The following is a 54,953-nucleotide window of genomic DNA, read 5'->3' as shown; positions in this document are numbered from 1 at the left end:
TAACAACACTTTTATATGTACTAAAAACAAATAATTAGGAAAATTTGTTACAACTTTGTTAAGCATGTTGACAACTCTTTCAAATATATTAACAATACTTTATATGTATTGAAAAAAATAATCAAGGAAACTGATTATGGGGCAAACCAATAGTAAACTTAGGCAAACCACGTGCTGTCAACTGGTTAGGGCTATTAACAACTCTTTCGAATAGATTGACAACAATTTTTATATATATAATAAAAAGTAATAAGTGAAGTTATTGCAAAGCAAACTAATTGGGAAACTAACACAAATGACATGTTGCCTCCCTGTTGAGCGCGTTGGCTGAATGTTTATATATATAAATAGATTACACTACTTACTTTCTACATTATCTTTCCTTGTGTCAATTTATTAATAGCAAGCGAGTCTTTTACCAACATTTAGAAATACCAAATCAGTACCCCTGTAATGACATGGGTTTTTGCTTTTTACTAGTACTGATATAGAATTCTGTATATTTAAAAGTATTTTCTTACCCTTTTTTTTCCATTTAGGAATGCAAAAATTAAAACAATTAGAAATAGAAATTAGAAATCGAATATCTTGCTCTATGTTAAATTCAATCCCAAAGGTAGCGTAACTAAACCATAAAATAAAAGAGTTGCAGTTAAAAGTAGTTCAGTCAATAATGCTTAAAATAAGTTACAAATAAATTCACAATTATCTTTGAATCTTTGGCTTCAAGGAGTATTTAACTATAACTTTAAGCACAAAGAAATTGAATGAAAACAAATATATAATCATGTATTTCTGTCCTTAAAGGATATATTAAAGTTGGAAAGGAGAAGGAGAGTGTTTAAAAGCTGTGATTTGGAGAAGAGGCAAAATAATTCCCTTTTAAGTCAACAATGTAACTAAAAAGAAAACTAGTCCTATATAATTTCTTAATGGCAATTTCCACAGTGGGTAATGTGTGTTATTTCTTAATCAGTTAATTATATATTCGATTGAGTGAACCTTAATTGACTTGCCCTCTAACTAATACGTACTAACTATAAATGCCTAGCTAACTTTCTCAAGATTCTGTGATTAATTTGTTATGGATTGATTAATGCAACATGATCACTTTAACTTTATTGTCCTCTTTTCCTTAATGGGCTAATTATAGGTTTAACTAAGGTCCTAATCAGAGATAGATTGTTTGTGCTATTATAAGCAATCTAATTTTGTCATATCTTTTTTTTTAAAGGACAATTTTATTTAAAAGAAAAAGATACATTAAAAAGACCGATCCATTACAGAAAAAACCGACTTGAGCAAAGCAGACCCCACGGGAAAAGAAAAACAACAACTAAAAACAGAATACGAACACAAGCTAGCCCATCTTCAACGCCTATTGAAACAATGAACAAAACAGAGACATGCACCATGCTAAGCATAGCAAAAACAACTCGAAATATTTCTCTCTTATTAAATTTAATAGAGACCTATGCAATTTATTTTTTTTATAGGAAAAACTTTAGGTGAGTTGGGTTACTAGAATCACCGGACCAAAACATGCTTTCAAACTCAGAGAGTACTTACAAATCGCCCACCAACAAACTTATGGGTTATGACTCGACTCCTTACTAACTAGATTAACTCTTATTGGCATCTATGCAATTTATTTATAGAATAAAGTATCTCACCTCCTCTAGCACTTTACTCAAAGGATGATCCCATACACCCAAAAGCCACTAAAGAACAACGAGACAATGCTAATTGACATAATGATGGGCCTAGCACTGTGGAAAGGGTCGTACATGGTTGAAGGAAGCCCAAACCAAACTAAAACAACCCGACATAGTTACTGGGCCCAAACACAACTCATGCCCAGCCCAATAATTCTTTAGATTTTGATAATAAAAATTATAGTTGATCGTTTATTTTTCAACCCCACTGGGCTAGCCCATTCAGGCTTCTTTTTTTTTTCCCCAAAACATAAGCCTAGTCCTTCGCTTAAAAGGACTTAAACGGGTCAGCATGATGTGCTTGATTCGTTTTGATAGCTCTAGCTCTAATGATAAGTAAGTAGTTATCATTTTTTATCTTAAAACTTATTATTACAAGATTTTTGTTATCATTAGGATTTGTTAGGAATTATGTTCCTTTTGTGGGACTTTATAGCAATTCTATTAAAAAACAAAAGAAAATTTAGGCACTATCAAAGTACCAACTCATCCCAACTCTATCCAATTAAAATACTCTAGTCCAAATAATTTTTATCCACACCCATGAGTTATGCAAGGTAGTATACTTGATCAGATTTAAAATTTCATTAGACAGCATTATTTAATCATTAATATTAAGGCATTAATATTCCAATTAATAGTAATTTGTTATAAATAAGAAAAAAATAGAAAAGAATAATAGAGAAGAAGAGAGGATCAACAAAAGAGAGTATTTCTCATTCCATTCAAGGGGTATTCAGTACATTATATATAACCTCTATTTATAGATACAGCTTTACATCTTTAATAGAATTTATAAATTACATAATAATAGGAGATAATTGTGGGATATAGAAATAACGAGAGATATTAGAGATTAAAGGAGATAATAGGAGATATATGAACATCTACAGAGATATTATTATATTTATAACATTCCCCCTTGGATCTCTAGTATATATGAATGTGCCTCATTAAAAAACTTCAATTAAAAAAAAACCCTATGGCAAAAATCTAAGGAAAGAAAAAGAGTACATCATTCATTGATACACTGTACAATGCTGCCTCATTAAAAATCTTGCTAGGAAAACCCAGTGGGACAAAACTATAGACAATAAAAAAAGAGTACAGCGTGTATCAAATCCCCCTCTTGGCAACATCATTTGACATCTTCGAAACTGCAAAATCTAATATAACAAGCAAACTTTTCAAATATTATAGTAAGATAAAAACGTTAAATATTAATTTCATAATCTTCTAAAAATCACAAAACAAATAGTTTTTTTATGGTTTACCCATATGTTGATCATATTGTGATCTCTCAACATGAGGATCAAACGAAAATACTTTATCTGCATAGCCAATAAAATTAGTCTTGAGTACTTTCAGATAAAATAATGTCACATCCATAATACCCTTCAAGGAACGAAGAATGTTCTTAACTTCACTCTATCGTTTTTATGTTGGTGACAAACTATATTATGCTGATTAGCAAATGATATACTCCTCCGGTCTTGAATATAGAGCCCATTTTGTAATATAAATTATACTACAAAATGGGTCCTATATTCAGAATCATATGGAGTATCAGATTTTATGTAACTAGATAGATGCATATGTGCTCCAGTAACACTAAAATATGGTACTTCCAGATCAAGTAGTTATTCATCACTTTCTAAATGTCTAAATGGATCTTTAGTCCATATTTAAAGATCTTACAGCTATCGGAGCACGTAATAGATATGGCTTAATTATTCACATAATGAATATGACTTATCCATATTTATACTTCTCAAAGTTTTCATTTCAAACTCTTTCTTTGAGTAATTCGCAACTTTCGAAAACTCTTTCAAAGTTTCAATGCTATCATCATAAATAGTACTAATAACAAATTCATTTTCAAATCTTTTCACAAATGGACAGGTTGAAATATGTTTATATCATTTTTTCAATCGATACTAACCACATACGCCTCATATAAAGACTTAATTGAGTAATGTTCTTGAGAACATAATTGTATGCTTCTAGGAACTTGAATCTTTTAAAGATTTTCATATATTATGATTTGGATTTATTCATGTATTTTTAAATTTATACAAGGATTTAAATCATTCTGGAATTCACATATAATTTCACTATATAATGAGTCATAAGTTATAGTTATATATTTTCAAGACGCACAAGAAAAATCTTCATTTATTACCAAACTGCCAAATTGATAAGACATATAATTTAATCCACATAAGACTTTATTTCACCTTTTATTGTACAAATGCCTATTTACAAGATACTAACCTTACACTTCAAGTACTTGGGCTAGAGATACACAAATCCCTGTTATATTGCGCCTTTGCTTTTCTGTTGGCTAGCTATTTTTCTTTTCCATAGTATCTTATGCCAGATTTATATATAAGATTCTCATTTGATCAGGTGATATCATCACTAAAATTATTGTTGACAATTTTATTCCTTTATCAGTCTTTTTTTTTTATAACATAACATATTAAGATCTCTTTATTACTTTTAGACACTTAGACTTTTTTCAAAGGTCAAATAGTTACGTCTTAACCTCTTTTGCAATTCATGTCTTCTTAGTATGACATCTTGATCATTTGCTCCTTTTTTGTTTCTTTTGGAATCGATCATTATCACACCTCTCTTTATAATCCATTATATGTCAATTGAAACCAATATAAGTCGTTTCATAACGTTTCCAAATGAAAAATTTTGAATTTCAGGATTTCACTATTCATCCTGTCTGTATACTATTCATCCGAAAATGGGCCAACTTTGAAAATTCATAACTAAATCTAGAAAAATCGAAACGAAGTGGTTTCAATTTTTACACGAAGCTTGCTAATAGTTCTATGGAGGAAAAATAATAATTAGGTCCAATTCAATTCAGAATAATGCCAGGAAATTCGTCAAAGTATACTGTTCATTTGGTAAATTTTTTTAATTTTCAGTATTTTTGCCCAACTTTGGAAGGGCATAACTCTTATCACACAACTCTAAATTTAACAAGTTACCACTTTTTTTAAAGATAAAAACGAGATCTATTAGCCTGTCAAATTTCAAGTCCAAACTCCAATAATTACTCATTATTTTATGTGCCACAAGTTTGGTACTTTTTTTAGGGAATTTCTATCCCGTAATTACTATTTTCTTGATTTATTTTCCCTTTTTCCTTCAACCACATTCCTTCCACAATGCCTCAAGCATAATTCCAACATTGGAACATGGAATAACAATATAATTTACATCAAAATGTCATCCATAACTTATTACAAAATCCATGTAAAGTTCATTATACATTACAAAAGTTTCTAACACAACATAATATCCATAAAGCCATTTTATGCTAAAGCCAATTCCTTCCCTTGATCCATGCTTATTCCACTTCCTAATTAGGGCATAAAATAACATAGGAGGAATGAGATTTCAAAGAAATCTCAGTAGCATATGAATTATAATTGTCATGTAAATCAATGCAAGTTTAATTGTGAAATGTCATGCAATCCAAACCATTCCCAACTCATAGGAATTCATACCACATATCATGCAAGACGTGGAACATCATATTACCCACGTTGACATACCACAAAGCATTTGGCCAAAGCATAACCAATGTCAATCAAACAATCAATGTCACCACAAAGTTTCTCCAATCCAAGCAACAGTAATCACAACAAACAAGTAAAATAAACAATCAAATTATAATTCAAAGCTACCTTTGCAAAGCTTGTCCAATTAATTCCTCCAAGGAGAAATGCTTCTCCTTAATTCCTCCTCTCAATACCTATTAAACCAAGTATAAACGTAGGCCATATTAATCACAAGACAACTTAGTTCCAACACTTTAACATTACTTAACAATTTCCCCCCTTTTGTCTTTGATTTTTAACAAATTGATTCCTCCTTTCGAATCAACCATCTCATAACTCAATCCTACACAATTTTTCATGAGGAATCCAATGGTTCAATCATATTTTTAAAATTCAAACTCCTTCCCATGAACTCCTCTTGGCCAAATAGGGGGCTATATGCTTCCAAAAATTCTATTTTTGATTCCAATGATTTTAAACACTTTCCAACATTATATCCCTACACAAAAACATATTTTAAAACCATTGGAATCATCAAATCAAGCAAAATCAAATTACTTCTACATGAACATTGCTGAACGAATTTCCTTCCCTTAAACCCTAACTTTCTTTTCATCCAAAAATCAATCCATACATCACTTAATTTTCCTTATTCCACTTAATTATTAAGGTTTCTATCCTTTTCTAAGCATCACACATCTCAACCAAATTTCTTAGAATTTTTCAGCATTTTTTCAGCATTTTCCCAAGCAAAAATCCTTGCTTAATCAATGTAAAACTTAGAGATATTGATGCATGAACATACCTTAGTGTTTCCTTGAAGTAAGTTGGATGATCTCTTGCCTAAAACACTTCAAAATTTCATGCAAGGGGTATTTATAGAAAAAATCCATCTGCCCTCTCCCTCCTGATTTGCACGCCCAAATGACAGATAAGGAGATGTGTTGGCAGCCATCAAGTGTCTCAAATCTTCAGATCTTACCATGTGGCATTTCTCTAGATTTTTCCACACAAATATCTCTTAATTTTGCATTTTATTTAATAAAAATAGTGGAATCTGGAAAGTGCATGAAATAGAGCCTTTAATGGGTCCATTGTGGGCCCCACAAATGGTTTGGACTGGTCCAAAAATATGACCCACAAACCAAATCACTGTCCCAAATCGATTTGAAATTTTATCAGTTACTATTCACTAGTAACATTTCATAATTTTCTCAGACCTCCAAAAATTCATTTCTCTCCATGATAATTCATCTTTTAATATGGGAGCATGATCTAAGAATTTTCAGAATTTTTAACCACCTCTAGGTATTTATTTTAAATTTTCTCCGATCAGGCCTTTATCGGTAAATCTGAGGGAAAATAAATTCCCTAAAATTAATTCCTGAGCCTTCAAGGCTTAAAACAAATTTTATAAATTCAAACACACATTTATATGAATTTTCCATCAATATTCCAAATTTATTGAGACCTCTAACTCATTAAAATAATTATTTTTCTTTATTTCCCTAATAATTTCTTGAAAAACCTCCATTTACAGGAATTCCATAATAATTCATTTTCACCGAAATTTCACCTTTCGAGCCTCAATCGAGTTTTCAAAATCTCTACTCTATACTTTTTCCATTTTTTAGGGATTTTCTGGAACTTTTCTCAAATTTTTCCGTTTTGTCCTTCCTAAACCGATAATTATGAAAATGCCAGCTTGAACCTTTTTGGGGTTTCATATCAAAAGTTGTTTCATCTCCCCGTCTAATTCCTACATTGACTCTCATCCCAATTTTTGATCTTTTATTGCCAAATGAAAATTTTTGAGATGTGACAATCATACTCTTATACTTTTAGCATGTCTTAAAAAATAGGAGTATTTTTAGTTGGAATATAAGAATTAAGAATTCTCAATTGGGTTAGTAATTATATCTTGAAAATATTAGTTATATTTTATGAACGCAATACTTTATGAACTTCTAGTTCATACTACTATATTTGAGGATCCACATTTAATAGTGAAAATACATTCTATGTGTTCTCTTTTCTAACTACATATTTTCTTCCCCTCATATTAGGAATATGCAATGTAAGTCTCTCAAATCAATAATTTCTTTTAGAAACATTATTTTGTTTCATTTAGAAACAAACAAAAATAAGAAGGTTCTTATCCAATATTAATCACAACTTACTTTTAATATCCATCTATGTGTATTATTGCAATGAAATAATAGATATGGTACATTCTAAGATAAAAATGTCTGGCTCCTAACTAAAAGCCAGTTATAATAGGAGAATTCACAATACATTGTTGACTTGATGTATTTATGTGCAAAAATATATGAAATCAATCATCCCGACACTAAAACAGAAATTTTGTTCTCATAAACATTGGTCGTGCTACTTATAGAGGCTTTTACCAAGCACATAATCATAAATAATGTAAGGAACAACCACTAGCAACTTCAACGAGAATCATATTGATTTTATAATCAATAACTTATATACTCAATGTAATCATTTGAATATATTTGCAAATTCTAGGTTCAAGTTGATCATAAATACTTGTGACTATTTCATAGATACATCTTTCACTCATAAGGTATTATTGTGGTCCACATGGTGTCTAAATGAGCCCATATATAAACTTGATACATTATAAATTTGCGCGGATCTAATTTTGAGTACAGCTAGTGATATTCTCTTATTTAGTTTTTTTGAAAACAAACAGCACATAAAAATTCTTGAATCATACATGATTTATAAAAAAATCTTCTGGTTTTTTAATAAATGTCGATACACATTTTTCATGATATTTTACATCATTATAATCCGAGATTATCTGATTGATCATGCTACACTATAAATGCATAAACTTCTGATTTATTATAAAATTATTCTCAATTATTGGTAAACTTCTTGTTACTATACCATATTATTCATTTTTCACCTTAAGGCTCTGTTTGGTTGGAGGGTTGTTGAGAGGAGGGGAGGAGAGGGGAAGGGAGGGGAGGAGATAAGTGTGTTTGGTTGGGAAAAATAGAAGGGAGGGGAAGGAAGAAATTTGTCTTTTAGTGCTCCCCTCCCCTCCCCATGCTCCCTTCCAAATTTGGGGTTTTTTGCAGGGGAGAGAAATATTGTGTTTAATATTGATCAAACTACTCATACTAACTTTTTAATATTCTAAGATGTCCATCTTATTAAAAATCTTTTTTTTTTCACTTCTTTCTCTTTTTAACTACTAATAATATTTGATAATGATAATATAATATTATAATTATATAATATATACATGTCATATATATTAATATATACATATCATAACATATATTTATAAAATCAATGAGATAGAATGTTAAACTTTTTATCACATTTTTTTTAGTTTTATCATTTTTTTATCACATGTAAGTAAGGTAATTGGTTTTTTTTTAATTGATAAATTAAGAATTAATAATTTTGATATAAATATTGTGATAAAAAAATAAATCAGTCTAAATACAGAAATAAGGGCATATTTGTCAATTTATAATTACCTCCCATCCTCTCCTCTTATGAACCAAACAAGAAATCTTCCCTCTCTTCTCCTCCCCTCCAACCAAACAAAACCATAACCTCTCTCCTCCTCCTCTCCCCTTTCTTTAATTAACCTCCCCTCTCCTCCCTTCCGTTGAACCAAACAAAGCCTAATATTCCACAAGGAATATGTTATCAATCATAGATTTTTATCTTTAGGATAATAAATCATCATATAGCTCCTCTATAGCCTTATTTTCATCTTTCACTTCACCTAATAGTAGAAACTTGTGCACTTATGGAGGGTCAAACGCTACTGACTCTTCTGGAATCTTTTTCAAAAAAAAAAATGAGATATAAAGAATGATATGAATATTAATGATAACAAATTTTATCCAACGTGATTCACACTTGTATTCCAACAATCTTCCCCTCAAGTGTGAGTCATATAAATTTTTTTTTATTTCTATATTTCAAATAGAGTGAATAACATATAGTAAGCTAATAACATATCTTTGATTTGGAAATTCAAGTGATTCTTGATTTGAATATAATCATGGATTTCAATTTAATTGAGCTATCATCTTAAAACCCTTTGATAAAAAAAATATTATATTCCTTTTCTGCCTATAAAGAATGGAGGAATTACAGTTGCTCAAGAACTATATCGATTTTGTTGCTAGTTCTTCATGAACTATATCAACCTTTTATTATTAATTCCTCTGGAAATATATGAATATTTTTTATTATATATGGTTCTTCAAAAAATACTATATATGATTCTTCAAGAACTAATATATATTGTTATTTCACGATATGATATACTTCACTTCTTATTATGCTTTTTCAAAATATGAATTACTTTTTTCACAACATATATATTTTTTCAATATTTTATTATTCAAAAACATTACTTTTTTTGTATATATTATGTAATTCTTCAAAACTTATTCATAAATTTATAAATTCAACATAAATTTGAAGAGATCTACGAGAACTAAAATCAAACTACATAGTTACAAAAATTTGAATCATAAGTCTTCAGGGCTATTTATAAATCATTAGTTTCCAAGATTTTATATAGTAAATATATTTTTCAAAAATCATTTGTGTCACTCAATATTTGAACCATAAGCCTTCATCAAGGCTTTAAAAACATCATAAGTTATTCTTTTCATATCATTTAATAACATGAGTGTAATAGATACTGGCTATTCAGTAATAGGAAATTATAATATTAATAGATATCAAATTGGATGTCAAGAATATATGAGAATAAAATTTAAGATTTAAATTAATAAAATATAAATATAACATGATATAAGAAGAAAAGGTAAATTCTTGTATCAACACATCTTTCATTATATAGTCAATAGTTTCTCATAATAAAATATATTTGAGCCATGAGTCTTGTGGACTACATTATTTATAGCTTCCAAATAAAATTGTAATTATCATAATATTCTTTTATAAACAAATCATATAATGATCTTTCAGAGAATCAAAACTATATGGCCTTTGGGCCATTTGAAAAATAAATAAATAAAGATACATGGCTTTTAGACATTTAATTTCAAAATAGAAAATGAAAGATATATGGCTTCTAGTTATAAGATAAAAAATTAAAGTTATATGGCTTCCAGCCATTTAATCTCAAAATGAATAAAAAATCAAAGATATTTGAGTTTTGGCTATAAGTTAGAAAGTTAAAGTTATATGGTTTCTAGTCATTTGATAAAATAAAAAAAATCATATATATATATATATGATTTATAACCATAAGATAGAAGATCAATGCTATATGGCTTCTAGCAATTTAATAAGATAAAAAAAAAGTCAAATATATATATGTAGCTTCTGGTCATAAAATAGAAAATCAATGTTATATGACTTCTAGCCATTTAATAAGATAAAAAAAAAATCAAATATATATATGACTTCTAGCCCTTTTATAGGATAAAGGAAAATCAAATTTATATGACTTCTGGTCATAAGATGAAAAACCATATCTAAATGACTTCTGGTTATTTAATAAGATAAAATATCAAATATCTATGGTTTCAAGCTATTTATTAAAATAAAAATCAAATATATATTGTTTCTGATCATCGGATAAAAAGTCAAAGTTGTATGGCTTCTAGTCATACTATAGAAAATCAAAACCATATGACTTTTGGCCATTTAACTTTAGACAATAACCCTCTAGGGAGATTGCAAGTATCAATTAAAACTTTAGGTTTCATCAAAATAATGATGTCAGGTTACAGAGGAATAAAGAGAAAAAAATTCTTCTCATCACAATTCGTTCAAAAGATATAATATCTATATCAAAATTAAATTATAGCACTAAAATGCAAAGCGAAATATTCAATCTTAGCCATGAAACCCGATATTTAAAACAACGGTAGATAATCTTTTTAATTCCATATAATAGTTTAAATTATCCTAGATAAATTAAATAGGGATATGGATACTCTGAAACATCATATATATGTTGCTTGAGGTATTTTTATTTGAATAGATCAAAGAATACTCTGGAAAAGCATAGAAATGATGCTTTAAAATTATACTGGGGTTTAAAGTTATATTATATGTACCTTGATTAAAGTTTTATACTGATAATGTGTTATAAATAAAGAAAAAATAGAGAAAAATAATAGATCAACAAGAGAGAGTATTTCTCATTCCCATCAAGACTCAATAGATTATACATCACTTTTATTTATAGACACAGCTTTACATTTTTTATAGAATATATAAATTACATAATAATAGGAGATAATTATGGAATATAGAGATAATAAGAGATATTGGAGATAATAGGAGATATATTGATATCAACAAAAATATGATCATATTTATAGCATAATTAGTATTACGCCTTTAATTTTCAACCATTCTCTCTCCCATGATAAGTGACCACTTCAATGACCTTAAAAATGTTTTTTTAAAAAAATAGCTTTTTAATCTCTCAACTTATAACTCATTTATAACTTAATTTATTAATTATGACCTCAACCCCTCAATTTTTTATATAATTTTCCCTTATCTTTTTTTAAAAATATTATTATCCTTCTCATTAATAACTCATCGTACGCGACAAAAATTTACTTCCAACTCAGCTCCACGTGGCAAGTAATCTTGATTCTCCATCTCTTTCGCATGCTCTGTCCTTTTTATATGGACAATTTTATCTTTATTTTTTTAAGTTTTTTTTTTTAACTCTGTAGGATATTTAATAAAATACAGTTATAAATGATATTTTATATATAAAATTATAATTTCATAATTATCAAAATTATATATATAATCCTGAGATATGTTCGATCGATTAATATCCAACCATTCAATGAACACATCAACAAGACATATTCCATTGATGAACAAGATATATAAACTTGAAGCTGCTACTATTCAATCTTCTTGTTCTTCTTCCTTTTTGTGCTGAAAATTCATATATGTCTGTGTGCGCGCGCGCGTGTGTGTTATGGGAGAAAAGTACATGAAGCTATTCAATCAATAAACAAGTTAACAAGATATAACCGCAAAACCCACAAAAGAAACGCCTAATGTAAACCATTTGGAGAAAAGTACATGAAGCTATTCAATCAATAAACAACTTAAAGAGATATAACCACAAAACCCACAAAAGAAACGCCTAATGTAAACCATAGCCTTTAACTATTCAAAATCATGATCTAAAAACCATAATAAATATAACCTAATCCAGAGACATAAACACTACACAATCCGTCCACAAGGAGCACAACATCCAATTAAATTCATTTACTTTTGAAGACACATGTATATGGCCCAGAAAGCACTGGTTTATTTCTATATTAGATCCAAATCAATTACAAAGACGAAGGCCCGTCTATTTATATCTGCAACTGAAGCTTGGCACATAAGAAATGTATCCAGCATTCAAGTCCGCCTAAAATGGGCCTCGGCCTCATAGGCCCAATAACCTAGTAGTAACTAAAATACAAAGATTCATGTTCTCATCACTCCCCCTCAAGTTGGAGGGCGGAAAATATCTATAGCACCCAACTTGGGCAACATTTTGTGCAATATCTCTACTCCTACAGATTTAGTAAGAAGGTCAGCTTCCTGCTTGGTAGAACGGACATGTTGCAGACTAATCATCCCTTGTTGTAGCTTCTCCCGGACGAAATGACAATCAATTTCGATGTGCTTCGTTCGCTCATGAAATACTGGGTTCCCTGCAATGTAAATAGCTGCTTTACTATCGCAATGTACATCAACAGGTTCTAGATTTTTGATCCCCAAGTCTTTAAACAAGCCGACCACCCAAACTATTTATGATACAGCAGATCCTAAAGCTCTATACTCTGCCTCAGCTGATGATCTGGAAACCGTGGGCTGTTTCTTTGTCTTCCACATGACCACTGACTCTCCAAGCTTCAAGAGGTAACCTGTCACAGACCTCCTTGTGGTAGGACAACTCCCCCAATCAGCATCACAGTAACACCGTAGTTTCAGATCTCCTTCGGCGCTCAGCAATATCCCAAATCCGGGAGTTCCTTTCAGATATCTGACAACCCCAAGCGCTGCAGCCATATGAGCTTTTGTGGGAGTGTGCATGTATTGACTTAATGTCTGCACCGAAAAAGAGATGTCAGGCCTAGTTGTAGTCAAATATATTAGTCGACCTACCAATCTTCAATATCGTTCTGGGTCCTTTAAAAGATCTTCTTTCCTGTCTCTCCCACTTTCATAAGCCCTTAATCTCAGACTTTGTGGCATTGGTACTGAAAGTGGTTTACAACCACTCATGCCTGCATCAGCCAAGAGGTCTAACAAATATTTTCTTTGGGTTAGCACTATACCTTTCTTAGATCTGGCTAATTCAATTCCCAAGAAATATTTCATAGTCCCTAAATCTTTAATTTTGAAATGACTATGTAAAAAACTTTTCAATTCTTTCATTCCATGCTCAGAATTTCCAGTAATAAGAAGATCATCAACATAAACCAAAATCAAAACAAGTCCATCAACATGCCTTTTTGTGAACATAGAGTAATCGTGTTTACTTTGCCAATATCCAGCACTAATTAAAGCAGAAGTTAGCTTACTGTTCCACTGTCTAGAAGCTTGTTTAAGCCCATACAGTGATTTTTTCAATCTACAGACCATTCCTTCCCCTTTGCTCTTAAAACCTTGGGGCAGGTCCATATAAACTTCCTCCTTTAAATCTCCCTGCAAAAAGGCATTATTAACATCCATCTGATAAATATTCCAATTGTTCACTGCAGCAAGTTTAAGAACAAGTCTCACTGTGATCATTTTAACTACTGGTGAAAAAGTTTCATGATAGTCTATTCCTTCCTTTTGGGTGTATCCTTTAGCCACTAACCTAGCTTTATATTTTTCAATCTTCCCATCAGGATTATATTTAATTTTGAAAATCCATTTGCATCCTATTGTCTTCTTCCCCTTTGGAAGAGGCACTATATCCCAAGTTTTGTTGTTTTGAAGGGCATCCACTTCTTGTTTCATGGCCTTAACCCAATTGATGTCAGTAACAGCCTCATGATAAGAATTCGGTTCAGAAACAGAATCAATAGAGCAAAGATAATGCATGTGTTCAGGAGAAATACTACCATAGTTGATATAATTCTCTATGGGGTATTTGCAGTTCGCTTTCTTACCATGAGAACCCATCAAATCAGATGTAATCAGACTGCATACATAGTCTTTAGCCCATATTGGAGCCCTCCTTTCTCTACTGGGCCGTATAGATTGCTGTTGTACTGGAGGTGAAAATTCTGCATTACCTGTATAAGGATTATTGGCTAAAGGTTGTTGATCACTGCCATCATGATCAAAATTTCCTGTTTGCTCAACAAAGTCACCATTAGCTAAATTGTCAGAATCAGAATCAAAATCAAAATAAAATATATCCTTTAGATTATAGCTCACTCCCCCTTGATCCTTACCCATGCTGTCTTTATAAGGGAACTTGTTTTCCATGAAGGTCACATGTCTACTAGTAAATATTTTCTTTTCTTTAATATCATAAAGGATATATCCCTTTTGATTACTGGGATATCCCAAAAAGATACATGGTATGGATCTGGGCTTCAATTTATCACAGGTATTAAGATCTGTAGCAAAAGCTAAAGAACCAAAAATTCTTAAGGAAGCATAATCGGGCAATTCACCAAAAACAATCTCATATGGGGTTTTGTATCCTAGAATCCTAGATGGTATTCTGTTAACCAAATATGCTGCCATCTTAACACATTCCCCCCAAAACTTAGTGGGTACATTTGACTGTATCATTAAACTCCTTGATATTTGCATCAAGGTCCTATGTTTTCTTTCCACAATTCCATTCTGTTCAGGAGTATAGGGACAACTAGTTTCATGTATTATACCTTTCTCCCTAAAATAATTCTTTAAGTCATGATTAGTGAATTCAGTACCATTATCACTTCTCACCCTCTTTACACTAGCAGAAAACTGATTTGAAACATATGCCAGAAAACCCTTTATGTGTGTTACGGTTTCATTTTTATGCTTCATGAGAAATACCCAAGTGGCTCTTGAGAGATCATCAACAATAGTAAGAAAATAATGATAACCATGGTGTGTGGGTGTTCGGTAGGGTCCCCATACATCCATGTGCAGCAACTCAAAACATGATTTTGATTTAATACAGCTAGGAGAAAAAGGAAGCTTAGTTTGTTTGGATTGTGCACAAATTTCACAGTCACTTCTCATTGTAATATTCTTGTCATGTACAAAGCTCAATTGTTTCAAAACAGATAATGGGGCATGTCCTAGCCTCCTATGCAACAACCAAACATCAATGGTATTACATGACTTATTCCTATCATTAGCTATATTGATCTCTTCATGTTTCAGATTGCAATTCAAGATGTACAGTCCACTAATGAGTCTACCAGTCGCCTTCATCTTGCCACCCTGAAGGCCCTGCACAAAACAATGATTAGGGAAGAATGCTACCATGCAGTGGAGTTCGCTAGTGACCTTAGGTACAGAAATCAAATTGAACTGTAATTGGGGAGCATATAAAACGTCATCCAAATAGAAGTCATTAGTAAATCTAATACTTCCTATGTGAGTTGCCATTACTCTGTCACCATTTGGTATCTTAATTGTTCTAGTGGGCCCTTTATATTCTGTGTAACTATCCAAATATTTTAAGTTACTAACTAAATGAGTGGTAGCACCAGAATCTATGACCCATCTAACATAGGGAGTAAAGGGTTTAGCCAAACCTGTACCGGTTAAGGCATGGGCAGAGGTCTCTGCATCCTTCTTTAGAAGTTCCAGGAGACATTCATATTGTTCAGCTGTTAATGATGTGGTGACGGTGTTGGCAGAATGTGTGTGCAACTCTTTCTCAGCACTGGTTTCCACCCCAGCTTGATTTACCTTGTCTTCCTTGGCTGATTTCATTCTATTTCCCTTAAATTCTGGTGGATATCCAATTATTTGATAACAGTTCTCCTTCACATGTCCTTTCCTATGACAATGTGAGCACTCAACAGGGGTTCCTCCTCTCCCCCTTCCTCTTCCTCTACCTCTTCCTTGTGCCACCATCGCAATACCTTCTGTGGGGGCACTGAGATTCGAACCAGCAATCATCTTCTGGGCCTCATCTTCGCAGATCATCGCGTAAGTTTGATTAACAGTTGGTAGAGGATGCATTAATAAGATTTGGCTTCTGGCCTGGCTGTATGTATCGTTCAACCCCATTAAAAATTGCAGAAGTTTTTGTTGTTGTATCATATCAGCGTATACTCTAGAGGTCTCACATTTGCATGCCGGAATTGGGACCAAGAATGATTGCTCTTCCCAGAGCTCCTTCAATTTCGTATAATAACCGGACACCGATAAGGAGCCCTGTCGCAGAGAGGAGATTTCACGATGAATGGAAAAAATTCGAGAGCCTGTTACCTTGTCAAATCGCTCTTTAAGGTCTATCCAAACTAAATGCGCATCTTGAAAGAAAACGATCCCATTGGCTAATTCTTTCGAAATTGAATTCAAGATCCACGACAGGACCACAGCGTTGCAACGCTCCCACTGGTCCTTCATACATTCCTCCTGCTTCTCTTTGGCGCAAGACCCATCTATAAGACCCAACTTTTGCTTGCCTCTCAACGCTATTCGCATAGCACGGCTCCACACCGTGTAATTTTCGCTTCTGGTAAGGACCTGAGATATGATGGTCATCCCCTGGGTATCTGACGGGTGAAGGTAGAGCGGATGTGTGAAGCTCAGAGCAGCCGCTGCGGATTCGGTGGATTGTCTCGATTCTGCCATGGCTGCGTTCTTGGTCCAGATTCGCTCAGATCACCTCCGTTCTTGAAAGAGATGCGACGGATTTCACCGTCTCCTTACCAGATTTCGCGACGCGTCTTCACCTTTTCTTGGGTTCACCGCAACGCAATTGCAGAACCAGGTCGAAATATCTCAGCATTCATGGCAAGGGTCCCTGGGTTAAGCAGAACGACGCCGTCTTGTTTTACTGAGTGGAAGTGGATCTGTGCAACCAAGCTCTGATACCATGAAGACACATGTATATGGCCCAGAAAGCACTGGTTTATTTCTATATTAGATCCAAATCAATTACAAAGACGAAGGCCCGTCTATTTATATCTGCAACTGAAGCTTGGCACATAAGAAATGTATCCAGCATTCAAGTCCGCCTAAAATGGGCCTCGGCCTCATAGGCCCAATAACCTAGTAGTAACTAAAATACAAAGATTCATGTTCTCATCAACTTTAGTAAAATGCATTCCCATGGGGCAGAATAATTCAAGAAAGGAACCTCGTAGCTACTGCAGATGGAAAAGGAGGTACCTAACTGGCGAACTTCGAGTAGATCAACAGAATGCTGGAAGGGTGTGGGCCACTGGATGGAGCTAATACAATGAAGAAAGACGAAGCCACTGCAGCGATTTTAGGTCAAGAAATAAATCATGTAGACTAGGAAGGGGAAAATCAATAAAAGCAGTGCCGCGCAGACAAAGCAACAGAAGGAGAGGAGAGTAGCGAAAGCCAAGCTTCGTATGTCAAGGATGAGTAAGGCAAGCTTTTTTTTTTTTAATTAATTTTTGGCAGGTGTAATACTACCTCTGTACTAATTATAAGACATTATTTATAAATGATGTCTTATAATTAGGAATGAAAGTAGTATTAGTATTCAGTTTGCTAAAAAAATTTTAAAAAAATATTTTTATGTAAGTCAAGACAAAAATATTTTAATATACATATTTGTAAAATTATATTTAAAACTATGATTCGCTTTCCACCAAAACTTCCCGAAATGCCATGTGATAGAAGAGGGTGTGATGAGGTGTCATGTTGAAAGCCATGGACTGAAATAGTACATAATTATCAAAAGGCTCTTTTTTTTTAATTATTACTACCTCCTATTCTTTTTTTGGTGAAGACTACCTCATATTGTTAATATAAGAATTAATTAACTAATTTAAGTAGATTAAAAGTGTTGTCTTTCTTAAAATATATTTATTAATCTAGTATATTGGATAGAACTATCATCATTAAAAAAACTATTTTAAAAAAATATATAAATATAAGAGATAAAATGAATTGAGATCTTATATTTAGGACTAAAATAAAATTCAAACAAGCTCTAAATATGAGAGGTAAAGTTTCTTTCTTTCCTTGTTTTTTTTTTTTGCCAACAAAGTTTCTAAGCATTCTTCTTCTTCTTTTTTTGACCTGAAGTTTCTAAGTATTTTTGAACCATAATATCACTTCTGATTCTAATTATAAAATCTTATTTATAGTCTATAAATAAGGGTAACATATCTATATGAGTTGATTTACTAAGTACTTAAAACATTTGGTTTAAGCCGCTCAAGAATTGTGTTGGTTCACCAATCTCAAGAAATTGGCTTCTTATATGTGATGTTGTGGCTTCAGTTGTGAGTGGTTTCTTATGTATGCAAGAATTAGGGTTGTTCACCGTGGGACGAGATCTCCGAGATCTCTGTCTCTCGAAAAATCGTGCGGCCGTCCCAATTTTGATGGAATGTTCTGTTTCAATTTTTTCACGGCTACCGTAACTATGGATTTAGATTTTATTTATATTGTAATATTTACTTTTTATTAGGTTTTTGAAAATAAAAACACTACAAAAAGTTGTTATGTAAAGGGCTTTAATTGTTTAAATTTAGAGAATTTTAATTTTGGTTATTTTTACATTATAGAAAATTTGTAAAATTTATTTTGGTGTGTTCTTCAAATATACAAATTTTTGGACAACTAATTTTAGGCAATTGTGTCTGAGTTAAAATACAATGAAATTAATTTTTTAAAGGGTGAATATATATTTTTGTTTGTGAAAGAAATATGTGTATTTAGAAGTATTTTTTGAAACAATATTATTCTGAAAATTTCAAAATCATAGTAATGTTGACATGTCTTAATAGACCCAAACAGTGAACATTTGTTGACCCACTTATAATGAAATGGCTCTGCCACGTAGCATATTATTCCTTTCTAGGTAAGTTATTTTGCCATATATCATACCAGGCCATCAAAAATAGCACATAAAATGTAAAATGCTAAACATGCCCTTACTTTCAAACCCTAGGTGGGGCATAGAGGGAGAAGGCAACCAAAGATTTACTTCATCAATCTCAGATGCCGATTCGCAGCCCACCATGACGGCGTCGTCCTCCGGTGACGACCTTAATCACGTCCCAAGCGAGAGTATTACCACTCCTCTCAAAACAGACGACGTCGTCTAACATACTTTCAGTGCAATTCGCGTTAGCTTCCTGATGATCCGTTCCTCCTTTGCATCTGAAGAAGTTCGACAAAAAATAGTAGCAGCAGCAGGAGCCGATATTCCCTTTCCCTGCTATTTGCCAAAGAAACAGCAGCCCAGGCAAGAGATACAGTAAGGATATGTTGTACAGCTTCAGGTTTGATTATACTCTTCCAACTTGTTTGCTTGATTGAATTTCAGAAACCAATGACCTGCTATTCTTTTTCTTTTGGGACCCAAATTATTTGCTATTCCATTACTTGTGCTCAGAAATCTGTAAATGGAGAAGACGACGAATTGGTATACAACATCGCAATTTTGAATCTTCGTTCTCCCTAGATTATTCATTGCAATATTAGGGAAATTTTTAACCTTGAAATAGGGGAATCAACTTTTGAACTTGATTCTGATTTATAAATCAAAACGACAACCACTTGCTCCCATTGACGGCATCCAATTTTTCTGAATCATTTTCTTGCTCCTGTTTGCTTTTTTTTTTTTTTCCTTCTGGGTTTATGTTCATAACGGATATTTGGTTTTGAACTAACAGGCTAGGAAATGTGTAGTTTTTGGTGTAACACTGTAAATTTTAGGATCAAAATTAATCAGTGCATATATTTATTGTTCATTCTTTTTGCCGACAATGGTGAAGAAATACGAAGAAGACTCGTATCTTAAACTCAACAGGAATCTAAAATGGATGATTTGATCACAGTTATGTTTGGTTTTGCCTTTTCTTTTTCTTTTTTTAAATACCGTTTGGTCAACCAAAATCAAGATTATCAGTGAGGCAACTTCTTTTTATTTTTTCCTAATACAAAATCTGACATGTAAAAAAAAGTAAGGTAGATGTCATACAGATGGAAAAAAGGTCAGGCAGACGGCATATAAACATGCCACCTCAACAAAAGTTAATCAATTATATACTGCTCTGTTTTTACTATTTTCGGAGCGATATTACTTTTAAAAAAATCAAAACAAAAATACTGTTTAACCTTTTTCTAAATAATTTTTAAATACATAAAAATAGTGAGAATATTTAATTTTTGGTACAATTTCTCTCTTTTTCTCTTGTATAACCTATAAAAATTGGTATCAACAGCTACTCTCCAACCCCTAAATGTACTAATCGCATCTAGGAATGAAAAAAGAAAAAAAAATTCCTCCCCCACCCTCTTTTCTGCACATTTTATACCAACTGGTATTAGAGTCAAATTAGATTTTTTTTCCCACCTAGTTAAAACATAAATTAAATTAGAATTTAATTATTACTTAAGATTATATTTAATGTGGGGATTCTCACTTGGAAGGCAATTAGGGAATATTTCCTGGCATATTGGAATGTACTTGTTTCCTAATATATAGAAATTAGAATAGGCAGAGTTTCTTAAAATATGATAAATTTCACATTTTTAATATATCGTCATATTAATGATGCAAATAAGTAGTGTCGCCCTCAAATCCTCAATTAAATTCCAGCCAACGGTTGAGTTTTACCGTCATTTTCTCCCTCTAAACACTTCGCAGGTACCTTTTTCTCTCCTGCCTCTTTATTTTCTTTTTTTTGATAAAACATTGTTATCTCTAAATTTATATGAAGCATTCATTTTGTTTATGTTGAATTTATCTCTCTACCTATATGATGGGCATAATATAAGCCACAAATTCAAATAGGAAATCTTAAATTTAGATTTAGAAAAGTTTGAAAATTAATTATTTGTAGATAATATTTTGAATCTAAACAAAATTTGAAAAGATTATTCCTATCTTATATTTATCCTTTTTGTTTTGGGCCAATTTATCTTATATTTTTCGATATCATTTCAATTTTCGTTATATATGTGTGTATATATGTATCTGATTTATTCTCCTGATTTAAGGGGCCTTTTGATCGATATGATCTAAAGATCATGAAAATAAGTTAGGGATGCGCCTGTAAATTTTTACAATTAGGCATTCAATTATTCAAATAAGGTGAATAGATTCCTAATTTTCTGCTACTTAATGTGATTAATGCCAATTTAAATTATGATATCTGTCCATGTTTTTGGATTGAGTTTTAGTGCTCGCTATCTTAGATTTATGTTTTTTTACTTTTATTTTCTTAAAAAATTATTTTGATGGGTACATCATTTAGTACAAAGATAATCTCTCAACTATCTGTTTTTAAAAAAGTAATTTTATTATTTAAAAATTATTATTCAAAAATTTTAAATTTGGATTATTAAAATTGTACTTGGACTTTGTAGATCTCACCACAACCATCACTCTTACGAACGCTGAAACCCAGCGTCAAGCTTCATTCATTATTAATGCCAGCTGTGTATAATTTTAGCTAGGGATTCACACAATGGAAGAAGTAGAGGCAGGATATTCACTGAGCAATTTACCAGATGAAATTCTCCATCGCATCTTCTCTTTCCTCGGCATTAGAAATATAGCGAGATTGAGCGTCTTGTCCAGGAGGTTCCAAACCCTATGCACGACCGCCCCCTCCTTCTTCTTTTCTGAACCTGATCTTGATCCTCGTGTTCGCAACTGTGCATGCCCACATGTCTTCAACTTCATGAACACTCTTCTCCAACGTCGTCCTCCTCATGCTCTCAAAATTAACCAGCTTTGTTTCTCATCTTTCTGCAAGATACCCCAACACCGTAGCCTTCACGACGAGTGGATCAATAAATTATTTCGAACTTTTCATGTCGACGAACTCTATCTTTATTACCAACTCCCTTCCATCTTCGGAAGCCTCCCCAGATTTCAGTCCCTGAAAGTTCTGAAACTTAACATGAGGGGACTCGCCTGGGTGAAGCTTCCTGAGATGATGAAAATTGCTTCCCTCGAGACTCTTCATATGCGATTTATTAAAACTGAGGATTCAGTTGGTGAGTGGGTTTCTGAGAGTTTCCCATCCTTGAAAACTTTATTCCTTTGTTCTATCACCGCGAGGGTCTCAGCAAAACAATTAGAACTTGCAATAGGAAGCTCGTGTTTGGAGGATTTAACCATTCAATATTGTTGCAACTTCAAAGCTGTGAGGATTATCACTGAGAACCTACGAGCCTTAAGTTACAAGGTCGATGATGAGATTGTAGTTGAGATCTCTGCGCCTAATCTGCAAAGGGTTAGCTGGAGAGGGGCTCTTCCAAGACTTCGTTATGATGCAAGAAGGACGTTCAAGAGTTTGGATGTTGCCGTTATGACTCATTTGAAGTTCCGGAATTTGAATTTGCTCATTCAATTATTTGAGGCTATGCGTTGGGCAAAACTGCAGCACATGGATACGTATATGCTCAAGGTTAGTTCTTGAATTATTTGATCTCCCATATTATATGGTTTATAACTGTAACGTTGATTCTATTCCATTAGATAAGTAAAGTTAAAAAAATTAAAAATAAGAACAATACTTATGTCACGCATATTATTGTGTCAAATTTTTTTAATTATACATGATCATTTATCCTTTTTATTTAATTTCATGTGAATTCATGATTAAATGTTATTAAATACTAATACTAATATTTTAAAAATACGAGTGATTAGAGAATTTGACATGATAGGCATACAAAATTTGACTTAAGTTTTTTTTCCCATAAAACTAATACTCCTCTAGTCTTTAATTTAAGAGCTACTTAGTTGATTAAAAAAGTTTAAAAAAATTATTTAATTATAACGAATGTGACTTAATCTTCCTAAAATATCCAATGGTTTAAAAATAGGATGGAGGTTTTGCATTTGGTAAAAACGGTAGTAAAGGAAAAATAAGAGGCAGTAAATAAAATAACCTATTAGAGAGTTGAGGTAAGGATTTCACTCACATCCCACTAATAGCCAAAGATAAAGGTATGTAAAAACCTGATGCTGTGGTCTAAATCTAATCCAGTCCAACCTGAAGTTAATTCACTCTATTAATCTTAACAGCCAATAATAAGGGAATATAATGCCCAGTTGAATCAAATAATTTGTTTATTTCTCAACGTTCTATTTATAGGGCTCGAATACTATATATGTGAAGAAAGAAAATAAAATGTAGGCAATAACCGACTCCAAAAATAAGACCCTAGATGTTGGGATCCTTAACAACCTAGTGGATTTTTATTTGACTCCTACAATTTAGGCTCTGTGACACATGACTGAGCAAAATAACAAATTGGAACATATTTAATAAAAATATTTAAAATTAAACACTTGACTGAGTAAATAATCCTAACGAAATCCACTTGCCCCTAAACTTGTGATTCACTTAACTAACCGCTAAAACAAATGCTAGCTTCAGTCCTTAATATGGAAAATAATATTTTCATCTAATTTTTTCTTCACTTTCCTTCATTTACTATCTGCAGCATTAGATTAATATTGAAATTTAATATATTATAACAATATTATAATATTAAATAATAAAAATATATATAAATAACTTTAATCTATACATAAATAAACACTATGATATTATTATAATAAAAAAGCATAGGATAAAAAACAAAAAAATTATAAAATATTTTAATAAAATTCTAGTAGTAATGTATGCATATTAATTTCTGACTGCTTATATATATATATTTTAATTAATATTATAATAATATTGTTATAATATATTAAATCCCAACCATTGGATGTTAATCCAATGATAAAAATAATAAATGGAGAGAAACTGGAGAGGGAATGAAATGGAGACATTCTTCTTTTATCCTTAATATAAGTACTAGTTAATTAATTTGAGTGGATTAAAGAAATTTATTAAACTAGTTATTTGTAACAGATGTTGTCTTCCCTCTCAAATACTCTTGCTAATAATACACATTAGCTAAAATTACTATTTAATGAAATTTTTAACAATGTGCAATTATTATAGAAATTACTTTTAAGAAATAGTTAAATATGAGAAACAAAGTTATTAATATCCTATATTTAGGAATAAATTAAAAGTTAAACTAACCCTTATATTAAAAACGGGAGGTAATATATATTAAAAACATAAAATAAGATTAATTCAATTCCACAAATGCACTTCACGATTGCGTTATGTGTATAATTTCGTTTTCTTACCATTCAAATTATTACTGCGGGAATATTTTGGCGACACGAGTATCTTGACATTGGAATAATCTTAGTGCAGTTTAATTTTAGCGCCTAATATATTATATATGAAAAATCAAATGAACCGGTTTTTCTTGTTTTAATCGCTTTGCAGGATTTACATGGGAAGCCATCCATTTCATTTGGAAATGTTCGCCACTTGGAAATATGTGTTGAACGATCATTTTATTATTACAATTCATATCCAAAAGAGGAGGATAATGCTCATTTGGGGGATGTCCTAATGACTTTCCTCAAAAGAATATCAAATTTAGAAACTCTAACCTTTGTAAGCCATGAATTTGAGCCTTTACCCCATTCTAAAGCGGTACGTGTGTTTACATTTTTCCCATACTTGATGTATTTAACAATTTTTGCTCATAGTTTTACCAAAAAAATTCAATTTTAATTCTATGATTTCAATTTATATATTCAAACATTTATGTTGATTTAGCCTTTCAAGTTAGCTAACACATTATATATTACATCCTTAACATAAAATCTTGTTTGTAGTTCAATAACTTAGTTTGTTTTGGTATTTCAGGCACCTTCACCTCCTGGGGAATATATATTTAAGGGAGCAGTAAGAATGTGTGAAAAAAGAAGTAAATGGAAGGAAATAAAGGGAGTGAAGAAAGTGAAGTTTAGAATATTACGAAGCTTGTACTACTCAATGGCTGTTATAATAGGGATGTTCAAGACGCGTTGCATGGATTTGGAAGAGATGACTCTTAGTTATCCATCTCCTTATCATGAGTTTATTACCCTCTATTTGAACTCTTTGGAGAGTGGTTCTTCTGCGCTTTCAATTAATTTAGTCTCTTTTTGATTGGCTAAAAAATTGTTATTCTAATAACTAAATTATATATATTTCTCTGGTGCTTGGCAAAGATGTACAGCATGAATTTTAATTCATTAATGATCATGATTATATTAGGTTGTCTTTTTTATTCAAGTCTTTGCAGAATATGATTCACATTTTTATCAACTACATCAATACTTGTTCCCTATTAGCGAAAACGAAGTAACCTGTGGGAGAGCTAAGGTGGTGTTTGGTATCCGTTCAAAATATTATTTTTATGCTACTTCTGGTACTTAATAAAAAAAATGAGTTGGAGTGTTAAATTTAATTCTAAATATAAGATCTCAATTTATTTTATCTCCAAAATTTATAATTTTTATCTCAAAATATTACTATTGATTGTAAGGGATTCCCAAAACCAGAGAGATAGTTCCAATGTATATGATTAAATAAATTAGTTTATGAAGTCAAATACATGTTTATTACAAATAATTAATTTAATTAATTTTCTTAATATTTTTAAATTAATTGTCTGGTTCTTGTATTAATTAAGAAGCAGAAATAGTACTTTATGAGACAACTCCTCCCATACAAAAACTAAAACGTTCACTTAGGAAGTTGAAGTTAAAGCAGCGGCCAAGTGGTAGTTAGGGTGGGGAGTGGGGTGCATGGCCAGATGAGGAATTAAAACTCAAAACCAAACACGCTCTCATTTATAACTTCCACCAACCCATCCTTCACTTCATGCTGCCCTCAAAAATATTATGCCTTCCTCTTCAAGGCATTCCGCAACAACTTGATTTTGTCATGTATACCTTTTCATCCTCAAATTTTGTTACTCAACCACTACACATTGATCATTAATTTGGATTCTACTGCCTCCCATACTAAATGTGACATCTAGTTTCTTGTTCAATTTTTTTTTGTATACTTGAGAAATAGAAATATATATAAAGCTCCTAAAATGATTTTATATGTACAATACTCCCCACTACTTATTTTCAATATTTGAGCTACCAAAAGGGTTTGTTATCCGATCCTAAACCTAATATCTTAACTCACTCTGACTCTCAAAATTTCTAATTCTTTCCTAAATTTTTCTTATTAAGTATGTATTAAAAGGATTTTTCATCATCAAAGAGTAGAATAATATCCAATACAAATGATAAAAATGGACATTTTAAGAAAACTAACACATATTTCTTATACATAATTAATTTAATTAATTTTTATAAATTAGTTATTTATTTTTTATGTTTTAGGCTAGCTGATCAGCTATGAATTATCACTTTTTGTTATATTCAGATATTAGAAGTAAACACAAACGAGTGTGTTTTTCTTATAATCACTTTATATCTTAATTCATATTTTGAGGAACTCACGCTAGGAAAATGGGATAGGAGAAGGATTCCATTCGTAAACTTTGTTTCACTTAGTCTTATTACGTCACTGTTTGTTAGATTCAGATTTTTTTTTTTTGGCTTCTCTCTCTTGCGATAATCAAAGTATATTATATTTAATAGCTCATGAGGACCTTAATTAACTGAAGCTTATTTATCTGACCAAAAAGTGAAGAATAAGAAAATATGTTGCTCTCACAAAAATAGAGCTAGCTTTAGATTATAAATGGATGGATGGATTGCTTTTCTTAATTCTCTAGGGTATATATATACTTTAAGATGTCAATTACAACAAGCAGTACAAAAGATTAAATATATGCTTCAATGCAACGTTCCATATCTGTTAATTAATTGTCCTTCGAAGTGAATCTGGATTCCAAGTTTTAATCCAAAACATAGCGTAAGTAAACCATAAAATAGAAGAGGTGCAGTTAAATACAGTTCAGCAAATGCTTAAAGGAAGCTATCTTAACAAATCGATTCACAATAGTCTTTGAATCTTTGGCTTCAAGGAGTATTTAACTATATAAGTTTAAACAAGAAAAAAATTAAATAAAAATAAATATATAATCATATGCTTTTGCCTGGAAAGAAGAAGCATCTGGGTAATTAACGTCCTACAAAATTAATTAATGGCATTTTCTATAGCGGGTAATGTGAGTTATATTTCTTAATCAATTAATTATTTATTCCATGGAGTGAGCCTTAATTACCTTGTTATGGATTGATAAATGCCTACCTAACTTCCTCATCATTCTGTGATTAATTTGTTATGGATTGATCAATCCAACATAATCATTTTAACTCTATTGTCCTCTTTTCCTTAATGGGCTAATTATAGGTTTAACTAAGCTCCTAATCAAAGATAGATTATTTGTGCTATTATTAGGTAGTAATAAGCAATCTAATTCTGTCATATCTTGAACAGAGTTTTTATTTGAGTCACCGGAGAGATTTTAATTTACGTTTAAGTAATTTACTACACCAAAAGGATATATGAAAAGCATATTATATTCTTTATTTTTTAAATATTACTTTTTGAAATTGAATTATTTTTTAATATTAAAATTTTCCTCACATCCTCAGCATATATTATTTTTTTTGTTAAAAAAAGTAATGAAATATATCTGTCCTCTTAATAATAGATACCAATGGAGCGCATTATATATATATATATATATATATATAAAAGTAATTGGACAAAATTATTTGCAGATGGCTTAGTACATAGAATAAATAATAATAGAATAAAAAATTATTTCAAAGTTAAAGATTGAATAAATACTTAAGCTCTAAATAATATAAAACTTATAAAATTGTACTAGTAATGAAGTAATAGGTTCTATAACTTTTAAAATAACAAGTAAAGACTTGGAAATTCACACAATTTACCAAACTTTATAATGCAGAGCGTAATTAATTAACAAGAAACCACAATTAACGATCAAAAAATAAATATATATAAATATTTTGCTTGGTTGAAAATAAAATTTTCCATGTTTATGGGAAAGTTTTCACATTTTCATTCGCCTTTCAAATTTTTATTTCGTGCAAAACAAACCCTGAGATCCGGCAACATTATTCATTGATTAATTCTTACTACTTGTCTACCTATGTTTCCCCTTTATAATATATTCATTGATCTAGTTGTTGAGGTGGCTTATTACCTACTCTTGACATACTATTTATAAGGTAGAGAGGAAAAAAAATTTTATTCTATTTATAAGTCATTTCATTACAATTTTAGCATAAATATATTACTTTGTTCTTCATTTATTATAGTGTAGATAATTATTTTTTTTAAAAGTGTATATATTAAATAGAGATAAAGTTAAAAATTTATTATATTTTAATAAGGAGTTAACATAATTTAAAGTTTTTCTTAATCTATATAAAATATGCTAAAAATGCTTTATAAATAGATCCAGAAAAGTAACTAATAATCATAAGTAACTGGAAGATAGGGCTGTAATCAAGCTCAAATTTTTATAAATTTTTGTCCTTTCAGGACCACTGATTTTGTCAAAATATTACTTTCTGGTCATAAATACAGTAGTAGTAACACAGATGATTAAAATTCAACATACATTTTTAACAAAGAGTTAAAATAGCTTATTTATTTAATTTCTACATACTAATTAAATTTCTATATGTAAAATCAGAGAAAATATGTTTTTCCAAGCAAAGTGATCAGACGACACTATATACAGTGACAAGCACACATCTTACACATACAATCACGGCTTTTATATCTCATAAATATATTTTTGGAATTGGATTCTTAGGTTTGTTCTATTAATTAAAGTTTAGAAGCTTTTAGATTAAACTTGGTTGTAAAGACTGAAAAATCAGGTATTTTTACTTAGGCTCATAAATATTACTCCATTCTTCTTTTTTTATAAACAACAACTATCATTCCTCTCTTGTCCCTAAATATAAGAATATTTACAAGCTGTCTTAAATTTTTGTAACAAATTTTCTATTTTGCCCCACATTAATTACTTATTTTAATACTTGATATATTTATTATCTTATTTTTCAAGCTATCATCTCTTTTTATCACACATTATCTATCTCATAACTTTCTTTATTATAATAATTTTCTTATTCTCTTTCTTATACCTTCTCTTGTCCATAAATAAGGATATTTTGAAGAAATTTTTTTTAATTTCTATACCTTTATTGTTTTTAACTAATTTTACCTAATTTTTTTAATCTCTGTGATAGGCTCTTGTTAGAAAAAGGACTGGGGGAGTATGATTTGTTTAGTTTTTTAATGTTAACCTTGAGTTTTCCGAAGTTCGTATTTCAACCTGGGACTTGCGTTGGTATTGCAACCACCACATGCACATCGAGCCCTCCAAATTCAGATAACATCATTTTATATTACCTATTTATGTATGTGGTTAAAAACATGATAATATATATTCACATCTTATTTTTATATTATTAATTATTTTATTTTGTAAATACATGTATATTAAGTATAAAGAATTCAAACTATTGGCCTTTTTGCAAATGCCTGATCCACAAAATATTAAAAATAAATTTGAAATAAAAAAAACCCCAAATGTATGGTGATGCTCCGTTGCGTTGCCTTTTCAACCTGGAACATAATAGCTTGCCCTTGTAGCCTGACAATAAAATTTATTGTTCATTTGACTTTTTTAATTCTAATTATATACATATTACTTCCAGTTATTAATAATACGCAACTGATTTAAGTAGATTAATGAAATTAATTAAATTAGTTATTTCTAACAGATATATGTAATCAACAGAGATATTTTAGAGAATAAATTATAAATTTATAACGAAAAATTGATTAACGTCTTATATTTAAAACTAAATTTAACTGTCGTTTAATTCTTAGAATTGGAAGTAGTATATATTTTATGAATGAAGCTAATAGAAGAAGAGAAAAATGAAAGTGAAAGGTAGATCAGATCAAACAAAAGTTGGAGAAAGTAGCATAAAGAGCGGAGGAGAAGACGAACAAGAAGTTAAGAAGGAAAAGAAGCGTTGAAATGGCGCAATTACAAGGGGAGAACTGACAGAAAGAGATGGGGCATCTTAATATTAATTACATAATATTGATATAATAATAGTAGTAGTAATAGTAATGATAATTAAATTAAATTAAATTAAAGTATTAGCGTGCAAAAACCTTAGCTTAGCTTGCAAAAATCAAACAATTAGGCAACAAATGGGGCACTGTGCTTGATTATGTCTTAGCTTTTTAGGCTTATTTCATTCATTGCATCAGCATCATCGAACAACCACTTCTTCTTTAATTTTTTTTTTATAAAAAAAACTGGTTTTATGAAAATTATATTTAGCTTTAGACCCATCATCTTCACCTGATTTCATTTCATTTAATAATTAATTAATGGACACATAATATGTGTTAGCTCACTAATCTCTTTCCCTTTCAAGTAATCCGTCTATCTCACGCCATCCCATTTTGCCAAATCCTTTCTACAATTATACCCACATTATTCTGCACATAATGGCGGGATTAAAATTATAAAATGTCAGTATTTTTTTAAAAAAATAAAATTAAATCCCATGATAATTTAACAAGGTAATAAAAAAATATTTTATAAAACAATGTTATAAAATATAAATCTGACCGGTTTAAATTTTAATGTAATAGTTGAGAATACACCAAACCAATTAAACTTTCCGTTCTATTTCATCTCATTCGACTCCACTCCATTTCATTAATGACTTTCGATTTTATTCATAAACTCTCAAACACACTCTTATATATATTGGACATATATGAGAGTGCGCTTATTAATTTAATATTAAAAAAATATTTCAGCAGACATTTTAATAAGTCAGTCATAATTTGATTAAACGACAATAATAACACCAGGACAAATGTTTTAGGGTAACGTTAACTAACACAAAGGACAAATTTTGAGCTCACGTGCTATAGATCACCTTCCTTTTTTCAAAAAAAAAGGGGGGCATTATGAAAATCATTATAAAATGTATTCATTTCAGAGTAGGATAATATAACTCATTTGGATTAATTTTTTTTAAAAAAAAAATCTTTACGCTGTACAAAGTAAATACATGAGAAAATTTTGTCTCATAAAGTGTAAAAAATGATTTGTTTATTTTAAAACAAAGGAATTGATTATAAATTAGACACCTAAAAGTAGGGAACATCTCATGTTTCTAATTATAAATTTCACACTAACATCTTATTTGACAGAGACAGACAGCTATCTCCACTGCTTCAAAACTTTATTTTATTTTAATCCCGCCATTTCTTCATATATACACACACACATATATATTATACAGTTTGTTGGTGGATTCATGTGACTGAATAGTAATTGATACATGCCCAAAAAAAAAAAGAATAGTAATTGATATTTTTGGTGCCAATCCTGAAGTGGAAATATGAATAATAAATGTAAGTTTGACAATCATGAAAAACCCCATTTTATTGATACGTGAATTAAGAGATGCTCCCACATATTTCCCTAAATTAGGATAATTTTAGATAATCTTGTCTTTTAAAAGTGTGTATATCATTAATGCTATTGAGTGAATCTCCTTCATTATTCTGCTTACTTATTTAGTTCAATGATTATTTTTTTTCCAATCATACTTAGCAATTCGAGAGATGTATGGTAAAAGTTTAATTTTTTATAGCATGGCCGCTGGCAAAATAATAATAATAATAATAATATGGCCAATGTTCCTAGATCTCTAAAAGATTTACCTTCAAGTCTTCCTATCAATTTAGTTATTAAGAAATAATCACTGTTATTTGGTTTTAAAATTTATGAATGTTTTTACGTCATAAATTCACTTAATAAAAAAAATAGATGAAATATATTTTAAACAGCATCACAGGAAATTTTAATAAATTAAAGTGATGAATCAAATAAGCAATTCTTTAAGAAGTCAAACCGATAACTTAGTATTTCTGTTATAGGAAATAACAAAGATAGTTTTTTTTTTCATGCCAAAAAGTAAATATAAATATTTTTTGTAGATAAAAAAAATTAGAAATTGACACCTTAACAAGATTTTATTTTTTTTGGGGTCAACCTTAAAAATACTTAACTGCATAATTACGTACGTCGTCGTATATTTACATTTTGAGATGTGGAAGAGAATGGCGAGCCAAGTGCTTGCGGGAAATAAACCGTCATTATATTAACATAACGTCCCTCGAAAGATTCACAAAAACCAAAACCCAGAAAGCTCGCCTGTGAAGCACTCTACACTCTCAAATCTCGTTTACCTACTCTCGCTTTCTCTCTTAAATCCGCACTCAGCGCTACTTTCTTCTTTTCAGCTGTTTCGTTCCCCTGAAATGCTGAATCTTGCGCTGACCCCTTTCTGAAATTTCTTGATCTCCTGCGAGCACAATCGGCCATGGGAAAAGCTGGGGCTCGGGAATGAAACCTTTAATCTTAGAGGCAATGTGTGGAAATTTCAGAGTCTTATAATGGTGGCTGCCATTTCTGAAGCAGCTTCAACTGACCCGCTGAACACCAAGGCTTCCTCGACCCACCGAAACCCATCGAGGCCTCCTCTTTTACATTCAGAGAAAGACAATGGGACTCTTCCAAGAAGACCCAAGGGTAGGCAGGTTTCTTCCAGGTACATGTCTCCTTCTCCATCGACTTCTACTTCCACTTCAACCTCTTCGTCGTCTTCATCTAGGAGATGCCCCTCTCCCCTCCTTTCACGCTCCATCAATTCCGCACCCTCATCGACCCCCGTACCCTCTACGGTGCCCAAACGGTCCCAATCAGTGGACCGCAGGCGACCCGCGACTCCGAACAGGCCTTTGACGCCTGTCCTACGGCAAGGAAATGCCGGTGATGTATCGGCGGCTACGAAGCTTCTGGTCACTTCTACGCGGAGCTTGTCGGTTTCGTTTCAAGGGGAGGCGTTTTCACTTCCGATTAGTAAGACAAAGGCTGCGACACCCACTTCGAGCAATGCCAGGAAGGCTGCAACGCCAGAGAGGCGGAGGTCGCCTGCAGTTAGAGGTAAGGTTGACGGTGGAGGAGATCAAGTCGAGAACTCGAGACCCGTGGACCAGCACCGATGGCCGGCTCGGACCAGGCAGTCGAATTCGGGTTCCAATCACTTGTCAAGGAGCATGGATTTCATTGGTGATAAGAAGCTTGTTGGAAACGGATTTGGAAAAGTGGTTCGGGCGTTGCAGCAATCAATGATTGGTGATGGTAGAAGGGCATCTTTTGACGGGGGATTGAGTTTGGATTTAGGCAAAGATGAATTATTGAAGGATGCTCAGCAGAGCTCAGATGTAAATTCAGTAAATGATTCTTCGTTGCCTTCTGATCTCACTGCATCTGATACAGACAGCGTTTCCTCTGGCAGCACTTCAGGAGCACAAGATTGTGTTGGAGCTGGCAAGGGTCGACCTCGTGGCATTGCTGTGTCTGCGAGGTTTTGGCAAGAGACTAATAGTCGGCTGCGCCGTTTGCAGGATCCTGGTTCACCCTTATCAACAAGCCCTGCCTCAAGAATGACAGCTCCTTCAAAGGTTGTTCAATCCAAGAAGTTCACTAGTGATGGCCCACTATCATCCCCTCGAACTATGGCTTCCCCAATCAGAGGAACTGCGCGTCCTGCCTCTCCTAGTAAACTATGGGCATCTACAGTCTCATCACCATCAAGGGGAATCTCTAGTCCAGCACGGGTGAGAAGTGCAGTTGCCAGCTCCATCAATAGTAATTCTTTGAATCCACCTTCAATTCTTAGTTTTTCAGTTGATATCCGGAGGGGAAAGATAGGGGAGGATCGAATATTTGATGCACACACGTTACGGATTCTGTATAACCGATATGTGCAGTGGCGGTTTGCCAATGCGAGGGCAGATGCTACCTTTATGGTGCAGAAACTAAATGCAGAGGTATGGTCATCACGGCTTCAGTCAAGCTATATTCGTTTACTAAGGTTATAGTTGCTTGTGATGATATAAATATCTCAGATTGATTCTTTTTCCTGTCTTATAATGGTTGCATATGTGTCCTATTCTCTGGAACAATTTAAACTTACGGAGGTTGTCATCATGGTTATATCATTCTATAAGATTTACAAAAGAATGACTTGTTAAACTATAATTGATAAACCTTGTGTTAGATATCTTGCTCTATAGAGTGATTATGTGTCAACCTGTGCTGGTAGTTTTAGAGGCTGGCCTTAAGTTAATGGTTAAAGGTCTTGCTTTAGTACTTTTGTGCTAGATTTTGGATCAATTAGCATTGTTAATCTCATAAAGGATTTGTTGATTTATTATCAAGGTTGTGAAATATTAGAGAGTATTACAAATCCTGCGTTTCGTTCTGATAACTACATTGGATGGTCACTATTTTCTAGCTGTGCATGGTTTGTTTTATTTACAAACGAAGGTAGATCCATTGGAGGAAAGTGAAGAGTGGAGTTCTCTATGTTTTTCTATGGCTGTGATAAACTTATTTGACGGTCATTCATGAGGTTCATTGAATTAGAAAACACGCCAGTTGCTTCTACTATTTAAAGTTGGAGTTGAGTTGGACTTAGTATCTACATGAACAAGTGCTGATGCTTTTTTTGTTGGCAGTGACGAAAATAATAATTGTCAGTGACCTAATGTGTATGATTTCTATAGTGAGTAGTTGTATAAAGATTAAAGACTTTTTCTCTGATCGTTTTTCAGAGACAGATATTATTCAACTTACTTTGTTGAATAGTCTTCCAATAATTTTGAAACGATAATGTAGTGGAAGGACCTTCTTGGAGCCTGTTCTCAATGCACACCAAGTCATGAACCTTATATTTTAGATCTATGACTTCGACCATGATTCACCATACATAGAGAAGACCAAGTAGAAACAATACTCCATTTTTGCAAGCATACCTGTTTCGTGTCTCTGTAGCGATGAATTTTTTATGCTAAATCAATGTTTACGATGATTAGATTTTGTTAATAGTGATTTTAGTGTCTAAATAATAGACTTAATCATACCTTTGTTCTATATATTTTTTAAGGGAAAAAATCTGCATTCATGTATTGTATGATTTTGGCCTTGATCCGTGTACCTGTATTTAGGCTATTCAAAAGGCAAGTTTTGATTACTCGGTCATCAAAAGGCCTTATGATATGAATGGAGGGAAAATTATGCCTAAGTACCAAATTCACAAATCTTTTATTTCTAAGGATCATTAATGCTAAATACTCATCGTTCCACCTGTAAATTTGTGTTGCTTGAGTGGCAAATAGTGTAAAATATATTTCAATTATGAATGGTAAGTTGTTGTAGTTCAACTTGTAAATTTGTGTTATGTGAGTGGTAAATTTAAGGGCTTCTTAATAATTGATTTGTGGATTCGGTCCCTCAATAAAATTCTTCCATGAATGTGTTGTCTTGGTTTACTGTGTGCACTATATTCCAAGGTGTCTTGGACCAGGCTGTCATGGTTATTCAGAACAGAATACAGAATTTGATAATTCAGCACTCTTATCTCCGGCTTTCTAGGTCATGGGTTTTATTGGGTTCAAAAAAATAGTTATGTTCATCATGATATGCGTCAAACCTCTTGGCCATAGTTAGAGTATAATAAAGTTGCACATGGACCTTCACCTAACTGTTTGGACTTGTTTAGGGAGACTGGAACCCCTCAAATAAGAGGTTATGGAGTAAAAGAGTGAAGAAGAGAGGGATAGAGAGAAAGTGGTCGGTCCCACTTCTGCCATGTGAGTCCTAAAAAAGTTGGGCCTACCTCATTCTCTATCTCTCTCTACTTTGCCCCTTTCCCCTTACTTTGGGGTATCCAAACTCTTATTTAAGTTGGAATGGTCCTTTGACATGATATCGGAGCCTCTATGACCAAGCTGTTAGGAGTTTCATCCTAGTCATTCTCATTCTCTCATCCTCTATTACCATTAAATTTAAGTTGACACAAGATATGGTGGTCTTGTGCTTTGTTTGCAGTTCATACCCAAAGGGCTTCCATTTGAGAGGGCATGCTATAGATATCAATAAAGCCAATTATGAAACTTCACTTAAAATTTTAAACTTTCTGGTTGAAGTGGTCCTTGACAACCATGTTGACATGACATAGTTTGATCACTTAACATTTTCTGATATGTCCAGAAATCATTATGACATTTGATGATTTTGTTTATGGTTTTCTGGTGCTTGATTTATTTTGACAATCTCTTAAGTTTTTATCACTGAGGCAGTAACTCTTTAATTTGTTTTTCTGCAGCTAGTTTGTAGTTGTACATCTAAAAAGTGAATTCATATGTTTGGATGGAAAATGGCTGATTTTTTTTTTCCCCCTGATAACAATTGTACTGATGTACAGTTGCCTATATTTTTTAATTGTATCAGAGGCATTTATGGAATGCGTGGGTAACGACATCAGAACTACGGCATGCAGTTATACTTAAACGAATCAAGTTGCTATTGCTGAGGCAAAAATTGAAGTTAACTTCCATCATGAAGGGACAAGTAAGATTTGGGATTTTGGTTTTAAATGATTACCTGTGTAATTAACGTTTTTTCCCCCAAATCAAGTTTCAAAATTGAAGCCCAGAGCCAGGCCCACCAATATGCTGGGCTGCCTGGGCCTTTTTCTTTTAAACAAATATTTTGTTAAAAATTATGAAATGACCGTTTGAGAAAAAATTTTCACACGAGTATCTGTAAAATCATATTAAGCTCAAGATTTTCATGTGTCCTTAATTTTTTTTCTTTTTCTTTTTAAATGAGGGAATTGAGCTGGGGGGTTGGTTGGGTGCTAGCCTCGCTCCGTATTTCTTTTTGTCCTGCCTGACTTGGCGTGATTGTGGCCAGACCAATTGGGCAATTGCAACCTTGTCTTATGCATGTAACTCTTGAAAAATGATGCACATGATAAAATTAAAAGATACTTCTGCACCATTGGATTTGTTGAAAATGGCTGCAATGGTAGCTGATGTTTCTGTTAGTTAATCACCTTACAACAAAGTACAGTGTTTGATGATATTTTATCACAATAGACTGCTGGTTAATTATCTTTATTGTTCATCATAAATGAAGCTTTTTTGCTTGGTCTTATAGATTTCTTATTTGGAAGAGTGGGCCCTTCTAGAAAGAGATCACTCCAGTTCTTTGGTTGGAGCAACTGAAGCTTTGAAGGCCAGCACCCTCCGTCTTCCTGTCATTGAAAAAGCAATAGTATGTGCCGCTACCTTTTATTTTAAACACTAATCAACATTTCAAAGTTGTCTCTCAATAATCACATAATGTTTTCTTTGTAGGCCGATGTACCAAATCTGAAGGATGCCTTGGGGTCAGCAGTTGATGTCATGCAAGCAATGTCATCCTCAATCTATTCTCTTTCATCAAAGGTAATCTTGGTTTATTTGCTTCCTAATGTGCTCCTCTAGTAGAGGGCGTGTGTTTCTATCAATTGTCAATATAAGATGTGTTAATAAGGTTATGACAAAGCAAATTTCGTATTGTAAGTACCCTTTTTTTGTTTTAGAGTTGGGACTTAGGTTAAGGAGTCATGAGAAACTCAGAAATCCTGAAAGTCAATTTATTTACACCATCCACGATAGGATTGGGTCAATAATCAAATAGATATGTAAGTTCTCACGAAAGTACCCGAGTCTGAAGATGTTATACTTGTCTAGAAGTCTTGCTTCAGTTGATTGGTTGGTTCGATTATTGCCTCCAATTTATCAAGCCAAATGAAGGCAGTCGTGCTTTCATTTTATCTCAAGAACATTATAATAATTTTTTGTAAATGTTGATTAAAATTTTTTTTTATGATATAAAACATTATCGCACTTAACTTGTTTTCAGAATATAACAATTAACCTTGCGATCTAGCAGCTATTAACTTCTCCTTAACCCTTATCACCTTTTCATCTTGTTAGTCGAGTTTTGATGGACTCCGTGATATTTGAGACCAAGTTATGTAATGAAGAAATAAATGGCCTAGAGAGATGCTAAATGGAGTTAAGTCTACATAAGGAAAAGAGAAATGAGGCCTAAAAGGAGATTATGTGTGATGTAGCGGAAGAAGGGCACAAGAGGATCTATCAAGGGATACCACTTTTGCCATGTGATGCATAAGTGGAGAGAGAATATTCAGGGTGGAGGATACCTAGCCTCTTGAAAGCCAGGAGTTGGATACATTTTCATCTCTTTTATGCCTTCCTTTCTCCTCTGTTCAAGGAAAGGAAGCTTTAATTCAGCTACATGAATAATATCAGAGTTAGGGGTTCCGTTAAGTTTATTTCGCTAAATATTCATCTTAAATTCAGTCAAAGATTTTGTGCTGTTGTCTGTTTGGTTTGTCACCCCGCCAAGTAGAATAAGGGTTACGTTGTTGTTGTTGTTTTTTTTTTTTTTGGTTAAATTTGTCAAAATTAATTAGTTATGCATTGAGGAGTTTTGATCTAAACTGATCTTTAACTATACTGTCAAGTCGCCTACTTAATATGAAACATGGAACATTTGGTGGTTCTAGTGTAGTTAGATGCACATGTAAATGTCATAATTCAGCTTTCTTTCTTTAAATTAACAAGGCATTTCCTGATTTGCGATAATTTTCAGAGCGTCCTTTGCTGCTGTAGAATTTGTAGACAGGGAGCTCAAATAGGTGTTTTGCTAGTTTCCTATATGCACCATACAGTTTTGAAAATGACTAGCCTTAATGCACTACACATAGTGGGCAAAGGTTTGTTGTTATTGTAATGTAGTTTATTACATTGGATGCTTGATTCACCCAGACAAAGTGAGCAAATCAAGCTGTAGTATTAATAAAGTAGTTGGTAAGCTTTTGTCTTAGACAACTGCATACACGGGAAAAACAAACCTTCTTTAGTGCACAGTGGCTGATCATCAATGATGGAACCAGCTGTTGACAAGTCCGTCCCACATATTTCAAGTCCATTAAATAACTTATTATGTCTGATTCAGCTGTTGCATTATTAATTTGTCACTTTTGGCGAAAACTTTTTTCCCCTGGGTGACCTAACCTAACGTTATTGTTTAGATCCATCAGTAAAATGGATGCCTTCTCTTAAAACCTAACTATTCATAACCTAGAAGATGACCGATTTCAAGGGTCAGTGGTTATGCTGATGGGCAAATGAAATGGCATGTAATGTTGTCATAATTACAGGATATTGACATTAGATTGAATGATATGATAAAATATAAAAACGTGGTATGATATGCATGATAGTGAGATATCTTTTTTTGGTTTTTAGGTAAATATGATACTTTAGCAAGTGTTGTTTGTTGATTTTTTTAAAAATACACACACACACACACACATATCTATGGCTAGGTTTTGCTTGATTCGGTTGTAATCCACTGGCATGCTTGAATGGAAGATAGTGAGGGAATGAAAGGGAATCCAATTTGATTTTTGGCCTGTGGGAGTTATATAACAAGGAGGAATGGAATAAGACATTTTCAAAATCCCCAAAATTCTTTAATGCCTTCCAACTGTTCATTTACAAATCTCCAAGCCTTTGTTTGTTTCTCTTTTCGGATTTTTGTGGAGTGTTGTTAGGAGGAGAAATGAATTAATTTGCTAATATGCCGTTTATCTTTTATGAAATTTCCATATCGAGTAACTAAGCCATCTTCATTGCCCGTCCACAAGGTATTGATTATGGGTAACATGCCTGATTGTGTGTGTGTGTTTTTTTTTTCTAGCTTTTGGATAACTGTAGAGAATCCACATCCCTTTTAGATAGTGTATATTGAATGTTCAAAATGCATGTTTTTGTTATCTTATTTTTAAAATGATTGATGTATAGTTCCTTGAGCAATCCCTTGTGTCTTGATAGAAGTAGCCAGAATTATTGGTGCTTGTGTGTTGTTTATTTCGCAGCCACCAAGAGCTTTGTTTTGCTTTTCACTAATATGGTAATAAACCATGTAATATCCTGAGAATCTTCAATTAGTTCTAAAGGAGTTGAGGAGCGAACATTTTCAGAAGACTCTATAATGGAATTGAGTAGAGATCTTTAGTTTTTCTTTTTCTTTTTCTTTTTTTGACAAATAGATGTCTTTAGATTAAATATACTGTTTTGTTTTAGCCAAACTAATATTATCTCTTGTATTGGTATTTATAAAGTCATCTGCTTCTGGCAGGTGGAAGAAACTAACTCCCTGATGGCAGAACTTGTAAAGGTGACTGCAAAACAAAGGCATTTCCTCGAACAATGCAAGGATTTCTTGTCATCTTTAGAAGCTATGCAGGTAATCTGTCTTTATCAAGTTTTCTCATCTAAAGACCAAGACATAAAAACCTGCTCTTTTTTGAGTTCAATATGTATCCTACACTGGTTAGTGAAATGGTGTTTCAAATTGTGCTCCTTCCATTTCAAAATAACTGTCATTTTGGAGTTTTAGTTTCGTAATATAATTGTCGCTTTATAATCTTGATGGAACATTACTTATTCATTCTCGTATCATTTTATCCATAAAGTTCTTTGTCAAGCAAAAAAATTTGAAAATAATGGCAAGTGAAGTCCAAGTGCCTTCCTTGAAATAACTTGTCACTGTGATGAGATTTTACTCAGATATCATCAGATTTTGCCACACTCCGAGTTGCTTAATAATTTTGTTAATACACACACATGACTACAAATGAAAGTTATTTTGAACTGTATTTAAATACTATATCTCATCCTGTAGTAATGTTTATGTTGTGTTTTATATCCATGTCTGATCCATAGCAAACCCAATGCTCCTATCAGCGTGTTAAAAAAAAAAAAAAAATTATTCATTATCCCAAAAGAAAAGGATACTTGGCAATGACAATGCAGCCTTAGGTTCTCATTAATCCAGTATAAGTATTCTCATAGCTTCTTTTTCCTGGTTTATGAATTATAATAACAGGTCAGGGATTGCACCTTAAGAACACATATAATACAACTTTGTCGTGTTCGGACTACTGGCTGCCACCTGACAACACGTGTGTAGGACTGATCTTTCTTGACTCCTCACTCTTACTGCTAACACTAACCAGCTTTTTAATTTCCCACGGGTGAAGATGACACAGAAGGTAACGACAATGGAATATGGAGCTGATAGCTTAGCTGGTTTTTGGTTTTCTGTGTTTACATTTTTTGTTTTCGGAACCTAATATGTTCCTGTTGAATGTCGTGTGTAGTATATGTTGTGTATGAATATCATCATCACAGGAAAAAGAAAAAGGTGACCTTTTTTTCCTTCTGCTTCTTTGTTAGGTAGTTGGAAGCAATTCCCTTGGTTCAAGTGTATGTATATAATCAACTAACCATTTGTTTATTAGGTAAATTTGTGGTCAAGATCCTTCACTTGAACACCAGTCCTTGCTGTTTGATTATTGTCGTTATCAGTTTTAGCAACCTCAGGCCTAGATTATAATTCTCTGCAATTTTATACGTGGACTGTGAAATCCTAGCCTCTCGGGGAGATCAAATGATTGCACAAGCATGATGTCCAATCTCAAAATCTTGAACAGGAGTTGTTGTCGAATCATACAAGCATATTCTACTATGAATTTCACCTAGAAGGCTGTTGGATGCTGTTCTTGAGAATTTTGTAGAATAATCCTTTCTTTTACGGCAACATCATGCTATTTTATCAGGCATTCGTCTTCGTAAACAGGACTTTGACGGTTTAATTACGAAATTTCGAGTTCGATTCAAAAAAATGTATTTAAGAGAGCTATTTTAATCGAGTCTAACAATACTTGGATATAACTCAATTAATAGTTATTGAAAAACAGCATTCCATTCATATGTATGCTTATACGAAAAATGATCAAACTGCTTCTAACAATTTTTATCTATAATAGTGACATTACATTTTTACTAGAACAGGTTCGCGTTTATCGTGATGAGATCCTCTCTAACTGCATGCAAAAGATAATATAAACACGGCTTTTAAAATCGGGAAAAAGACAGAAAAATATACTTTGACTTCAAAATGCCAGGAACGTCCGCCCAATTTGGAAAATCTCGTTTTGCTCTTATCAGATCAAATTGGGATTATTTTGTTAAATGAAAAGATAAAACTGCCCTCACTAGATACAAAACGTGGGCACCACGTTAAGCTGCATACGGATGAAGATAGGCAGGAAGGAAAAGAGAGACATGCACAACGGAGGCTGCTCGAGAGTGACGAGAAGGTGGTGATTCGAAAGGGTAAGTGTTTCTTTGAAATCATATGACTCTTTCACCCTCGTAGCATCACTGTGACAGTGTGTTTTATGGTTTTTGATGGTCCCGCGTTCTGCATAAGTCGTCGAGGGTTCAGAGGAGGTAATGTGTGGCATTACGTAAGTACTGTCACCAAGGATCTGGTTTTAGAGAAATACCTTTATTGAAATTGTTATTTCCTTTAACTGTGTTGTTAACTATGACAAAAGCTGCAAGAGGAGTTTACTTATTGTTCATGTTAGATATTCTTTGCCTTATATTTTATGTTTTAAGTATGATCTTCATATAAACTGAGTTTTAAAAATTAGTATTAATGATTATTTCTTTTTATGATAGCTGTTAAAACTTATAATCGAGGTGTTAAAAACTTATTTTGGGGTTGTTATCTGGTTTATTGAAGTTGTGATGTGGTGGGTTTATTCATTATTGGAAATATTGATCCATAGACTGAAGTTGTACAACGCTTAACCAAAGTTGTAACATGGGTTTTTTTTTTCCTATCTCGAAAATACTGTTGTGAATACACATACTGAAGTGGTAAATATATATAAAACTATTGTAAATCCATACACTGGAGTTGTAAAATTCTCCCTAGATGTTTAAACAGGCCGTCCAACCAAGGTGTAGGGAGGTAAGAAACCAGGTGGTTAACAGGTATACCCAAGTTGTTAAAATATTATACTGAAATTGTTAAATGCTTAACCGATGTTGTAAAATGGGGATATTTTTTTTATCCTGAAAATGCTGTTGTGAATACCGATACTAAAATTGTAAACATATATAAAGATATTGTTAATCCATACATTGGAGTTGTAAAATTCTCCTCAGATGCTTAAAATTCTCCTCTTCTCTCTTTTTCCCCTTCAATCGACTCCCACAATGTATCCCTTCGGTCTTTCTTTTCTTTTCTCTTCTTCCACAATGACCACAGCACCACCAACGCGCTCTTCCTTCTTCTCTTTTCTCTTCTTCCACGGTGACCACAGCACCACGAACGCATCCTTCCTTCTTCTCTTCTCTCTTCTTCCACGGCGATAGATTCCTCCTCCACTCCCTTCTCCTCTCTTTTCCATTCTTTGCGCTGTCGGTTTCAACCAAGCATTCCCAAGTTAAACCGCGCCTCTCTTCCCCTGCTTTTTTTCAAATAATACAAAGGGTAGTTTTGTCTTTTCATTTAACAAAATAATCCCAATTCGGTCTGATAAGACCAAGACGGGATTTTCCAAATTGAGCAGACGTTTCTGGCATTTTGAAGTTAAAGTATCATTTTTCTGTCTTTTTCCTTTTAAAATCAGTGAACACGTCAAGTAATTGTACTCCAAATCAATTCTGCTCTCAAGCAATACCTTCCCCAGAATGACGTTTTGTACTATTTTGTTATGATCATCCGTGACAAACGAATTATAATGTCTCTAGAGATTTTCTCAAAACACAACTCATACATGACTACTAGCAAGCTTGGTTTCATGTTAAACGATTTTGATAGTTTTTCTTCTTCTTTTTATAATTAGATTTCGATAGTTTCTAATATAACATTAAATACGCACTATGGGTGGCAAGCCCACAAGAAGTTTTTTTTTGCTAAAACACATGTATCTTTTTATTAGAGGCAATCTAATGACACTGTCAGGCACTAAATATGATTATCTTTTCTAATAGAGATTTGAATCTTGATTCGTTACGTTATGAGAGATCGGCCTCTTCTGCTAGACCTAATCCCTATAAGTCAGCCCACAAGAAGTTAGATAAACAATGTTATTGTAACTGGTAGATTTTGCCAGGTAAAGCATAGGTAATTCTTTTATGAATTAAGTTTAAAATTCCATAGTAAATCAAATCAACCATGGGTTAAATGTTTTCTTAATCATATGTCACACTTTTCGTAGTTTTTTTGTGATTACCCTTTCTATTATATCCTTGTCAAAATACAATCCATTAAATATTATTAAAGATAAAGATCTTAATTCCGTTTTATCGTATAAAAGGTGCTCAATCAAACTCTCTCTCCCACACACAGACATGTGATTTATTTGGGTGCTTATCACCCAATTGATAATTTGATCAGCGCTAAATCTGTACCGTCCAAATAAATTTGACTATCCAAATTTCATATGATTTATTTTTTATATTTTTAATGGTTTGTTAGTTTAATATGTACAAATTATAAAATAAAGATTCTTTTTGTATGATTTTTCAACCAATGATTTTTTATTTAAATATTACTGGTTAAAAATTTTAAATTTAGATGAGCACCACACTCACCAAGACTGACTAGTTTTGTGTGTGTAGATAGAGCGAGAGAGACGCTATTTTATGTTCCAATGGCTTTATTTTTTTAATAAAAGACAAAATTACTAAGATTAAAGGTAACAGTTTTTAATACAAGGTTCGTAAAAGAGCATAAATCTAAATCAGGAAAAGAATCGAAAGTACTAATATTAATAGAAATTACGGTAAAAGCTTTTTATATGTGTTACCTCTGGTTCTTAATATAAAACTTTGTTGTTTATTTTTATCCTAAGTATAAGACTCCAATATATTTTATCTCTCATATTTATCTAATCTTTCCAAGTAGTCCTTCTAATAATAGTAGTTCTAACCCATAAACTTGATTGGTAAAGATATTTTAGGAAAGACAACACATATTTATAACGAATAACTAACTTAACTTATTTTCTTAATCTAGTCAAATGAATTAACTAGTTCTTATGTTTAGGACCATTTAGGACCGAAAGTAGTATTAAGAACATCCTGAAAACAGTTCCTTGAGGGATAGAGGCAGTGATAATGCTGAGCTTGTGAATGGAAGAGGCTGGTTGGAAATGTTCCAATGGCTTCATGTTCCATGGAATTTTATTATCAGTAGAATAGTCTTAGGAGTCTCCTTTCGGCACTGCCCTGTAGGCTACTAGTCCCAAACGAGGTCGTTTCATACTCCTCCGTGGACGGCGTCCCCGCTCGCTGCTTCTTCGCCCTCTCCAGCATCTTCTGACCACGTGCTTGAAAATTCTCCCTGTCGTCCATATTAGAATCACTCGTTACCTTTCTCTTTAACATCACTGATGACCTTTCACCTTTCATGTGCTCCCTCTGATCGGTAGAACTATTCATGGCCGACCCGAAACTCTCATCTTCCGCCGGAACTACTGAACCTCCGCTGCAGCCACCAAAAATGGAGAAATCCGGAGGGAGTAGTGGGGTCAACGGGCCGCCACGGAGCACCGTCTCCACCGCCAGCTGGCAGAGATGCCAATTCCCGGACCAGAGAAGCCCCACTGCTCCATTCACTGGGTTTAGGGTACGTCCCAGCGCTTCAAACAACAACGACTGAAACAAATCTGCCATCACCAAAACCATCAAAATCAAACATACAAAATAGTGGTATTTATTCCTAGTCTTTTATCGGTCAATTATTCCCAAGTTAACTCACCTGTTTCGCAAGAAAACCTCACCTCTCAAGAATAACTTTTCTTTATCATCACGCACACTTATCTTCAGAGAGTATAACAGACTGACTCTCGTTCAAATCAAATCGTTTATACTATACAGTTAATTTGTGATAGCTATATCATCTCTACAGATAACTTCTATATATATATATAGATATAAATTGAGGGGCACGCAGCACACAGGCACACACACACACATATTATAAGAAGGAGGAGGAGGGCGAGAGAGAGAGAGAGCTGACGGGGTCTTTGGGAGGAGGAAACGGCGGAGACGAAAGACATGAGGCGGGCACGGCCGAAGAACTTGGCGAGGAAGACGGTGGCGTGGGCTTGGGCTTGAGGGCCTTGGATCCCCTGAAAGCAATGCCGGAGCATGCACTCGTCGCTGCATCGTTTTCGCAGAACACGACAACCGCTGCAACTCATTTCTCCGATACTCCAAGATCCTCAATATATATATATATATATATATAATACAACCCTAATTAAATTAGGGTTTGTCTAACCACACAACTCCTCAAAACAAGTACCCTTATACGCTAAAAGAACACAATGGATTTTCAATGCGAAGCAACAATGGCATGTGTGTGTCTACATATATATATATATATATAGAGAGAGAGAGAGAGAGAGTTACATTGTCATAATTATCGATGTTGAGGAAGGAAGATTAACCGGTGTTAAGTATTAAATTGATATGCAAAAGAAGATGGGTTAAGTTAGGAACTACGAGGTGCTGGGTACTTCCAAAGAAGCGGGTGATAACGGCTCTGGTTCTCCGCAAATGTTTGAATCATATGGTGCCCTTTGATTCTCTTCTTCATAATTCCAACAGTTTTGGACTACTCTTTCTACTTATATTCTCCGCATTCATTTTGATCAGTTCAATATATATATATATATATATATATATAAAATTCATTCATTTTCCAATCATGAAGTTGTTGACTAACTTCTGTAGCTTGGAAAGACTCGCATGGAAATGGTATTTTGTTAAGAGATTGGAAGTTGTTTTTGATTCGTTAACAGTAAAAAAATAATTTTATCTAAAATAGAGAAAGCAAAAATCAGATTTTTGTTACGAAAGAGCTCCCACATGCAATATAATTCACAGTTTTACACGAACCTTGAGTTGGTGCATTTAATACTATTTTGACATCTAAGACTTGTGATTAACAGTGGTTGTGGTTAATACTTATAAAAAAAAGGTTAAAAGTATTTTTATGATCTTATTTATAAGAAACTAAAACTATCTATTTCAAGTATATGATAGAATGTTTATTTGTGCCTTCGGTGAAATAGAGAATTCTAATCACAATGTACTCATAGTTTCTTCGTGTAAGAGTTGTTGAAGTCCATGAAATGAGGATATTTCTGAAGGAAAAAAAAACCATATCTCTAACATATTTATAGATCCTAAATGATTTTAACTGCATTTCTTAATCTTAATAACTTAATTATTTTATCTATTCGTTGCTTGTAAAAAACATTGGAAAAATTGTATTACCGTATATCTACTCATTTGATAAGGAAAAAAAAAATTCGCCCTTTTAATACAAGTCACCTCGTTAAATTTACTATGTGAAAGTACAACTTTACCCTTGCTTGTTGTTATGCCTATTGTTATTTTCTTGAAAACTATAGATGTTATAAATAGAGATAAAATTAATAAGTTATTAAATTTTAAGATAAAGCTGATCAGATTAAATTTTTTTTAGACTCAAGAGAAATATATTGAAAATATCTTATTAATAGAACTAGAAGAGTATACTCCTCTAGTCCTATTTATAAGACATAAAAAGAAGATATTTTTTTGTCTTATTTATAAGATATTAAGAGAAATTTTTTGTATGAATGTATAATTTTACCTTTTATTTATTATTGTGTTGGCTTTGTTTAGATGAGATATAATATATATATTAAATAAGGATAAATTTGAAAAGTTATTGAATTTTAAATAAGAGTTAATGAAGTTTAAGATTTTTCTTAATCTGTGTGAAACATGTTGGAAGTGATTTATAAATATGATCAGAGGATTACTTCGTACTCCCTCCATCCTTTATTATAAGATCATTTTAACTAAATTGCACGGTTTAAGCAAATAGTATAAATTAGTTAAAATCAATTAATATATAGCAAATATAATTTTTTCCAATATACCCTATATATAAATAGATAAACATGAGAGAGTAATAGTGAGATAAATAAAGAAAGAGAATGTATTAATTGCATTAAATTAGGGATAAAATATGTAATAATGTATTCAATGCTCAGACAAACTCAAAAAAATCTTATAAAAAAGACAGACCTATTCAACAAATAACAGTTGTAATAAAAGACACAAGAGCAGTGTGTAAAGACAACTGTAAAATCATGGAATTTAAGGTAATGGATTGGATTGAGAAAGGAAAAACGATGAAGATGAGAAGAGAGAAGAAGATGGTGATGGATTGGATTGTAATGAGACACAGAAACATAGAAGTTGGAGCCATTACTTAAGTTGGATACGTGGCATCTCTATCCAACAATCAACACAATTAATTACTATTCTTAACAAACCAGAAATTATTAAATTACAGTGTTTAGCGTTTAATCCAACAAAACTAGGATTGTTCGCGGAAGATGCGAGCCCAGTAGTAATAGGTTAAAACTCCTGCAAGCTCATAGTTCGGCATTTTGTGCCTATCATCAATTGTGTGGTTAAAAATTAAGAGACTCCTTAATTGTTTTATCTTAATGAGCATTCCTGTAATCAAACGGAGAATCAACTGTTAATTTTGTGAATAATGTGACTTATTATAAATTTTATATTTTATGTTTCATATTAGTAGTATACGATTGAGATGATGAATTAATTGATTGTTAGGAGCAATATTAATTGAGCAAGGATTTTGGTTTGGCCAAAATAAATGAGAATTTCACCTTGTAAAATTAATGATTAATTAGTTCAAAGTATGAGTCAGAAGATTATGCTATTAGAATTAAGCGATAGTTTTTATATGTTAATCTATGAATTTGATATTACTTTTTTTTTTTTTTAGCCTGACTATGAATTTTGATATTACAACTTTTGTATACAAAAATTTATACTTTAGGATCACCATTCTATTTAAGTATCATAGGACCTAATTGAAAGTGGCTATCTCACATATTTTTTTCTCATTTACAAAGCTCACTGGCAACTTTTATTGAAGAAAATCGAGTCTTTTCTACTTACCCGATTGTGCCGCTTACCCAATGAATATTTTGTAGCTATAAATAGTAAAATATACTCTGTTAATTGCTTAATATAAAATCTGAATAATTAATTTATAAAAATTGAAAAACACTAACTAAATTAATTGATTGTAAACAAAATATGTGTTGATTTTTTAAAAATATAATTTTTTTGCCAACCCTAAAATATAATAATTTTAATCATATGCATTTGAATTAACTGCATGTTGATCAAAACTCTTAATATGTGCCATTAATATGAGTAGTTTAAGAAGAATTTATAGATGTAAAAAATAAGGTGATTGAGTTCTTATATCTAAGATAAAATCAGTTCCTATGTGAAGGAAAAATGGAGAAGTTATTAATATTAACCAAGGTTACAAAGCTATGGATGAGACACATTCAAGTTCTTTAAAAATGTTTACTTTTAACCATTATCTAATTTAAAACAATAATGAGTATAAATTAATTGATGAAGGTGGCTTCGAAATAAACGTTTGAATGGAAGAATTGACTTTATATTATGTTGTTAGTACACGTATACGTTTTGTTGTTTCAGCAACACCAATGTGGCTGCCCCCTCCCTTGACAGAAACAAGGTGTGGAAATTTCCAGAGTTTCTTTTCTTCATGCCGCATCACAATTATGTGGCCTTTTAGAAAGTTAAATGAATTTGATGTTCTTAACGTTAAATCATGCTAATAATAATTCTACCTCTTGTCCTTAATATAAGAGTTAGTTGACTAATTTGAATAAATTAAGAAAATTAGTTAAATATTTATAATAAATGTGTTGTCTTTTCCAAAATACCCTTACTAAGTGTCATTTGATGAAACATTTAATATGTACTACTATTTCAAAGACTACCTCAGAAAAAATAAATAAATATGAGAAACAAAGTGAATTAGAGTCTTATATTTAAAATCAAATTAAAAATCAAACTAACTCTTATATTAAGAAGCGAAGGTAATAGTGTACAACAAAACCATAGGCGTGCTATTAGTACTGCTATCTGTTAATTTCAAATTTGTAATTTGCTCACTTCAGTGTTTGATTGGAAAGGTATTGTATTTAATAATAAAACACTCCGGCAAATGATAATTAAGACCTCATTAAGTTGGGGCTGTTTGGTTCAACAGACCACTAAACATTTCGGAAACCTTGCTTAAAAATGAGGTTGTATGTGCGCGCTCGTGTTTTTTTTTTTTTTTTTTGGAGAAAAAATTTTAAAAAAAAGGTTGGACTTATCTACAATTCAAGAACAAGAAAACTAACACTTAACCCACCACCAGGCACGTAACACTTCTGGCCAATTAATTTAAAGTGACAGGCCTTGGCTTTGAAAATGAGGTTTTGTGTTTTTTGTAAATATGATAGCATGTAAGTTTCTTTGGTTGGTGAAATATGACAGAAAATTAAGACCTTTAAGCTATTAATTTCAATTACAAATTTTCAATTATTTAAATTTATTTGAAGGATCATTGAAAGACAACCTCATTCCTAGTCATTCTTAAGGGTATCACCTAATTTTCATAAGTAATTTGCCTAGAATTCAAAATTAATCCTATGTGACTTCAGTAGTCAAGTTATGGGGGGAAAAAAAGGGTTAAATTAATTCTGCAACTTGTTAATGAAACTGCTAAAATTACATATAATCTTAGGGGTGCTTCAACCTCATTTCCAAGCAAGTGATTTGGTTTTCACAAATAATTTTACGGTCAATTTTATGTGATTTCGGTAATTTAGTTTGAAGAAAATAAAGTTGGATAATGTTTAAATCTGACCCACTCAAATAATCATATAAAAGAGAGAAAAGTTATAATAATAACCTTATACTTTAATGATATGAAAACTTTCCACTAAGTGAGAGGCGGGAAATTCAGGGTCCGTTTGGAATAGCGATTGGAAAAGCAGCTTATAGAAAAAGTAGCTTATGGAAAAGTGAAGTTGGTAAAAGTTAAATTGGATAAGCTGAATTGTGTTTGGATTGGAGTTCAGATAAGCTAGTTTACAAAATGAGATTGGAAAAAGCTTGTTTGGATTATAGTTGAGTAAAAGTAATTTTGGCTGAAAAATTACCAAAATGGGCATGAGTTTTAATAAATAATGAAACATGATGAAAAATTGATTTAAGACAATACAATAAAATTAAATAAAATAATATGAAGAAATAAAATTTAATGAGTGGATTAAATTATAAAATATTTAAAAAATCAACCAAAATATATAATAATGAAAGCCACATTATGTAATCACCAAACAAACATATATACTTTTTCTTAATATTATTGTAAATGCATTTGTTATCAAAACTCCAATTATTATTATGAAATATAAAAATATTAATTAACACATTATAATTGTAAAAACTGTTTTGCTTTCTTATTCAAAAACTCAATTAATCAATTGTTTTTCTGATTGTTTGAAAAAAAATTGTTCATCTTTCAATTAGAACTGCCATATTTTAACATAAACTTGTTAATTACATTATTAAAAACCAGCATTATAATGACTAAAAAATTGTTATCAAATTACTTTCTTCAGTCTATTTCACATAAAACCATTGAATGATCAGTGTAACACTCTGATATACACTTCAATCTATTTCACATAAAATTTTTTGTTTTTTTGTACATTTTTCTATCAAAATTCCAGGACCATTGCAACCCAATAATCAGTATAACACTCTGATATACACATATACACAAGCTCATACGCACTACAATATCCAGAATGATCATCACGTTTTCACCAAAAAAAAAATGAATCATTCATCACGTATACATCGGGTCCATTTAAAACCAGAAGCAAACCACCAGCAAGCCGTCGAAAAACCAGAAGCAAAACCAAGCAATTATCATAAACCGACCGAAAAAGGCACGGCGACGGAGAACACCTGACTTCCACCGGCGACAGAAACAGAGCACCGCAACAAACCAGACCGAAAAAGTCTTAAACCGAACACCGGCGACGGAGCACTCTTCACTTCCACCGCGACAGCAAATCAGACCAAGAATCAAACCAGAAAAGAAAGAAAAAATTGTAATCACCAACCTGTAACAGATCAACCGAATCGAAGGCAACTAGAGATAGATCCCACCGTGTATCGCAAGAGAAGATCGACGCACAGCTCCAAACACAGCAGACGGCGGCGACCTCGGTTGCAGACGGCGTGACCAGCTCGGACTTGCAAGGAAGAGGCAGCTCCAGCCGACCACGGACACCTCACACCCACGACTCGAAGCGCACGACGGTGCTCACGGCGCTCACGGCGACCAGACCGCAACCTTCAACGGGGCGACCTTCAGCTCACGGCGGCAAGAGAGAATGGGAGAGGAAAAAAGGAACAGGCACGAGGGAGAGGAAAAAGACGAGTTGTGTGTGAGACGGGGAAATGAAAATGGGAGAGGAAAAAAGACAATACAGCATCTGACACCCCCACAACGGTTCTTTTTTTTTTCCCCGCGAGAAGCTCTTCTGGGCTAAGCTATAAGCTCCTTTCTTGAGCTTATGAGAATCCAGCGTTCCATCAGCCAATTTTTTCATAAGCCCAATCTGATAAAAGTGAAACCAAACAGGCCTATTGGGCAATCTAGCTTATTTTATAATTTAAACTCACTTTAAGCTTGATAGAAGTGAATCCAAACAGGCACTCAATCTTCTACGTAATCATCAAGCAAGCTAGTGCATGCCCCTCTAATTCAAAATAAATTAATTAATTTTGAATGATCCACTAAGTGTCGCATTTAAATTGGTGAAAATACTAATATGTAGTAGTTTAATAATACACGTACACCCTCTCTTTGTATTATTTTCATTTTATTTGCTGAGATATCGTACGGTCAAAAGAAATCATATGCGGCGAATGATTTGAAAGAATTGACTAAGGGAGTGTTTGGATAAGATCAAAACCATAGTTTCAGAAGTGCTTTTACGGTATACGAAGCAAATATGTGAAGGAAATTGTCTCAATTTGCAGAAAAGTGCTTCTGAAAAGTGATTTTAAGGGCATCCAAACACTCCCTAAAACGACAAAAACTAGCAATGTACAGCAAATAATCAAACCAATCATACGATAGTTTTTCAGTCCCCACACACATACACAAACACCAAAAAGCATTTTTGAAAAGTTGGTATTTAGCAATCATAAATAACAGGAACAATGCATAGTTGTAAATCGATCAATAACTTGCTGTTTATTATACCATTTTAAGAGAGAAAAATGAGTGACTATTTCAAAATATTATCTTGATTTTAAACAAAATAAACATTTTACGGGAATTTTTTAATAGAAAAAAGGAATTAATTAACAAACCCACTAATATGTATAAAATCACTATTAAATAACTTGATCTACTTATAATTTGTAAGCTGCAGAGAATCACTAGAATAAGTGTATAGTTGAAGTTTTGATGACAATGCTGAAGCTGATGCCATTAGATTCCTTTCCTAGGAGCAACTATTACTACCATTAGGGATAGGAATACAGAATATAAATACCAAAGGATTACATCTCCATTCTTCAAAATACACTGCTCTTCTGAACTATTGAACTTGGATCACTGGAATCACTTCAAGTGGTGTAAAAGAGAGAAACGAGAAAGATTGGACCCACCTCCATAAGATCTATATAAAGGGACACAAAAGTGAGCCCCACCTCTCCTCATTTTAACTTGCAGTAATTCTTCAAGTGATCTGTGCTCTTCAAACTATATGTACCTCAGTTTTCTCGTGTTAAAGAAAAGAAACTTGAAAGGAAGAGTCAAACCACTTTAGGAAACTGAATACCTCCTATTTCTTGAAGGTGTGGATTTAGCTTCTTCTGGGTTAGCAGAGCCAATACTTTCTGATGAGTCTGATCCACTATTTTCTCCTCCTCCTCCTCCTTTGCTAGTCCATGCCTTCATGAATGACCTTTTTGACTTGAGCAGACCCTTCATCTTTGTAATCACAGCCTTGTCTGAGTTAGATTTGTTATTGTTATGATCTCCGGTATCTTTCTCACTGCTCATCCTCAAGGATGCAAGTTCCTTCCTTAATGCCTTCAGCTCCTCTGCTGTTCCCAAACCGTCCACTAAGTCATCTTCTGTGTTAGCTGTTGTTCCGGATTTTGAGCTGCCATGTGAACCCCATTGTTGAGATCCTTCATTCCTCCTCTGTGTACATCAGGAGTGCTGGCGCCAGATGAGCGGCAGTCCTCACCTGCTCAAAATAGAGCACCTGCACAACTACTCGCATCGGTAACCTCTCATTTTGCACAGCATGCATGCAAGCTTCAGCTGATAACTTTTTGCAGTCCATCAACTTGCATATCCTCTTCCTCTCGCCTTTGCTGATCCCGGGGTGAACCTTAAAATTGACAGAATGCATCAGTTACTTTCGCACACAGTCAGTCATGCAGATTTCTAAGATGTGTTGTCTGTCATCAATGGATTTGTCCATGAGCAAGGCATGCCAATGGATTTTTTTGGTCCGAGCCAAATTTGAGCCAATTGACTAAAATCCCAAGTCCGTGTAGCAAAGACTTCAATATTAAGCCACAGGCATGCCTAGGCTTGGACCACTTCAGTGCTTCATAATATGATGATTATACCCAAATGGCAAAAGCCAACAGGCTTGAGCAGTTGAGCCCGAGCCCGAGCCCAGCCCACCAAGAGGCATAACCATCATATCAGAAGCATTGAGGAGCAACTAGTAACAAAT

At 32.7% G+C, this 54,953-nt stretch overlaps 3 protein-coding genes across 4 annotated transcripts; 2 read left to right on the top strand and 1 right to left on the bottom strand.

Annotated features, from left to right (window-relative positions):
* The first annotated feature begins 21,948 nt into the window (after window positions 1–21,948).
* On the top strand, window positions 21,949–22,908 carry LOC114751268 (putative F-box protein At5g38390). Its single transcript, XM_028939924.1, has one exon. The coding sequence runs from the start codon at window positions 21,949–21,951 to the stop codon at window positions 22,906–22,908; it is 960 nt and encodes a 319-aa protein (XP_028795757.1).
* A 9,698-nt stretch (window positions 22,909–32,606) lies between these two features.
* LOC114751266 (QWRF motif-containing protein 2-like) lies at window positions 32,607–41,876 on the top strand. Of its 2 annotated transcripts, XR_003740729.1 has the most exons (7): window positions 32,607–34,293; window positions 36,758–36,877; window positions 37,469–37,585; window positions 37,669–37,758; window positions 40,529–40,636; window positions 41,279–41,444; window positions 41,553–41,876. XR_003740729.1 is itself a non-coding variant. In XM_028939922.1 (6 exons), exons 1-6 carry the CDS (start codon window positions 32,854–32,856, stop codon window positions 41,360–41,362), a joined length of 1,959 nt encoding a protein of 652 aa, XP_028795755.1. In that variant the 5' UTR covers window positions 32,607–32,853; the 3' UTR covers window positions 41,363–41,611. The 2 variants fall into 2 exon arrangements, 1 of the variants encoding a protein (XP_028795755.1); XM_028939922.1 differs by having other exon boundaries at window positions 41,279–41,611.
* A 3,568-nt stretch (window positions 41,877–45,444) lies between these two features.
* On the bottom strand, window positions 45,445–46,460 carry LOC114751267 (LOB domain-containing protein 39-like). Its single transcript, XM_028939923.1, has 2 exons — window positions 46,277–46,460; window positions 45,445–45,923 (listed from the first exon to the last, which is right to left on the bottom strand). Exons 1-2 carry the CDS (start codon window positions 46,458–46,460, stop codon window positions 45,445–45,447), a joined length of 663 nt encoding a protein of 220 aa, XP_028795756.1.
* Window positions 46,461–54,953: the final 8,493 nt, after the last annotated feature.

This window comes from Neltuma alba, unplaced genomic scaffold, assembly GCF_004799145.2.
Source record: "Neltuma alba isolate B1F8T4 unplaced genomic scaffold, ASM479914v2 tig00006842_pilon, whole genome shotgun sequence".
Lineage (NCBI taxonomy): Eukaryota > Viridiplantae > Streptophyta > Magnoliopsida > Fabales > Fabaceae > Neltuma > Neltuma alba.
This window is presented reverse-complemented; position numbering and strand designations above follow the sequence as displayed.

Coding starts and splice junctions, on each gene's coding strand:
- LOC114751268 (XM_028939924.1), top strand. CDS start 21,949: ATGGAAGAAGTAGAGGCAGGATATTCACTGAGCAATTTACCAGATGAA.
- LOC114751266 (XM_028939922.1), top strand. CDS start 32,854: ATGGTGGCTGCCATTTCTGAAGCAGCTTCAACTGACCCGCTGAACACC. Junction 36,878..37,468: donor CTTCCATCATGAAGGGACAA/GTAAGATTTGGG, acceptor TTGGTCTTATAG/ATTTCTTATTTGGAAGAGTG. Junction 40,637..41,278: donor CATCTTTAGAAGCTATGCAG/GTAATCTGTCTT, acceptor TTATAATAACAG/GTCAGGGATTGCACCTTAAG.
- LOC114751267 (XM_028939923.1), bottom strand. CDS start 46,460: ATGAGTTGCAGCGGTTGTCGTGTTCTGCGAAAACGATGCAGCGACGAG. Junction 45,924..46,276: donor TTCCTCCTCCCAAAGACCCC/GTCAGCTCTCTC, acceptor TGGTGATGGCAG/ATTTGTTTCAGTCGTTGTTG.